Consider the following 72,089-nt stretch of genomic DNA (forward strand, 5'->3'; position numbering starts at 1 on the left):
CTTGGTCATTTCAATTCTCTAAGATGTAATGAAGCAACAGCCATTTTTTCTGCTTCAGTGAATGGAGAAATTCTAGAAAGACATGTCACTATTGAGAATAAGAATATTAAAATGCTATAAAACATAAATCCGATGGATCCAAATGTACAACCATGGGATCTATTACATCATCATACAGAACGAGAGGCTGGCATCTTAATTTACTTCGTGCTGATGGAAAGATAACTCCTAAAATAAGTACTGCTGAACGCCTAAGCAGGTCTGCACACATAAAATACAGATTAGCTGTTCGTGAAAATGAATTTATAACATTTTTATTAGGGTGCCGATTATTTCGACAGTGGATTGTAGATGATCATGTGAAAGTGGAACAGGATCGATTAAGAATCTGTTTTGATAATCAAAAACCATTGCGTTCGGAAACAGTTTTGGGAACTATTTGCAAAGTGTTGACGTGCACGCGATAAATGATTTTAAAAAGTTAGTATTTGCAAACATGATGAGGACAATTTTTATGATAAAAAACAATAACTAATCAGGAAAGCGCGGAAATGTTCTAGTTTAGGTAAAAATTACAGTAATTACATATACCCGAGGATTGAAATACGATATGGAAAAGAAATTTTTAATCTTAACAGCCCTTTACGAATCAACCAGGTACCATGAATATTTTTTTCAAGAATCATGTACCCTACATTTCAACGGTCTCAGAACATGTTGTAAATTAGATGTAATTCTTAAGGCACGATGTTGTCAAGGTGTTTAAAGCGAGCCAGCATTGTGGGAATTTACCTCTCAAAAAAATCAATAACATTAAATAGTAATTCTAAAACGCAGGTTTAATTCAAGTAATTTCTAACTTTGCAAATTTTTTAATAGTTTGTCGATATAGTGATCAGGGTAATATTCAGATTTGAGGGTTACGTCCATTACGAAGTATTGATATGTTAGTTCAGATTCCTCCCCCTCAAAGTTCAGTTACACCTGAAGGGTGATTACTTTTTGATATGCTCTTGAGTGTAATAATTGCACAATACAAATATGTCTCGAAAGATTGAGTTGAAGCGTAAAGTGATGTAAGTTAGAGACAAAGCTTACGGGTGCGGGAAAGGTGTGAAAATAGTGATTTTCAGTGGGACCTCAACGTAGTTATAAAGGGCAGCACCATTACTGGTTCTACACAGGCGGGAAAGTCTAATTCTTAAATTTACTCTTCATAATGAAATAACATTTACTTTAATGAATCCTTTATCAAATCACTGATTTCTCTTCGTAATAGACAATTTACGCATGATTAAATTGACGAAAACGTAAATATATATTTATTATTGCCTTAGATATATTCATGATCGATACCATATGATAGCTGAGTTATTTTTCGTAACACTTTACCGGGTCTAGCTGGGTTTAGGGGTATTAGCAGTTTCACGTATTATCAACCAAGCAACTGACGACGCCGGTGAAAGAAGTTCTTCACAACCAACAACTATCGCGTGCGTGCAAAACGTTGGTAACATACCGTCATCATGAAATTGAAAAGTTGAGAAAATCTCGTACAAGAAAGATGTACGCCGAAATCATGCATTGGAAAAATAAATGTCAATCAAATACGTGAACGCGTGTCGTTTATATGTCGACAATAGCATCTCTTAGACGCTTGATTCAATTTTTCAAATTTTTTACGAAGTCAACTGTGAGCTGAAAATATTTTGAAAGAATTTTTTAACTACATCATTTTTAGTTCTGATCATTTCAAGAATGTTCCTGTGAGGAATTTTTTTTTTTTTTTGGCTTCGTTGAGCACTTTTAAAATAACGAATTGAAAAAATTCAATGTCTGAAGTTTTGAAAATAACCGACAAATTCTGAAACATTTTTCTCTTTGATAGAAGCACGTTGAAGGTCGAACCTTTTTTTTAATTTTTTCCCAAAATTTGGTAGCCATAATTAGGTTTTAATTGAATAAAATTATGCAAGTTCTGGAATAAACATAAAAATGAACAATGAGAATGAATCTATCATGAGGTTCGTTGCAAATTAACTGGAATGAAGAATAAAAATCTTGTGGATTTATTTTAAATTTTGTTAAACTGTTAAGATTGTCTTTCACTAATCCAACTTTTTGGAAGTGTGAAGAAAAATAGATAAAAAAATTATTTAACCTTCTGCATAATATTGACGTACTTATCAAACCATATTTTCCTTCTCAATTGTTGAAATGCTAAACATTAATTTCTGTCAATTAATACTTTTACAAAGTGCTAAAAGGGGCGGGAAAAATAGTTCCTCATAACTTCGAACCACAATTTTGAACCATAGTTTAACAATAAGTAATATCTAGAGCAAAGCTCTGATTTTTTTGGGAAACTTGAAGAACATGATTTAAATTCTATTGCTGGTGGTATGCTAACGTCAGAATCTTGTCTCAACAAAAGTCTTACAACCATTCTTTCGTGTATTTTTGACAGAGATATCGTAGATGATTGATAAGAATTTGATTATAAAGAATCCGGAAAATCCATTTTTCGGTGATATCAGTCATTGGTTAATCGTTTTTTCGCTCGCTTGTACATTGCCAGCTTCTTCAACTGTTTCGCATATTACATTTTCACTAAATTTTTTTTCCAATACTCATTCTCCCACTTTGAATTCGGACATTCGCTTCCCCCTTCTGTTTAAAATTTGACTGTTCTGTTTACCCGTTACTCGCTGCTCCGTGCTCGGAAGTAAGAGTGTGAATCGGGTTCTTATCTCTATCCGTAATATTAATTAGCAAGAGTCTCTCCTGTCGTACGATGCTTTGAAGTTCTATCTTCAAACAAAAATGTATCAATAACTTTTTGAATATTTAGACTCTGCCTTATTAATTTTTTGTAAGATTTTTTTAATGTTCTCATTAGATTTTCCGCTGCCCCGTTAGTTTCCGGGTGCTTGACAGAAGAGAAAATGCGTTTTATTCCTAGCTTTTTGACGAACAGTTTGAATTCGGTGCCTGTGTATTGTCGCCCATTATCGGTAATCAAACATTTTGGCAAGCCGAATCGTGCAAAACTTTTCGAAACACTTTTATTAAGCTTTCACAATCCATTCGTTCTATTTCAAAAATTCACGGCCATTCAGATCCGACATCGATTATTAGTAAAAATTATGACCATGAACCAGTCCTTATCAATTCCAGGCCACCAGAAGAACGATTTCGCAACTGCTTTCATTTTCACAAATCCCAACTGTATTTTATACAGTACATTTAATATTTTATCAATCATTTTTTCTGGGATCACAATTCTGTATCCCCGTAGGACACAGTTGAATGTAATTTAAAGCTTTTTCTGTTGGATGTATTAATGCAACCTATTGCCAGACAGCGAGGCATGTGGTGTCCAGGGCTAAAAATTAAGATAAAAAGTTTATAATTGGAGTAAGTATTGCATTGAGATACAAATGTATCGGACATCGTGACCTATAAAATTTTAAGAACTATCTGTTGCGATAGATTTCTATATAAATACATATACTTACAAAATACGTAGATTTATATTAACATATTACATTCACTACTATACCACTTAGTCAATATCACGGCCTTGCTTTTGCTCTTTGCGTTGTTCTTAAGCGTACAAGCGGCATAAGCAGTACGTATGAATACCAAGTCCGTGATGCGTTTCACTGCATCTACATTCTTTGGCATTTATTCAATAATGAACTGGTTTGAAAGTCGCGCGCAAATGGCTCCTATCAATATGGCTGACGTTCCGATTCCCCTTCCGTCTTTTGGAATAGCCCCCATGCCTACAATACCACTTTGCGCTCCGTCCATAAGTCCGTGATTCGCTCCGTCTGTCATTTTACATTAAGTTAAACGACTCGTTACTGTACATGATGTAAGATAATTGCATTTTTTAAGAGTCGGTCACAACATCCACTGATCGTTTTAAGTGTGCGGAAATCATTTCGAGGAGCACTCTTGTACTGAAACACTAACTCATAATCAGAGCTATGTTGTAGAAATTAATTACCCTTGTAACCGCAGAAAAAATTCAGAATTTAACGCATATCTCACTCTACCTGTACTCCAAGATGCGCTGTATGTGCCAACTGTCCGGAACCAAAGAGTTTAAAGCATCTCATGATAAATCACCATTTATAAATCAACCAAAATACGCCAAAATCCAACTCCGTTTTCGAAATAGACAGACTAACAGACTATAGGTAGAACATGTATTCCCGTATAGTGTACATTGAGTTCCGATATACTATTTTCATTTTTTACCACAATCGAAAAATATAGTTCTGGGTAGAAAATGAAAGTTAGTTTTCTAGCTGTTACCAGAAAGTCTAGTATCCGTTACCATCCTTTCTCATTACGATCACCGTTACTATATTTTCTTGTAACTGTTGCGAAAATTTAATGCTTGTGCAGCAATAAATTGATGTTAAAGCCTCATTTGACTAAAAAAGTAAAGTAAACCTCACAGACTGATTTTGTGTTGCAGTTACCAAAAAAAGATTGACAATAGCGCAATATGGTTACGTGTACCTCGTTCTTCGTAATTCCAACAATATTTAAACAGTTTTTTTAACGATACCTGTTTTACTGATCTTTTATAGTTACTATAACAAATGAAATTTTTCTCACTGTAAACTGTAGAAAAATTAAATCAACTGAATAGATCAAGATATAGGATACAGAACTGATGGTACCGATAACCAGATACAAAGTAAATTAAAACTATAACTTTGAGATCTATTTCACGCCTCAAAGCTTTCCTCCGTTCAAACTTTATCTCGATATTCAATCCAAATTGTAGGTCAGTTCAGGTAAAAATGAGAAATTGGAAAATTAATATCCTTAATAAATGTGAAAATTTGTAAATTTAATATCGCAAACAGTTTTTACGAACGGGCTTGATCTTTTTTACGTCCCAACTTGTAGTTCATGCGTTACTCTTTTTAACCGTTAATTATTACCGACTTTCCCACGTCTATTTTCCAACAACATGTAGAGGACAGAACATAAGATCCAACCTTATCGCATCAACTCCAAATTCCTACATTTCAATTTTTAGTTGCCATAAGTCCTTTTTAGCTCGTGCACGCAGTACTTGTCACAATTAACCGGCCTCAAAATTCATTTAATGGCAAGTTCTCGTCCGGTAAACGTCATAATAAATTAATTGTTAAACCACCGGTGAATTTCCTCAGGGCAGTAACCGCAGCATTATATTCATTCCAATTCTTCCAACTTCAAGCTAGAAATCAATTAACTAATGGTGAATTACATATTCAATCATCTTCAGAGCAAACTACTCGTTACCTCAAGTCAAAATAAATAAATTTTATGCCTATACTTTACATAGCTCTAATACTCATTAAAACGGATGATTTACGAACTCAGCAATGAATCAACGTGGTAGGAATTACATGTATGTGAGCTAATTACTTCTAACACTCTAATTCAATTTCTTCACGACGCAATTATCACCTTCAATATACCAAACTAACGATTCAGTATGAAATTGTTCTCTAATCATCAATCTAACGAAGTTGGAGATCTCTGATTTTGTACAATTTTTCAACTTTGATTCTGTTTATGCATTATGCTTTCAAGTTTCGTGCATTATAAAAAATTTGATTTCGTACTTTCAGTCCGTAGGACGGAAATATAAAATCGCATATGTTATGTCACTTGTTTAGTTGTATGATATATCATATCCAGAATATCCATGTGATCTACTGGCTGCATCTCAGCATCTAAATCACATGCTAACGTAAGTCAGATCGATTCTGACGCATCATGCATCAAACACTGGAATTTCTTATGAATAAAATTCTGCAAAGCTACTGACACGATACGTCACTGTGTCGTATAATCTAACAAAGGTGAAATAAAATGTATCAAGATCATAAAAGATTGGTAGAGAAGAAAATTGATTTAAAACTCTCATATAGTTTACGGTGCACTCATTGCGCATTATTTACGAGCAATCGACTATTTCTGTATACTTAGTTGAATAGCTCCACATATTTCCGTGATACTTGCTCTTTTGATGGTGAAAAAGAAGTAAGATTGGAAACCGTAACTTTGAATTATTGAAAAGAAAAGGTGTAAAAAGAACGGTGATTCCAAAGGAACATAGTTAGCAGGCAAACAAGCCACAGTTTCTAAACGGAGCAACGAGGCTCGTTTGGTTCATCCAAGATCTTGTGTCGCAATTTACAAGAGTTGTGTCTAATGGACATCTGCCCCGTTAAATTCAGAGATTCATGCCGTTTTAGACAAGTACTCAGGTGTAATGTACGATGAAAGATATACAGACTTTGCCAGATGTGGTTTTCTATTAGAAAAAAATCGATCGGCTATAATCTTGGACCTGATTTACAACGCTCATAAAAGGTCCACCGTTCTGAGCTAGGTTCAGTATTTAGGGTATAATTTTTGGAAGTGTGTGGTAGAAAGTAAGGTGTTAATTTTGCGATGAAATTTTAATTTACAGTCCATAAGTCGTTAATCATCAGTTTAATTAGCTGAATTGTACATTGCGACTTAGATAATAATGGCACTCGCCATCGTTTCGATGTTAACAACAATAGATAAGAGCTTATCATTTATAAAGAAAAAGATGCAGATTTTACTACCACTGCTACAAAACTATAAATCCGATAGATAATTACGATTGTTGATTCTACCTTCTTAGAATATTGTTGTAAATTTTTGAACACCTGAAGAGTGTTGGAGAAATTGCAAAGTTTTCACAATCACAACATGATTTCAAAAAGGTAGCATCAGCGATCGATCACTGTCAGTTGTGTCAATAAGTTAATCTATGATAAATAAATACATAAAAACATCTATCTACAGATATAATTAGGTTTAAACTCACGGGCCCCGTGAATGAATAAGTCATGTCAAAACTAATAGTGTGAAAACAAAAATGCCACTTGAACAGCATTCGCTCGATCTCAGTCAGTCTAACATGTAAAGACCAGTTTGATATCGATGTTGAACATCGATCGATAATCCTTGCCGGACACCGATTCGATGGTTGAAAAACAGACTTCTCAACTCTCTTTGAAGAAATCGTTAGCGTCTTCAGCCTGCTTACACTGTGTTATGAATCTGTTGTTGTTTTAAAATTGGCAAATACGCTCGGTACGGATGCCGTTGAATGCTGGCGACAATCGGCTCATGCGTAGCCATCACGTCAATTTTCTGACTCCAGCCATCATCCTCATGCCCGGTGGCTGCATTCCAAGTACATAATGCAAGGTTAGTATTCCGAATTAAATAATCACACGAAATCTATCAATAAAAGCAATAACAAACACATATTCACTGAACATTCGAGCGTTGGATTACCTGTAAAATCCATCGGTGTTTCGGCAGCTGTAGACCAGGCACTGTAGGCAACTGGGTGGTGATTCGCCGGAGGAAGCCTGCAGTATTTAAGATTGGCGAGGATCGACGTTATTGCAAGAGCTCCGATAATGAGGATTTTCTTAATGAAGTGCACACCGATCAAAATCGGTAACAATATTAATTTCAACTTGATGATCTTCAGGAGGATAAGCAGCGGCAAAATAACCGAGAGCGTCTTTTTCTTCTTCTTGTGCAGCAAGCGAGCTTCTGTAATTCATATTTACGAAATATGTCACTTGGGAGAAAGTAGGGTACACTGTACCACCGAGCGAATTGGACCACTCTTTAGAAAAGCATAGGGCCAACAATATACTTTCTACAGACCAGTCCAATTCACCTGGTGATCCAACATACCCTTCATTCGCCTACTTTTTCTAATTGAGTGACCACGTTTCAAAAGGTCAAAGTTTTCGTCATGTACCAGACGATCTTCCGCTTTCGAGAAATTCTTCCAGCTCATCCGTGTCCAGGATCGTTGGCCCGGACGAAAAGCTCCTCGCGATCGAAGGCTGCTCCACGGTATAAACCAATGCTCGACGGGTCAACATGTCCTCGACACTGGATCGCAAGAAAGTCAAAAACTTTGAGTAACTTTCGAACCCTCGGAATCTCGGAAGTTCAGGAAGAACGGATTCCTCCATCACTGAGGATAATCGAATCAACCGGAAAGACCCGTAGCGGATATCCTGATGCAAGAAATTTTTTTATTAGTAATTCCTCACTTTGAATCATTGCGCCATTTATTCAATGTTCGGTGGCGAAATTCGACGAGAGAATCACTGGTAAAACAAAAAAGTTTCATGGCTTACTTTGTTATGCGAAGCAAAAAATTTTGCTGCCTTCGTAAAATTTTTATCTCTCATGTAACCATTTTTATCCTGACTCCCCCAATATCTTTTTTAAATTAATTTCTGCACAATACATCGTTGCGCTAACGTGAGCTACAAAAACTTACAAATGATCAATGTCAATATGATGTGAAAAACCTTCTTGCCGAAATTTGTTAGGGTGTCTTCACATTTGCCTAACGACATTTTCTAGATACCAAGAAACGTTCAACGTATACCAATGATCTTCAAAACTGCTTACCTTGTGCATGGTTAGGTTGTGAAGCCATTGAACAGCTCTGAATTTTCCGCACGAGAAGGGCTCCCGGAGTCTCGCGCAATCGAGTCTGCATTCATCGACGTAACTTGCATTGGATGACTCTAAACCACATATGATCGACAAATTTAAGCAGCAAAGTAGAAATATCGTGCACCCCAAGCTACTGCGTGCAAATACGAATGGAAATGCTTTTCTGTGACAGCGTGAGGATGACGTTCCGTGATGCCTCATAATTAAACCATTCGAAAGGAAAGTTTTCGTACTATAATTTATTGTCTTTGCTGCGTATTACAATGACGTGGGTATATTTTTGTGAAAAAATTATTATTTCCAAATTGGTAAAACCGATCAATTCTCCAATTTGAAATAAATTCATTCCACTCTTTATGTTTCATAAATCAAGGGAAATACACTGGGAAAGTCTAACAGTCTGAGGGTGCCTGAAAAAACTTCACCAACTTTGACGGGTATCTTAAGAGTTGCACTAAAGTAGCTGCCAAGCGGAAAAGAGGCGATAATGGGCCATATTTGTGGTAACTAAAATTTTCTCGTCACATTGATCGGTCAATGAGGTCTTATACTGAGATCACACCACAAATGAGGTCAAAGGATAAGGACAGTACTGAATCGAAGCAACTTCTGGTGGCCACACGAAGGCCACTAGCCCATATATACTTGGTGCATCGAGTCAGGAGAGTGGGAGGTACCTAGGAGTTGGGATTGTCCGACCATAATTCGCAGATCGACGCACACCCGAAGAATTTTACAAAGAGATGACCGCGTCAATTCAGTGGATCCTTGTGTCATTTGGCGCAATTAATATATCACTCAGTGTCACGCGAAGCCTTTCATTTTGATCGTTTTGGATAATTACAGGAACTAGGTTGGTCGAATTGTTACTATTTAATTTCTGTCCGGTTTTTTTTTTTTTTTTTGTATGTTTTTTTCTTAAAGAATTTTTTTGTCTCTTGACACCGCGGGCTTTTAGTCGCACAGTACAAGTGTCATTCCCGTCTCTTGTATTGTTCGTCATTTCATTCAGCGAGAGCAGAGGTCAGTTGAAATTGTCCGCAGATACCCTTACTCTGATTCAGAATCAGTTACTCAGCTCACCACACGTAAGATGTGTGCTACGTGAAACAATACATCTCGCCACACAAAAGTAGAAGAAGGTTGCGGTAAAGAACATATGATACTATTCATAGGTATTTCGGTCACATACTTCTAGAACAGCATACTGATTTTCTTTTTATTTTTATATATAATTTACATATGCTACTAATCAGAAAAAAAGGAGATGCTGAAATCCAACCCTAGTATTATTTCTATTCGATTTCAATTTCACATTGTTCATCTTTCGAGTTAAATACTGGTTGATATTTTACGAAAAATAATTTTTCCTGCACACTAATTAGCGAGGTAATATTGGAGGCACGGAATTGAAAATGTAAAACGCAAAAATTTTAATGGGTTATAGTGACAAAGAAATCAATTGATTACGCAGATATTCGGTACAAGTTGGTAATTTTAAATGTTAAAATGTGCACGGATTCAAATACTTTCAAATCAACCCAGTTTTCTAGTATTATAATATTCCTTGTCGTTAATTAACACCAAGGCGCAGAAAAATATGCTACTTGGAACATATAAGAAGTTTCAGAACGTAGAAAAGAGAGCACAAAAGAATATACGTACAACATGAACAATGGTTTCCATTTTAGATTGTAACGATCGATATTTAAAAATTTTCACTTGATCAACATTATCCTGAGGATTAATTAGAACATATTATGACTCAGTAATTCAATTTACTAAATGAACGGAAGCATAAATCAATACATAGAAACGCGATGTAACTGAAAATAACATTCCCATTACTTGTTAATGCGGTATTTAAGAAGGCACCAATGCAATTTCACATAATTCACAAACCGTGCAAGAACGTATGTAAAAAAACAAAAAAAAAAAAACTGGTCACAGAATCTGCGGCAGGTGGATTCTTGCAAAATTAGCGACTGAACAGATGCTTGCAATACCAACGTAAGACTGTTTACACAAATACGTTGCTTCTGAAGTACAATTTCTCGACGGATGATACTGGTGACGATAATTTAAAAGCGGGAAAAGAAATTTGCTTTGCGATGTTTTATTTCAAGTTTATGTACCTTTCAGCCATTGTAAACTGAGAGAAACGATTTATTCCGCTGTCAAAATACTTTATTCAATTCCGAATATTTGGTTCAATAGGCTGCTAATGTATTCCACCTGAGAATCGGGGACTAAAACGTTTTTTTATTTTTCAGAGAAAATTTTTCGTTTATAAGTTGCGGTTGTTTTGTCACGGCAACCAACATTCATAAATTCAGATGATCGGCGGCTGTCAACATTATTCTGGTCACATCTATTCGAGGCATGCTGCAATACGCCTGGTTCGCAGCAAAATTAACCGAATCAAACAACGTTATCGCGAATGTCAACGAAAAGTATGTTTTCTGAATAGTAAACGAAAATGTCGATTCGTGTGTAGGGAATCAGCGTTTATAAAATGCTCTTAGTGACGCACGTACGTTTGTCTTAAATGCTTTTCGATGATTACCAGTCTCGTACAATCTTCTGACAAAGATTTATACTCTCTACAGCTTCCTATAGCGTATAATAAAATAACAACATCCGCATAAATCGAGTTTTTTTAATCATTATTTCTTTAATGCATGTTGCGGGAAGAAAATAATTTCATTAGCGTGTAATTGAAAGTAATAAAAACACGAGTAAAGATCTTTCAAAGAACAAACTGTACGCGTTTTTTTTGGAACCGCTACCCATAGAAGGGGAAAAAATATGCGTCTAATGAAAATTCGATTTAAGTTTCATCAGTTCAAATTGTATCAAAATCAGGCACCCCGGATGCGTGTACTTCTCTTGTTAGACATTATATGAATATTTAAATTGTCAAAAAATGTCTCGATCTTATGTGAGTTATTATTTCCACGGTTTTTTTTTTACTGATACATTTCATCGACGTGAAATGCATTCCAAAATAGTGTATGGTATATTTTTGAAAGGCATTTTGAAATTATAAAGCAAGTGTATACTTTTTTATAAATCGATGTTTGTTCGAACTACAGAAAATAAACAAAATCTTGGGTTGACTGTAAAAGTGCTCGCAGTCAAGAAGCACATAAAGCTCACAAAAATTGATTTCAACTGAATCTCACACATGCAGAGTTAAAGAAAAAAATCGTTTAATGTATCATACTATTTGCCAAATTGGCAATTTCAAGTAAGGTTCGAATAATTTATAATAAGAGAACGCGATTTTATTAACCAGATCGCAAAATTCGCCAATGTTCATCCGCAAACGATTTCGCCAGCAACATAGATACATAAGTAGCCCGTTGTCAAATGAAACTTCAAACCACATGATTGTAAGAAAGTTCATCTATTAAGCTATCTAGCCAAAGTAAAAACTAACTTCAAGGTAGGTATAAATACTTAATCGTTACACCTGTTTGCGTTTTTGCGAGTCTCGAAAACCGATCAAAATAACAGATTACACTTATTTGGATGAACCACTAATCATTTCTCGTTATCAATGCTAATGTTGCAAACAAAAACAAAATAATTCTAATTCTTGATTTCTCCCTTATTGGTAATTTTAATTCATCGTTTTGGTGAACTGGTTACCACTATACGAGTCCGGATCGCTTACGGTACCTTTAGAATCTCCAACTGACCGACGCAAACGGCTACTCATTAGGAGGATGAAATCCAAAAAAAAAAAAATTAGATAAAAACTGTGATGGCAAATGATCTCAGTCATTGATCAAATGTTGTAAGAATACGTGAAACTAGAATCTCGTCACGCACGATGTTAGCGCAAGAATTTGAGTACATGAACCGGTAGAATACTGATTAACCCAGAAGGAAACACTAAAATGTTCCAACTGCCGCTTTTAAACGGTGGTTTACTACTTCAGAGACATTCAGTTCCGTATTTGCCTTAACTGAATTTTTCCAAACAGACTCTGTCCCTTGACCTGCAAGCTGTTGCGATCCGTGGTCCGAACAATATTCTTACACCTTGTGAAAGTTGAAGGGATTTCGGTTTTACGGATTCCTAACCATCTGTCAAGAAGAATATGTGATACAACCACGCAAACGGTTCACAGCTATGTTAAAACTGTCTCATATGGTCGACGACCATGTTTGAAATTCGATCCGATCCTTCGGTCGCCTACCGACCATCGTAGTGATCCAGCACTCAATGGTCAATCGCTAGAGACCTACATAGATACTAATCAGGAAACAGGGGATCCACTCGCGGTATCGTCGTTGATATTAGAGGCCGATCGATTTCGCATCGATTCACATCGTGAAGAGTATTAAAGGGAATACAGGCGTTATCGTTGTATACGTATGTTAGAAGAAAATCAAGTCCCGTAGAAAAAAAACGCTGAATGCCGCTGCTGTGAAGATATAAAGGATACGTAATTTGACCCTGTCACAAGTTCGTCAGCCGCAAAGTTAATCGGGCTGAGTAAGCCTAGAACTAATTATTGCCTGATAATCTAGTTCAAGGAATTGTTCGACCTACCATTGAATCAAGAATCTGCGAGGCGCCCAAGACGAGTCAACAAATCACTTTGAAGATTCAAATTCTCGTGGAAAATTTCACCTTCGCTGGAAATAGATATTCCATCGACTTGAGTATACGCAGTTTTTAATCTCGATGCGATTCAGGTCATTGGGTGCACGTCGTGCTCTACATGCTTTGTTGTGAACTTGTATTGTTGATAGTATTTGAGAACGCTTTTGGAGTCGAGGAATTGAGAAATAAGACTCTTCTCTGTCAATCGCAAAATTGCATTGCGGAACTCTTTTAGCTCAGGTACAATTTTCGTACTTTCAATGAAGCGAACGACGAATTCAGCAAATTTCATACGTAGCGAAAGTTGATCGAATTACAACTCTTCATTCGTAAGCTGACCTGGTCACGACCCTAGCTGGACGTACTTTTTTGGCTTGCTCGTCTAGATCGTAGTATCTGTCAACTGGGTCAATTTTTCCGTCAACCTTACACTCGTTGAGCCAAAAAAAGAAATTACAACAATTTATAAGTTGCACGCACTAAATGAAAAATACTTCTACTGACTAACTTATTATTTAACACAAATACGAGGATGTACAGTCAACGAAATATTAAGTGGAACGACCTGTATTGTATAGTTAATAATGGAACCATTTTGTTAACCTAAATATCCTACTTTTCGATCCAACAAATGTTTGATCAATGCAAGATCATGTTTTATTATTTTAAAAAATCCCAGTTAACGGAACTGAATATCTAGTCGCAAAATTCACAGCCAAGTACAAGCAGCTGAACATTCAGTTAACGATGAGTGTAGTTTTTTAATCATTACTTAAATCAACTTATTCGTTGACTATAATCTCATATCGTTCGGATAAACAAATGCTCAGGTCATAAAATAAGGTAATGTTTTTATAGAATTACTATAAATTTCACTTGACGAGACTGAATGGAATCAAAGAAAGTTCTGCAATCGTTTGGAATGGTTCTGACTGGAAAAAATTGAAACTTTTAATCTAACTACTGCAGTTGGTAGAATTTTCGGTAACACAAATAACTTATATTTGTTTGCAAGTCAAATAAAACGCAGTTTTAGTTTCCAATCAAACTTTATACCCTAAAAAATTATATTCGCTGACGTGGATGAACGAAACAAGTGCTACCTACGAAATGTAGATTTGTTAAGGCTAAGAAACTTGATTTGTTTCTTTCGATCATCAAAAGTTCCTGACTAAAGATTCATTCAACCATACGTATTCAACGATGTATAACTTTAAACGGATAAAATAAAAATCACTTAGTTTAACGAAATCAATTTATCTACTAAATCACATGTGGCTGTTGATTCAAGAAGATCAAATTTGATTCCACGGAATACTCAATTCTTTGAAGAAAAAAAAGAAATATTTCGTTAAAGCAATTGCACGCATTCAACCTCAGCCACCGCCTTCTTCAACCGGAACGTCGAGTTGACATAGCTAAATATTGTTTGGACGTATCAAATTTTCACTCAAATCAACCGCACAGTTCAAACGATTCGTTTGGTTTATTTGATCCAACAGAATTTATTTTATTAACTACGGTATATTCATTTTGACAAAATAATGATTGAAGCTACAATTTTTCATCCAACTAAATCGATTCGGTTGATTTAAAGTTTTACACTGGGGGAAGCGTCCTGGGGCCGAACAGCCTCGAAGGGTTTATCGCACTTACACCTTACAAAAAGGATATTAGGCTCGTTAAATTCCATTAGGTACATAGCTTTCTAATACGATTTACAAACCGGATTCCCCGTTAGTTGAAGTTTTGAGCGAGTAATGTTTATTGATGCGCAGGTAATTTTTCTCTACGAGCTCATCTTTCTCTCTTTCATTTTAGAAATTCTTCGTTTGGTCAGTTCGTCTCGCATATATTTATAAAACCTCGTGTTACGATGAATAATGACTTTTTATCTCGAATCGAGCTGTGCCAGGAAATAACCAATTAAGAAATGATAATCAAATCATACATGGTTGAATATCTGATCGGTTAGAATTTCTAAATTCATAAATATCACCCAGTTTCAGCTGCGCCCGACCGAAACATTGTCACCGAGTTGAAGCGTCGCTTCCGGTGGGGTGCAAAGATAAACAGTGCGAATCACTCAATGTTAACGTAATAACGAAGAGGCCTTAAAACGTTTTTGTTATGCGCACAAGATTTTAACATTTCAGTTTCTGCTCTGGTTAACCTCGTTGTACCTTCAAAATATTTCCTCGCATCACACTGCACGCCTAAACAAGGTAGAAATTAAAGTTGAAGTTGCATATTATGCTACCGTCAACAGTTAGTTTAAGCTTTCTGCTAGACTAACCATGTGTGACTGACAGATATAGCACGCGTTACTGAAATTTGGTAGGACAAAATGATGATCTACTCGCAACGAAGTGTGTCACTCCAAAATGACCATGCCGATACGATGCCTAACTTTTGGAGCAAGCACCTTGCAAATAAAATAAACGATCTTTTTTAACGGCATGGAATAATAAGGAGTAATATACAGACAATGATGAATAGCTATGCCGCCATAGTCGGTTAAACATCATCTTCTAATGAGAGAAACACGTGTTTACCACCGGATTCTTTTTATCCGAACATCATCTTCTGACATTTCGTGTACACCTCGTCTCACTTACCTCAAGTCTAATGCTTCGATTCCGTTGATATGCGGTATTAGTACACTTATACTTGTAACCGTGTAATGAGCATTCGCTTCACTCCATTACGCGATGCAATTAATGTCAAGCTACAATATTTGAGAAACGTACGAGGCATGTATGTATCTACCCACTTCGCGAATCGAGCAACTTTTGTTCGATCACCTTTCCAATATCTTTCACGACTTTCCAAATTTTGAAAACTACAAAAATTAGTAGTTGTATGGTTGAAAAAAAAACCTTTACGTTTCGTTCAATCATATTTGTAAGACTCGGCCGTTTTCGAGAATGCGCTTTTTCTTCCCGTCTAAAAATTTGTTGTAAAGTCAAACAAATCTGGTACGAAAAGTGTAGGTTCTAAAAATGTGAGACTGTGTTCTAAATGTTGAACTGAATTATATCGTGGTGAAATTCATAAGTCAAACAGTTCATCTAATTAAAACAACGTTGAAAAGCATGTAAATAATACACGCAAAAAAAAACAACGAGGTCTTGGATACTACAGCTAACAATTAATGGAATCGGTGCATGCAGATTAAAAAAAAAGTGGAACAAATACAAGGTTATAAAAAATAATGATAATTTCTCCAGTAATTTATTGAAGGCTGCGCAAGATTATAACAGTAAACATGTTTAGTTTTCTAGTGCTACATAATTTTTGTTAAAAAAAGGTTGTTTTTTGACGTCAGCATAAAATCAAGTACATTAAAAGTGATGTAAAAATACACTTGTTATACAACATTCATATTACAAAAGAATTATAAATGTTATTTTCCTACTTTAAACATAATGTATTTCGAAAATAAATCGCTTGTTTCAATTCACTCAAAAAATTAACGTTAACAATGGCAAAAATAAAAAACGGCGCTTATAAGGATATTGTCAATTCTTCTTGGAAATTGTTCCTGAAACATTCTAGAACGGATTCTGGGAATAATATAATACTTATCTTGACACCAACAATTGAAGTACGTTCAAGCACTTTTTTGATGTTTTTTTCTTCACTCCTGACCTATAAGAGTACCCAGTCCAACAATTTCTCTGATTTTTTCGTTAATATCTTAATACTACCGTGCTCATAGTATCATTTTCACATCATATCGTATTTGAAGTAAAAGTGTACCCTAAGTGAGAGCTGGATGTTTCAAACAGCTGGATCATAAAGTTGAATAAAATACCGAAAATATCTACAATTAGAACAAGAAGTGATTCACTAGGATGCCATATAGCGCAAAAACTTAATATTTACGACGGAAAAAATCGTAGAAACATCAGGAACAGAACTACGTACGTGTTTTTTGAAGATTACACACGGGAGTTCGAATTTAAATCCAGTTGTGAAAAGTCCCTGGACCAGAGATGTCGGTTACGAGGGCATTCCGAAGGTCTCTTCATTTTTAACGCCGACTTTTCACCTGTCACATTTGTATCCAACTACCGTGTCAGGACTTCGACGACAGTACAACGTCCATACATCATTTTGCTCCTCACATTTTTTTAATTGTCGGAACAATAATGGTGTAATGATGGGTAAAAACACACCTGACTTCTGATATTATCAAATGCGTCGCATAACGGTACTCAAGAGGAATTCAACGAGTTACAACGTGTCCCCATAGTTGTGCTTTTGAATCTGCTTCAAAAGCATCTGATAATCCTTGAACCGCGCTTCTGGAAAACCGTATATAGTCATCTTGTGTGGAAGATTCAAGTCGGAGAAATTTATTTACGATGCCAGTTACCCTGTGGCAAAATCATTTGTTTGAACTCTTTTCACAATGCCAAAGGTCTTGAAATAGAACACGCAGATTTATTCTTAAGCACCTGATTACCATTTAACAGATTTCGAAAGCAACGATAATCAATATTATAGCTCCATGCACTGAGAAAAATTTTATTTGTTATAGTAACTAGAAAAATTCAGTAAAACAGGTATCGTTAAAAAAACTGTTTGAATAATGTTGGAATTGCGAAAAACGAGGTACGCGTAACCATTTTGCGCTATTGTTGATCCTTTTTTGGTAATTGCAACGCAAAATCAGTTTGTGAGGTTTACTCTACTTTTTTAGTTAAATGAGGTTTTAAAATTAATTCATTGTTGCACAAGCATTAAATTTTCGAAACAGTTACAAGAAAATATAGTAACAGTGATCACAATGAAAAAGAATAGTAACGAATACCAGACTTTCTGGTAACAGCTACAAAACTGATTTTCATTTTGTATCTAGAACCATATTTTTCGAATGTGGTAAAAAATGAAAATAGTTAAGGACGAGCGATAAACGGAACACGAAATAAAAATGTCTCTCAGTCTGGGTCCTGAAGGTTCGAATGGACGCTGAGATCATTAACGATAGCCGCCTCTTAACTTACATGATCATCTCACTCATATTTTATCACATACGCAAGTATAGACAGTTTGAAAAGGGCTACAAACGAAAATATTGTTTTGTGCACAAAACTGTGAGTTTTCTTCACTAATGATTGTCTTTTAAAAGAGTTTTTTTTTTTTTTTGCCTGAGTTGCATTTCTCATGTAGAAGTTGACATCAGTTTGCACGACTTTAATCAAGTGGACAACCCGTTATCTATACACAGTGATCCATTCAAGTAGAAGCAGTAGAATCTTGACAGCAAAGAAGTTTAAAGAAAAATGTTTTGTTATAAGATTGTTATGGTTCAAAGGGGGCATAACAGACCGTATTATCGTACTTTTCATTCTGTAGAGATTTAGAAGGTCATGTGAAAAAAAAAAAAACTTTTTTTTCTAGCACATCAATTTTTCAAGATATCTCAAAATTAATAAATTCGGTACCCAATAATGCAGTTATTTACGAAAATATTCATTTCAATAGATGCTCAAAGTATGTCCGTTAACTTCAATGCACTTGTCAAGACGTTCTATAAAAAATGCGTGACAGCGTAGTAAATGATCTCCTTCAAAGCCTCTGCAAGCATTTCTAATTCGCTCCTTCATATTCTCTTTCTAGAAGGTAGCCCCATAAAAAAGAATCAGGACTTGTAAGATCTGGGACTCAAAGTGTCAATTTACTTGTCCGTCTTTACTAATCCAGAAATTGTTATCAATCACGAGGCGACGGATAACCTTTCTGGATAACCTGGAATAATCAGCTGGAAAACCATCATGCTAAAACCACGTACTTCGTCTTGTTTCGAGATCCAAATTTTCAATCAGTCCCGGCAATTCTTAATCTAAAAACCATCTGTTCGTTTCTCCATTCAATGTACCATTGATAAAAAACGGCCCAATTATTTTATCACCTGCAATTCCACACACATATTCCCACTACCTATTTTACTAGTTTAATAATAACTTGAAAAATTAGTGTCGTAGGAAAAACAATTTGGGATAAAGAAATTATTTTTTTTTTGTAAAATGCAAATTTGTTTATAGCAACTACACCTTTCCGTTCATAAAACTATGTTAACCTCGAAATGACATTTTGAACCTCCACCAAATAAAAAGTTCGGTAGTACAGTGTTTTGCCCCTTTCGAGCCATGAAACTTTTATCGCAAACATGTTTCTCTAAAATGCATTGTTCCCAAGACATTCTGCTGTGTTAACTTAAATAGACCATCCTGTATTTACTTGTTATGAATTCGATTATTTTGTTCTTTTTATACAGTTGATTGGTATCGATGACTTTTCTTCAATTTCTTACTCTCACTGCATTCAAGAATCCAGTTGGACATAATATGCGGTAATTTCGAATCCTCATATTGTATCGAATCTACAACAAAAGTAAAGATTGTGTTACGATTACTTTCGAAATACTACAATTCACTTTTTTATCACTTTTTCTGTTACGCCTGAAGACGAAACTGGTGCACGGAAAATTGTTTGGAAGACTACATACTTCAAGATCCAAAATATCGTAATCTGGCATTCGTTAATCAAACTCTCGAAACACTTTTCAAAATTATTAAATTCAAAAAACAAGAAAATCACAAAGTTTTAAATGTATTGAATGACTGGTTATTCTCTAAAAGCCAAACTTTGAAACAACATAATTTCAACCCATGAATGCAAACCCAATTGAAATACTTAAATAGTTTCCTCAGAAGAAATATTTAGTCCAGTCAATATGGAGTAAAAAAGGTCTTTGCCTTAAAAAAGGTGGGGTAGTACTGATTTCGATATATATATGTTATTTAATTCCGGGCCCCGCGGAAAAATCTAAGATTTCGATCTTGGCGGAGAGGAGGGATCCGCCATCTTGGAGCAATAGTTAAAAAATTTTGTTTCCAAATCATTCCTGAACGGTTGGTTGTACAACAAAAGTGTCTCATACAAATTTGGAGAAAACTAAAATTCCTACGTTTTTCGTTTAATACTTTTTTGGTAAGTTAATGTGTAACGAATTATTTGGAAAAAAAAATTTTTTTCATAGCATTAATCCAAGATGGCGGATCCCTCCGGTCCAAGGTCGAGATTTTGAAGTTTTCATCTGGGCCTGGAACTAAATAATTTATAACAAAATCACTATATAGTGATATATATATATTACCCCACCTTTTATAGGGCAAAAACCCCTATTAACGGGACTAATTGTCGGACAACTGTTTTGGGGGATTGAGAAAACTGACTTCATGAACAATACGTTTAAAAAATTCAGAAAAATCATCCACCATAGGCTAATCATTTGAGGTGATTTTATTCTGATTTATAAATATAATTTATGTTGACAATTGAAAATTATTTCGTCTGGAGTATATCTATTACGCAAGGAAATTTTTTGGGCTTAGATTATCGTCAATTCCAAAAAATAACTTTTGTCAGACAAAAACTGTCTACTATCAGTATTGTTTGGGAAATGGTGAATTATTTCGAAATCGGATATCTCATCGCGATCATTTAGAAGACTTTTTGACTTTAGTGTTGATTGAGATCAGTTTGATTTCCAAAAAAAAAAAGTTACGGTCAATCGTTTGTCTATAATACGATCATAGCGACAACAGGATAATACAAGATTTGCATTTGAAACTGTTTTCAATAATCATACGAATCGGCGCTATTAGTTTTGTATACTTTGATGTTGGTCCGAGTGATATGATGTACCTAGTTGCTAGAGAATACCTCGTTTGCAATTGATCTGAGAAATAAATGAGCATATTTTCATTCTCGCCACGATAAATCGGTGCTCTTGTTTATTGCTACCAATAGCACCTGATCAAAAGTAGCTGGTTGAGATGTGGCGAACAGAAATTCGAGATGAACTTTTAGAGCTCATAAGTCGCGAAGAATCACGTAGAAAACTGATTTTAATTTACGTAAGTGGAACCAATCCCGAGGCCAGTTCGGAAATTCGATATAGTGTTTTATTCAATACGCCGAAATACAATTCAACAAAGCCCATGCTTGGTAGCTGAAAAGAGGAAGGCGTACAAAATAGAGATAAAGAATCCTCTAACGGACATTAGACGAATAGATTTAAGAGGGGAACACAGTTATCCACAAACATTTTTCATTCTGTACAATTGGCGTACCTTTTAAAACCTCATTCTGCTATGGGCAAAAGTTTAATTACCGAAACTCCTGAGGGGATAAAGTCACGTACGAGCTCGTAGAAAGGCACCGATCCTGCAGCCACACAAAAAATTTGTCAAGAACTACTTCGGTATTCAAACTCTCAGATTTTATGCCACCTCTGGATCACGCGGAATAACCATAAAGAATGTTTAAACAAAAGAGCTCCCTCATGAAGAGCTATTAACCGACTACAACCGCGGGCTGATGGAATCTTCAATGTTTGGTAGTACTTCAATTTTAATGTTAAAGTAATTTAAACATGAAATTTTAGACAAAAATATCCAAACATAGTATCAATGGTTTTACACAAGCCTTTTGCCACAAAGTCTAGACTCGCGAGTAAGATGTTCCTGGTATACGTTTGTTTCTATAAAATGAGTTTTGAATCGCTTATGACGTATTCTTAACGGCTTGACAAACTTACTCGTGCACAGAATGAGCCGCAGGTTTGATACCAGTTTTAAAATATTACCTCAACAGCGTGAATTGTATGCGGAGCTTTGTTTGCAAGATACAGCCTGCAGTTTACCTCTTTTCAAGTTATCACCTCTCGAAATACGTCAAGAACACGTTATTTTGTAACATTAATCTCAATTTATAACCAGACTAAACGTAGTAGAGACTTTCAATTACAAATAACTGGTTAAATCTCGGACGACTTTTGGTTGTTAACCTGTATTGTCAGAGTTTCATAATACCCATTGTCGATGTAACCACTCCGCCTCAATTTGCCTAGAGTACAGTGAAAGTGAACCCATTATCGCCAAATAACAAGAAAAATAGGTAGAAAGTATTTTGATCCTTATAATGCTAACGTTGCTTAGAGTTCCACATATAACTTGCAGTGAATGGGAAGGAAATGGAACAAAAAATTATCTTTACGACTACACTGGCGCAAGATAAATGGACAAGGAATAAACAATTTCTACATCAATACCCAGTCGTAATGATTATTTTACAAATTTGATTTTTATTGCCTGGCTTTATTTACGTTGTCTAACAATAAGCGACACAACGAACTGCCAAGGTGTTCCAACGCTTCGGGTACCAAGATGTCCACCTACTGTTAGTGGTTGGAAACTTGGAAATACCCGCGAACCTCTTATGCTCAAAGTATGAATAATTTTAACGACACAACCTCGACCTTGCGGTCGTAAGCTGAACTAAAGTTGCGCGCGCAGAAGTTACACTCCTACGCATGCATTACGCTTATCGACGAGAATTCAGAATTCAGATTCGAACGAGTCCAGCGCACGCGTTCGCTCTGGCCCCATTCCTCGTACTCGCCAGTCTTCCCAATTCCCTTCTCGGCGAATGGGTAGCTGCTCCATAATAGCAGCGCACCATTGCCAGCGGTCAGGCATAATCAATACCTGTTTTTCATCGATACAGATTCGCTTTATCTCGAAATTTTTCGATCAAACGTGCAATTTGAATACCAGCTTCAGTTACACGGATAGAATCGGGGGCTGTCATATCTAACTCTTGTATTGAAAAGTGGCAAACAGCAGGAATAATTTCAAGAAAACATGTCCGTGAACGGAAAAAGTAGTGAGCGAAAAAGCCAATTTATTGATATTGAGAAGCCAAAATGGGACCAAGGATCGTACCTGGGTCGGGCTCGCCATTTCTTCACACTGACCAATCCGATGAACGTTTTTGCCACCGCTGAACAACTCGCCGAGGCTAGCGATATTGTTCATAAATATAGGTAGATTAATGCAAATATATTTACACGGTGTTCCTATACGTGCAATTTATTCAGCTGCTACCAAAGATGTGCCAAGTATTCACTCGTAACATAGGCATTCTTTTCAATTGAGTGTTATACACTTTCAACAATGGATTCTTGGAGTTATTAAAGTATAGCAGTATCGAATTATCCACGCGATTGCGTTGCGTAACTTTGCACACGCGTATGTTGTTTTGAACCATTTGAACCCATTGAACGTGTCACCCGAATTATAATTTCAGGATTTACCATTTCCGTGATAAAATATTCATTGATGATGATTATCAGTCACGAATTACACTTGTGAACTATAATTATTGAAATTTGAATCAGGAAAGGTGAAAGCCTGGAGAAACTGGGGATAACGGAAGATAAACTGTGGAGCTGCAAGTATCTTTACGACAGTGCGTATCATCCCGACACCGGGGAAAAGATGATCTTAATTGGACGTATGAGTGCTCAGGTGCCTATGAATATGCTGATCACTGGCTGCATGATGACCTTCTACAAGTGTGTAAATATTTATAATTTATGGCAGCTAGTCTTGTACCAGTTTTGCCTACAACTTATCAGTTGAGCCTACTATACAACGCTGACACCGTAAACGCTCGTACATTTAATCAACGAGTAGTTCGATAACATTTTGCACTGACCCAAAACCTCAAGACTGTAGATTGATCGAGCCATGTACCGAGAATATATAATCATAAATCAACCTCTCTCGTCAACTTGAAACGAATGACAAATTGCCCCTCTCGATGGTTTCATTGATCACCTTAATCGAAAGATTACCTGTTACTTTATCGATAACCTGTGATACAATACGTGCAGACCATACTGCACAGTCTACGAGTCTCGAATTGGAGATACGGAATCTCAGCAGACCGAAACGGAAAAGTTGAAGCTCGAAAAATTTTTTATGAATCGCTATTGAGCAACCAAAAAATTGTCCGAAGTGTAATAAACCGCGAATAAGAACTTTAATGGAACAGGATATACTTGTGCACAATTTGGTATAATTTTTAAGTTATGAAATTTTTATTTTTTTTTTCTGCTAATGTTTCGTTTCGTCAATATTACAAGTTGCAAACTTCATTCAACATGTTTGTAAACAAGTTGACTAAACGAAGTTTATAAATATACTAATCAGTCATGCAAATTGCTTAGCCTCGCAATTATTTATGCAACGAATGCATAAACTGACGATGAGTTCCTCGGATAACCGCATGTCACATCTACGGTCAACACACAAAACAATGTTGACCCTGAGTGTAATAATAAATGACGCAACACGTAACTTTGAGATGTAATATTATAAAAACTCCACCCTTTAACCTCATAGAAAAATGCGTCTTGCAACATTCCCACGGCTGAGAATTAATTGGTTCAGCAACATTATATTCGAGAATTGGTTTGAGAAACATTGTATTCCAGGATTTAATTCAAAATCATCTCAGAATTTTGACCAAAAACATCCTATATGATATAAATATCAGTATTTCGTTTGCAAAATTTTTCTCATACTAAGACATTTTTGAATACATAATTTTTATAAGAATAAAAATGCTGGTTAAAATATAAACTGGAATGAAATTTCAATCTTTCTTTACTAAATTTTTATGTGACACGTTGACTTTATTCCACAAATTATTTATCAATTACGATTTTGAATAGTTATAGCATTAATTTGTAGATATAAATTCCACTATAAAATAACTTTATTAATTATATTAAAAACTAACGTCAAACAAAAAGAGTGACGGTGAATTTTTTTTATTAAATAATCGTTGTCATCTGTTATTCAATATGATATGAATTATGGTTTATGTATATTGTTGGTCACCCATAGAGAAGAGAAGAGACAAAGTAAACTGACCGTAATACAAAAACTCCATTAGTACTTGATACTTACAAAGCTATGATATGCTGTGATATAAGCTTTCGTGCATTTTCGGTAATCAGCTGTTTTCCGCAAAGAAACGACAGATCCGATTTTTTGCTATACAAACCCAGTAATTCGTAAATAAAACATTAATTACGGTCCAATATTGCATTATGATTGAGTAAAGTCATGCTAACAGTTAATCGCATTTAACAAGTTAACCACCACTTTTAGCCTTTAAAAATCATATTCACCAATCTCTGAGATGGAATGGTTTTGAGTACAATTCTGACGTATGACATATTTCAATAATTTTGAAGCACGATGTTTTTAAATTCAGAGCTGAAATAAAATATTGTTAAACCAAATCCTAATGTACAATGTTGTCTTGCTCAGCCGCTAATTTATTGTGTGCCATGCTGGTAACCGTTACATAATTTTTTTCCGCTTTCATCTGAAAAACTATCCGTACAAAGCAAAAAAATTATTCTTGCTCACGGATATCTCTTAACCGAATTATAGACACATCACTCTCGGAATTCGAGGTAACTAGATATTTAAAAAACACGATGATGTTATTATGCTTGTGAATTTTGACCACTTAACCATTTTGTAGAGAATAAATACTCTACATTCAATTTACGTCAAAGTGCTCCATTGAACAAAATTCATGAGAATTGTACATAAAAATCCAACTTTGAAGGTTTTGATTAGCTAAAATATTGACTTTATTGCAAAAATTAAAGTAACAAATTTGTGGGAAATTCAATTACTCTACAACAAAGTTCCAAGGATCAAATTCTGTAGATTCAACAGTCCGCAAGTTATCATCTCACAAATTAATTTAATGTAAAAATTAAGTAAACCTGCTTCGTGATTAAACTGTCGATTTTACATTAAAAATTCAAATTGCACTTTTGCAAAGAATTTTCTACAAAATGCTTCCAGGATCAAATTCATATATTCGGACCTCAGTGCTTTTCTTGCGAGTTCATTTAGTTGGGCCCTATATCTGTACGCATTTTTGGAAATTTTTAAATATGAATAATAGATACATGATACTAATTGATTTCATTTTCTGTGCATACACTGAAAGAAATTTTTAGTTTCGGTTACCGCTCAGTCCTTAACTATTTTCATTTTTTACCATAATCGAAAAATATCGAGGTAGAAAATGAAAATTAGTTTTCTAGCTGTTGCCAGAAAGTCTAGTATCCGTTGCTATTCTTTCTAATTACGATCACTGTTACTATATTTTCTTGTAATGTTGCGAAACTTTAATGCTTGTGCAACAATAAATTGATGTTAAAGCCTCATTTAACTAAAAAAGTAGAATAAAAGTAAAGTAAAGAACTGATTTTGTGTTATAATTACCAAAAACGGATCGACAATAGTACAAAATGGTTACGCGTACCTCGTTTTACGTAATGCCAACAATATTCAAACAGTTTTTTTAACGATACCTGTTTTACTGAATTTTTCTAGTTACTGTACCAAATGAAATTTTTCTCAGTGTAAGAACCCGTATGGAGACCATTTGACTGCCCAGAATGACGCAGATCGTCCGAATTTCTTATATATTGCAACCAAGTTCCATAAAAGAATCTCAACTTTCACTTTAAAAATTGAATATTTTTTTAAAATGCCCCTCAACCCAATGTTTTACCATATTATTTAGAATCATCGTAATTTGTGACGACTATGATATAGTGGACTCCTTTTAAAGGGAAAAATTATTCAATTAAAGTGTTTCAGTGTCTGTCATCTACATGCTAAAAATTGATCAAAATCAATATTCGAAGAAATATTTTAACTTAGAATATGTGAAACTTGAAGTGGCCAACTTTATATGCACAAACTTTCAGATTTGGTTAACGGATATACAAGAAAAAAACATGCAATATTCGATCCGATACTTTCAATGTTCAAATTTCGAGTTCAGATTCGTAATCAGTGACCGCAAAAACCATGTAACGTATAGTTTTATCGAAATTAAATAATTTTTTCAATTTGCGTCTGCCATATTCGATCCACCATTTTGGATTTTCGAGTTTCGAGTCCAAATTCTTAATCAGCAACCGCAAATGCCGGGGCACGAAAAATTTCAAGTGAATCGCATGTAAGGAAAAATGCACATGGTAGTTTCTGATGTTTTTCGTAATACGTTTATTAGCGGTTCCGTGTGGATGACACATGAATAATCGATTGAAAGGACGTCCATTGGAGGTCCAAATATCTTCTCCGTAAAATCCATGAGGTTTCTAACGAAGATCTGTGCATGTAGTTATCTTGTAGAGTTCTACAGCAGATACTTGGATCTCAAATAGACCTCTATTGCACCTCATTTCAGTTGAAATGCATGTCTAATAGAGGCATTGCATATCCATCATGGATGTCCCCCTGAAGGTTTGTTCGCGTTAAAGCCCTTATACCTACATACCTTCTCCACACTTTGATTGGGGTCTTTGATTGGTGCCGAGTGAATTACTGGCTCAGATACCACGTACGGAATATGTATTCACGAAATTAGTACGTAAATAAATGTACAAACTACCAACGGTTCAAAACTTGCAGGTCAACTCCGGCAGTCGTATTCTGGCAATGGTTCAATCAGTCTTTCAACGCTTTGGTTAACTATACGAATCGGAGTGGATCCAGTCCAATCCCAGTATCAACTTTGGTACAAAGTTACGTGGGGGCGACCGGGGGCGCCCTTTTTACGGCACTATCCTTGAACCACCTTGCAAAGAAAGGACCGCCGTTGGCGGGGAGATTGGTACCGCTTGCAGCAGTTGCTGCTGCTAACTGTGTCAACATACCCATGATGCGGATAACCGAATTACGCGAAGGTATCGAGCTTCAAAATGAAAAAGGGCAAAAAGTAGGAAGCAGCGTTTCCGCCGCAAAACAGGCAATCTTCTCCGTTACCTTTTCGCGAATTCTGATGGCCTCGCCTAGCATGGGTTTGTACATTTCAATTTATACGGTTTCCTCAGCGTGATATTAATGCCGCGACAATGAGCCTTGGCCTTTGTTCGAACCAGTAATAACCTACTTTCAACTTTTAAATGTTTCTTCCAGTATTAGCACCGCTGCTCATGAACTACATGGAAAAGAGAAACTTATTGAGGCGGATGCCATGGGCAGCGGGTCCGATTCAAGTCGCCCTTTGCGGTGTTTGCTTAACATTTGCAACTCCCCTTTGCTGTGCATTATTTGCACAGCGCGTTGCCGTTCCCGTGAAAGAGTTGGAACCAGAAGTGCAAGAACAAATACGATCCAGGGATCAAAACGCCGAAATAGTATACTATAACAAGGGTTTATAAGAAAACAGAAATTTAGATTTCACCTCATATTATATAGTCGGGTTGAATATATTGCAAATCGAAATAACAATGGGTTGTATCGACTGTGTTGGAAAAAGTCTAGAGAATTAGCCAACTTAAAATTTATGATGATCTGTCAGAAATTTTTCTTGTGGTTTTTGTAATCGAGTTACACACACCGGGCCATGCCACCAGACCTGTCACTCGATCAGCGAAATTTTTTTTCAGTGATTTTACCGATTCTCGCGTAGCGAATGGAGACGTAAGACACAAGCATATGTGTATACGTACAGAGTCATTTATTCGTAACCCTGCATGTATTCACTTGATACGTGTAGTATCAGCGCTTGTATAATTAATTATACACATAAAATGACAATAATAGTGAAGATATTGCTTCTCGTGGCAAATTTTCTTGCCATATTATCCAAATTTTAGAATAATAAGTATTAAATAATAGTAACATCGTTTTAAACTGATTGCAAATATTAGTTCTCAGCCACATTTCGCAAACGATGTTATGTTACATAACTCTCTCGCCAATCAATTTTCACGTAATAAGCTATAGCCGCGTACATTAGTGGCACTTGACCTTTGCAGTATGAATTGTCTACTCAAGCTGTTAAGGCTCGGAACGGATACTTTGACCGATTGCTGAATTACACGTCGTAAGCCTGATTTAGTTTTATGACTAAACATATCGTGGTCTCAAAAGTCCACTTGAATTTTCCGCAATAACGTGATAGTTATGCAATTAATAGTTTTATATCATATATCCTCATTTATACGTCATGTCCCAGTGAACACGTTTATGTCAACTTTTTCGCACTTATCGACGTCAGATACTGACGACGTAACAAAAATAATATTCCTGATATCAATTTGACATAACGCTGGTGTGATAATGACGGTTATAATTTTTTTAGTTTATAACTATGCCGTCAATATGACTTTGTGATTACATATACCTGATATCATGCAGATATAATGTAGTGGATTGGAACACAGGCGTACATCTTACACAAGAATATCACACAATAAAATACTCAAAACTTCACCTTGGTACAATACATTATACAGATCAACTATACACTTATAACTCAAACGTAGAAATACGTAACAGAATTATTTGGTAACTTCTATACATACTAAACTTGAAATGTTTCACCACCCACAAGAAAGGATATCATGGATTAGACTCTGAATAACTCATTAAAAAACAATTTTTCTGTAAAACTACATTTGAAAGATGGACTTGATTTTTGAAAGTTGATATCACGAGAATGTAAAGATTTCTTTCAATTCTTTGAATTTCTTGATTTTTTTTAGTTTATTATTAATAAATGACAGAGTTTCTTTTCACCGGGGATGACTTTATATGACCTGATATGGACGTATATATCCTGATATTCTCAAACGTTTCGAATATACAAAATCATACGCGGACATATCTGGCTGAATGCATCGAAACTTGATTTTTTATTGACATTTTTTGACACGGACATACATTGAAATATCGGGGCATATATGACCTTCATATCAGAAGATCTATTGACGAGATAAAAAAGCTATGTGTAGGCCATGTGCGGCCGGATATAACTATAAATGCTTATATATAATGAAATCTAAGCATTTATAGCTGCAGTAGAGCGTCGATCATCCGAAATAATTGGGGCCGGGAACCATTCGGATAGTCAAAAATTCTAATTCGTTCAATGCATACATACATAGATAGGTATTTCAAACGGATGAACTATCTTCTGATTCGATCCATAGTACTTTTGGTCAACATTTATAACGCTTACGTAATAGAATTTATAGTGTATAAAATACATGTATTCAAAAACAAGTGGCAGATGTATGTATAATACATATTTCGTTTACTTCTTTCGAAAAAAGTCCACAATTTTCCTCCTATTTTACAACGGAACCTCGGCCTGTTATGCGAAAAACCAAGAACTAAATAATCTTTCGGATAATTGACGTTTCGGATAGATTCAGATCTTCTGATTGGCATGTTGTACATAGTCTGACATATATACCGATATCAAAATGCAATTCCGGTAAAATATTTTCTGATATAGACGTATACGAGAATATTAGGGTATATATATATGTCCATATCAGGTCATATCAAACCGTATCAGAAAATTATATCGGCCTATCAGACTATAAATGGACTTAAGTATCAGACATTTTTTTCACGGGGATGTAATAAAGCTGACGTCCCTGTGATGTAACCACTGTGGCAAATTATTCTCGATAATTAAATATTGCGATTTTAAAGAAAAAATTTAGATTGTTTTTCTTTGGTTTTATTAAAATTGCTAAGTATATATTTATAAACATTTTAATGCCGACATTCCTCATGGCAAATGATTAAACATTATTGGCCTTGCAATATCAAAAAACTTATTTTACGCTGCAATTTCAATGTTCCTCGAAAAAGTTGAAGAACTTTTTTTTGTTATTCGGGAGACAATACGAAAGAAAATATTACCTATTACGTAATATGATTTCAATGTTATGTCAAATGTACATAGACAAATAATCTCAGTGTTATAGCACGGCGTTATGTAAATATTATGTAGCACTTAAATCATTTTTAAGTCAGTATGACGTCAGAATGATATCTTATAATTTTGCATCATATCTTAGTAAGAAAACATGTCACTATTATGTCAAATTTACGTCAAATTTCGTTACCTACCTGTGACCTACTAATGATGTAAAATCAAGGTCATGTGTTCTCACTGAGGTGTATTTTTTCTGAATAGAGATGTCTTATGTTCGATATAGTTTTAAGCGCCGGTGATTAACGGATCCACCATCACAATACAAGATATGAAAACTAAAAGAATCTGAGTCTGTATCGCTTTTCGATCGTCATATTGAGACTGCATGAAATTCTTTTTTTTTTCGCAATTGTAAAAGTATAATTTTAAGCGTATAAATAGTTCTTGATTTAGTTGTGAGTTCGTTCTAACGAACAAGCCAAGTGGGGCAGCCTGAAAATCTAAGCATCGGTAGCATAACTTTAACATTGATACGTTCTCGCAGAATGTGATTAGTTAATGGTTAAAAATTTGTTAAGTTTGATTATTATAATTCATATGGAATAAGTATTGTAGTAAATTTTATGTACAATATCGATAAGATATTATAATTAATGATCAGAAACGTTGTCTGCCTCTGAGTTATACAAATTAAACGATTTACTGTTCTTAATCATTACATATTGATTTTAAAAGTATGCAACAAATTGGAAAAATAATTCATTGTCATCTCTGGAACGTTATTTGGCAGATGCTAAACTTAGGGTATAATGATTAGGGAATGAAAAAAGGAATATTATTGAAAAGTTATGACGACCGTTTCGTTAACTTTTTTCACTGCGCACGTGCTTCGTTGGAGTTCATGATGAGATTAAAGTTTACTACGTTAATGTGCAATTACTAAATTTTTTCAAAGTTACTCCAAAGTTGCAAAACAGCAATTTTTTCAATGTTTCGTTAAACTCACGTACAAAATTTTAATATCGTAATCTGTGATTTCTCATCATAATATGCAAGTTCAGAAAAGGAAGTCTAATCACATTCCACTACAACTTAAAATAAATGTTTTCTTCCAAGTACAGAATGTAGTGTATAAAAATAATGCAATCATTTTTGAAATATTAAAAGAAATGTGTTCATTTTCGACGGGACGAAACTTTTGGAACGAATGATATTCAATTTTGAACAGCGTATACTCGAGGAAAGTAAGCTGTTAAACCTGAAATTTTTCTATTGAATGTTCAGATTTTGAGATGGAAATATTACTCACCAATGTATATTTTTTAATTTACATATTCCGCATTAGTACTATAAAAGATACTTTTCCTTTCTTTTCATGAAGTTAATCTCTATTATCCTATTCACCACGCTGCAATACTGCTACGTAAGAAATAACTGTAATATAATATCATGGTACGTGAAGCGATTGAATTATTCGAAGAATATCATTATGTAGAAAAGCAATGAGATTGTTTAAAAACTTTAAGATATGAATGTGGACTACAGTGAAGTTTTAGGTCATTTAGAAATAAATTTTTTGTCTGGCCACTGTTTGTCGAGTCAAACAGTTGAAGATTTTTTTTCGAGTTTCCAACTTTATAACCACTCTAGTTGATAATAAAATACACTTCATCTACTTAACAAGCAGCAGTTCACAGAGTCTGGGAGTAATTGATAATTAAAACCGATTTCAACATCATTTCTACAGCTTGAAACAGCAGGTCCAGTTACAAACTTTCATTTTTGAATTTCCTAAGTCCCAGATTTTCCAGAGCAAATATTTTCTTTATATACAACTTGTAAAGCATTTATTCACACAATCTGGTAACACATTGCATGTGAAATAAAGTTCGTGGATGATTATATAATCATTGAATAGTTTTTGTAATCAATGTCACCGCCAAATATGAAATAACCAAAAAATCATGACACAAATAGAATCTAGAGTACAACACTACCTTCGAGAAAAATATTCATTGTAGTAGTTAAGATGTAGCCTGAACAAATGACGATATTGCATTATAAATTTCAGATTCTGTTTCAGGTTTTCAGATTTCGCAACATAAAACTTATAACGACCCTTTTCAAATTGTGAAAATTTCACGGAGCATTGATTAAATCAAACTATATGAGCTGATATAGTGTTTAATAAGTTTATTAACAAGTTTGAAAATAAATTACACGCTGAGTGTCAGTCTGACAGAAGAGGCAGGTGTTAGTTTACTATTAATCGAAAATTCTTTGACTGGAGGTAACGGACGTATTTTACGTCCATGACGTCCCTCCTTACGTTTCCATAATCCACTTCTTGGTCGGTTACCTAGCAATCGATTGTTCTGAGCACTACCAATTGGAGTACTACCGTGGAGATGGTTCGACAATCTTCCGACAGTAGCCATACACGAATTGTGCAAACTGAACTCGCGCTTGCTTGGCATTTTTATTACTACTCTGCCCGTGCCATCATGTCGTACAATCGTTGCAAAAGTACCAGCTGCGTGTACTAAAGTTCCACCGTAACCAGGATACTTTTCTACACAATGAACCTGTGTGCCAACAGGTAATGCACCCAAAGGAAAAGCATCTCCCTCGTTTGCTCTTACAGGTATACGTGGTATGGCTTGAGACGTGCGTATGACATCACCTGGCTTCATGTTCTGTGTAGCCAGAATGTATTTCAATTCCTGACCACAGGCAACGAGTGCGATGAATGCTGTTCTACATCCATCCTTCAATACCTGCAGCACCTTTTCCTCCTTTGGTTTCTCATCTAAGCCCTTGGGACCTTCCCGTTTCCAGTTTATCCAGTGATACTTGTGCTTTATGCCTCCTCCAATCCCCTTCACCACCAATCTGCCTGCGCACAGAACAAATGTATATTCAATAAGTATGAAAACGATATCATTATAAACAACAAATGTGTATCTTTTCAATCTCCATTTCTAATTGTATACTTCATGGGAGAGTGAGTGACAGTTTGATTTATAACAAAAACTCACTGCAAAGTAGAATGTTTTCTTAATTATACTTCATTCATATTTTGACTAACAATTATTTTGTGTATATAAGTCAATCATAATTGTGACATCTTGACTTGTTTTGATCTTGTTTATGTTCTACTTTATTGTAAGCTCTTTGTCAAATAATTTTCAACATATTACCGTTTTTAAAGTAACGAGTGCTTTGCGGTTGATTACTGAGGATAAATTTTTGAATTGTATTCATATACGATATAATGTTTTTCAGGGATAAAACTGCCTAAAGAAAGTTATTGCAACAGGAATTGAATTTCGTTATAACGAATATAACATGGTGGCCGCTAAAAATAGTTGAACAAATTCTGTGACTTTTCCGTCTTTCTTTGACCAAATTATAAGTTTTCCCTGAATAAAATCCCAACTAACAGAGCCTATTTGTGTACCCAATAAATGAAGCTCTCAATAAATCAATCTTCAAAAATACATTTATGATCTATTTAACGATAATGGAACCCAGTACATGGATAAGAACTGTGCTTAGAATTTTGATTTTATATAATTAGTAGCTTTATTCTTTCTCTTTTCAAACTGCCACAAAATTTCCTAACTAATTGAAGATTACCGTAACTTCCCCGATCCTTTTTCAAATTCTCTACCTTTTTGGTTTGCCCTGACCAGTGGCCACTATGTATAATCGTTTGAGGGTCAGGGTTTGCTACATGTAACTAGTTACGCAATAAATACAGTCCGAGAAAAAGCAGTGTTAGAACATTTTTATTCAGCACTGCTTAAATCTTCGTTTAATCAGGTTCCTGGCATAAGAGCCAGAGCATAAGGCATGACCGTTTTAGCGTCGCCGCCTGCCGTGCAGCGCTAGTAGTCTTGCACCTAGCTTGCATTGATAGCAAGGGGGGTAGAGTGACGACGAGGATAGCACGCTTGTTCATTAACGCTGTACAATCTGAACTACAATTGGTGACGCTAGGAGGTGTACTGAAGAATTTAGTCAGGTGGATCGAGTGTCAGGGACCTAGTCCGAATGCAAAATTATTTTCCATGAATGCAACATGCGCTCGCTGATTGGGTAGCCAATAACGGGCCATCGATGGCAAATGGTTATTCTAGCTTCGCAGATTTATCATCGCCTTCCATTTCTAAGAGACCGAAAAGATAAAGTAAGCAATTTTCCATGAAACATTTCAGCAAAAGTATTATCAGGATGCGTTAGTTTACGATAATTTCAGGTTAGGGTAGGTGAGGGCTAATTTACTACAGAGTTGATGATCCTCTAAAATTTTTTCATAACAATTGCAATTACCACGTGAAACCTCATTGAACGGATTTAACGGATAAATACAGATACTTGCCAGTGACAGGGTCTCTGCCACCGAGGTTAGTGACCTTCAAAGGTTTCACTGTGTATTCTTCTGGATAGTGCACAATGCGGCGATAGCATGTTCCAGGCACGCCTGGTTTCGGCTTGTCGATCCCTTTCCAAACGTTTCTTTCTTGTTGAAAACAACACGCCAACTGCCATTTTACAGGTGTATTTAAAACTCGTCTTATCAAACTGTGAGTTATCACGGCGGCTGACATTTTGTCTACACAGACACTAATTCGCCTGCAGCGACTACAGTGTGCGCAAGGTCACGTGACAACGTAACGTTCGATTCTTCAGTCGTTGACTGAAGAATATAAGGACAGTAACCCTAATGGGCTTTGGTGTGACAAACGAAAATCGTCGTACGCTTGCGCCCCCTGAGGTCTACCAATGGTGGAGTTGAGAACTTATTACGGAGCATCAGAGAGTTACCGATTTCGAAATGATGCTGGCTACATTTACCTTCCGAGTAACACAGTCTTCGCAATGGTGAGGTCAAGCCAGTACTTGGCTTGTGTGTACTTACCGACTTGTCGGCGATAAAATATATTGATTATGAGAAAAAGATTCTTCCAAAATTCGTAGCAAAAAAGGTGATTTAATTAAAGTATAGGTACCCGAGAGAAGGATGTGTACACCGATCACGAATAATGATAAATCAGTCGTAATAATGATGCGGAGATCAAAAGTATGTATTACGTGATCTATTTACGATTATTACGTGATGCATACTATGAATTTTATGATTTTCTAGGAGACAAACTAGATTATTTACGATAATTGACTATGATATGAAAATAGAAGAATTATTCAGTTTCAATTGGGATTCTATTCAACACGCGCTCGATGTATTCCATATCATTATTATTCATAAATATTCAAACTTTTCATTTGCTCTCTCGATCTCGAATTTTTGTAGGTATCGAATCGAAACGCTGTTTTAGCTAATCGCAAGTGGGGAATCGACGTTGGGTAGAGATGGAGAACTGTTCTTCGAAAAGTGTTCGTATGGAAAGAAAATTCAGAGTAACTGTAATACATCACGGATGCGCTAATTTTGATCGAGATGAAATGGATGCTCCGTATATGAGAGAGTATTTAATGCAGTGTAGTGATTTGAAGACATATAAAGGTGATAGGGAGGGAAAAAACGGATCTTCTTAAAACTTCGAGTGTATTTTAACACACATTTGAAAGATACGAACATAAATTTTTATGATCCAACTATCGCAGAGCGGCAGCGTTATCAGCTGAACCGTTGACTTGAGAATATATCTTTCGTCAACGGCTGACCATCTAAGGGCCTGGTCGCTTGAGTCTGGAATCGGCAGGAGAGATAAAGTGCGTATATTTTGTATGAAATGTGAAAACTAAAATCATTATACATCATATCATATCATCGTACATCATACATCATACATCATACATCATACATCATACATCATCATACATAGTATTAAAGGTCGAAACCAAAGTTTGGATGTCGGATGTTCAGAAAGTGACGTCACCAATTCAAAATCAGCTAGCCGAATTCCTCAGTCTGGAAACAACCGCACAGTAGAGCGGACGGATGAGAGTCGCGCTCCGCAAATTTCGAGTACCGGGTTCTCAACCTCCCGGATCCCGCGCTTCGGGTCCGCTACGTATTTCGAGTACCGGGTTCTCAACCTCCCGGATCCCGCGGTTCGGGTCCGCTACCTGGTGAAACTCGACTTCCAGGACAAGGTGGAGGAGAAGGATTTCTACACGTTAAGTAGATTTTTATAATATTTGAAGGCAATTGTAATTATATTGTATCTAACATTATTTTAACTTCTCATGTATACAATAAATTATTTCAATTGATTTTTCGTGCAAGCCCAAATTCAGGAGCTATCAATGCGTTTGCCAAATTTCTAATTTTTCATAATTTTCCTACGATCTTCTTGGTGAAATCTGTCGAAGATAAAATTATATTAATCCTTCAGCAGTATTCTTCATGTGTTCTAATACTGAAAATATTTTTTGGTATTCAAGATGGTATTATACAGCTATAAATGCGCTAATGAAATTTATTATATTGGATGAATTGATTGATTATACTAATCCTTACACAATATTTTCGATATGTTCTTATACTGAAAATATTTATGACTATTGAAGGTACAACCCAAGGTGGTTATCGGTGGTCGTTGGATGTGGTCGGAGGTGGACGAGGAGGAGGACGAGGAAGACTAGGAGAAGAAGGTGGCTGAGGATTTGTGCTCGGTGAGTAAAACACTTTTATAACATTTGATGGCAATTGTAATTATATTTCATCTAAAATATTTCAAACTTGTCATGTTTACATTAAATTATTTAAATCCATTTTCCGCGCAAGCACAAATTCGGTAGATATAAATGCGCTAATAAAATTTATTATATATTTGATTAGTTAATTAATTACATCATTCCTTACACAATATTTTTAATGTGTTCCTATACTGAGAATATTTATTACTATTCCAGGTATATCCCGAGGTGGTTGGCGGTCGTTGGCGGTGGTCGAGCTGGACGAGGTGGAGGACGAGGATTCGTGCTCGGTGAGGTTAACATTTTTACAATATTTGACGAAGTAGAATCAGCATCAGGAGTAGGATCAGGGGAAGATGTAGAAATAGGAGTAGAAGTAGGAGTAGTGGTAGGAATAGGACTCGGCGTAGGAATATGAGTAGAAGTAGGAATAGTAGGAGTTGGAGTGGGATTAGGAGTAGGAGTAGTCGGAGTAGGAATAGGAGTAGTCGTCGTAGTAGGAGTAGGAGTAGGAGTAGGAGTAGGTAGGGCGGGGTGGGTCGTGTGAGGGGAGGGGAGGGGTGGGAAGGGGATATTATCACATCAAGTTATCAGTAATAAGCAATTGCGGATAAAATATTAGCTTACTTTTGTGAGTATTTATGAATATAGCCTCTATAAATATTCATTGTTGGTGTATAAGGTCTGGAAACGTACCTACTTTCTGTAAGAGATGTTGAAGATTTTCAACATAATTATGTTTCAGTTCTGTGCCCCGCCTAGTGATCCACTAGTACATATCCTCCGACGTGACATCGCTGTGCTACGTATAAAGAAGAAAAGATTTATTAAGATGCAAATCGCTCCTCTCTTCTTGTCATTGTGCTTTCAGCCATTGTTGTGCTGTGTGTTTAAAATTTAGGACAGTATATAATATAGAATAACAGGTACAGCTACGAATATAGCACTACAATAAATCTTATAGAAATGAGCTCTCATTGAGATTTCTCTGTATTTACAACTCGACGCGAGAAGGCAAAAATCAATGTAATGCCATCTGTAAGGTAATTGGACTCGTATTTGCACTACGAGAACTCGTTGGGCATTTTGCGGTGAAGTTTGAAAAATTGTTGTACAAGACATTAAATAACTATAAAAATGGATAAAAAATATTATCCCCAATTGTGAATGTAGCTAATACAGCTTTAACCGTATATTGATTATGTTAATGATCTATTGTTACAAGATCGGAATTAGATAAGCTCTCTAAATACTTTTGTCTAGTCTATTAATTTATATCATGTATATGTAAATGTATATTTCTTCAGTTTATACAATCACTGCACTAGGATTACCCTTGCCACGTTTTATGGTGCGCTTGTGTAATTTGTATATTATTAACCTTACGTTTAATCTATTTGCGACAAGTTGTAAGTGGTTCTAATTTCTTGGCAATTATTTATGTACATATATGTGTATATATGTATATGTATACATATGCATGTGTATATACATATATACACATGTTTAAAACTAGATTTTTACAATAAACACAGAGGTTTTAGTATATTCACATACGGATTTCTGTGTATAGGTATACTTGAACCAAAATATCCTTATCTCTAAGACGGAATTCTTCGTAATTCGCATTTGTTTTTGTAACCCAATGTCCTACATCCGATAGCAAAAATCGAGATCCAACTTAAGTGAGTCTCAAAGCCCTGTTGACATAAAAGCAGCTATTTGATAGAAATTATAGTTATAGTTTACACAGCCTATTGCATGATATTTCATCATAAATACGTATGTTTCAATGTATTTAGGAATGATTTATCAAATGTACAGAGGTCATGTGCAAATAATAAATGAATTCGACCGCAGTTTGATGTATTCAATAGAGCTTTAACAATAAATTTAAGCTTTGTTACTTCTTTTATTTTATTATGGATAATCAAAAATATTTCCGACTATTCGTGCTGTGGAAGCATGGGGATTAAACCAAATGTAGCAAAAGATTAGAAACAGTGTATGTAGAGTACGGGTATTTTTCTAATAATGCAAACACGTGCCGCTAGCTTAGTTTTGACATATCTAGAATACCACGCCTTGCGAATTAGCTTTCCAGACAGAGATGAATGATGAATTTTAAGGACTGCATTATCGTTGTTGAATACTCTATGCCTCATGGAAAAAGAAAATCTGTAACGATAAAATTGATGCACGGGATCATCGTCGACTTTAACTTTTGAAATGTCCTACCATTTCCGAACACCTCCAACCATCCTATTTACCTACATTACTAGATTAGCTATGATATGAAAAGAGAAGAATTATTCATTTCGAAATGGGATTCTATTCGACGCGCGCTCGATGTATTCCATAACATTAGTCTTCACAATTATTCCAACAACTTTTCATTTGCTCTCTCGATCTTGAATTTTCATAGGCATAGAATCGAAACGCTGTTTTAGCTGGTCGCAAGTGAAGCATCTGCGTTGGGTGGAGAAGCGGAATTGTTTTTCGAAAAGTATTCGGATGGAAAAAAATTCAGAGTAACTGCAATACATAACGGATGCGCTAATTCTGAACGAGACGAAATGGATGCTTCGTATATGAGACAGTATTTAACGCTGCGTAGTGATTTAAAGACCTAGAAAGGTGATAGGGAGAGAAAGAACGACGCTTCTTAACACTTCGAGTGTATTTTAACACACATTTGAAAGATACGAGCGAAATTTTTCATCATCCAACTGTCGCAGAACGGCAGCGTTATTAGCCGACCCGTTCACTGAAGAATACATCTTCAGTCAACGGCTGACCATCGAAGGGCCTGGCCGCTTGAGTCTGGAATCGGCAGGAGAGATAAAGTGCGTATTTCTTGTATGAAATGTGAACACTAAAATCATTATACATCATATCATATCATCATACCTCATACATCATACATCATACATCGTACATCATACATCATCATACATAGTATTAAAGTTCGAAACCATAGTTTGGATGTCGGACGTTCAGAAAGTGACGTCACCAATTCAAAATCAGCTAGCCGAATTCCTCAGTCTGGAACGAACCGCGCAGTAGAGCGGACGGATGAGAGTCGCGCTCCGCAAATTTCGAGTACCGGGTTCTCAACCTCTCGGATCCCGTGCTTCGGGTCCGCTACGAATTTCGAGTTCCGGGTTCTCAACCTCCCCGATCCCGCGCTTCGGGTCCGCTACGCGGTGAAACTCGACTTCCAGGATAAGCGCTCCGTGGTTCCTGGTTCATGTGTACAATGAATTATTTCGAATCGTTTTTCGCGCAAGCCGAAATTCAGTAGCTGTCAGTCCGCCAATTGAATTTCTCGACTTCCAGGATAAGCGCTCCGTGGTTCCTGGTTCATGTTTACAATGAATTATTTCAATTCGTTTTTCGCGCAAGCCGAAATTCAGTAGCTGTCAGTCCGCCAATTGAATTTCTCGACTTCCAGGATAAGCGCTCCGTGGTTCCTGGTTCATGTTTCAAATAAATTATTTCAATTCGTTTTTCGCGCAAGCCGAAATTCAGTAGCTGTCAGTCCGCCAATTGAATTTCTCGACTTCCAGGATAAGCGCTCCGTGGTTCCTGGTTCATGTTTACAATGAATTATTTCAATTCGTTTTTCGCGCAAGCCGAAATTCAGTAGCTGTCAGTCCGCCAATTGAATTTCTCGACTTCCAGGATAAGCGCTCCGTGGTTCCTGGTTCATGTTTCAAATAAATTATTTCAATTCGTTTTTCGCGCAAGCCGAAATTCAGTAGCTGTCAGTCCGCCAATTGAATTTCTCGACTTCCAGGATAAGCGCTCCGTGGTTCCTGGTTCATGTTTACAATGAATTATTTCAATTCGTTTTTCGCGCAAGCCGAAATTCAGTAGCTGTCAGTCCGCCAATTGAATTTCTCGACTTCCAGGATAAGCGCTCCGTGGTTCCTGGTTCATGTTTCAAATAAATTATTTCAATTCGTTTTTCGCGCAAGCCGAAATTCAGTAGCTGTCAGTCCGCCAATTGAATTTCTCGACTTCCAGGATAAGCGCTCCGTGGTTCCTGGTTCATGTTTACAATGAATTATTTCAATTCGTTTTTCGCGCAAGCCGAAATTCAGTAGCTGTCAGTCCGCCAATTGAATTTCTCGACTTCCAGGATAAGTGCTCCGTGGTTTCTGGTTCATGTTTCAAATAAATTATTTCAATTCGTTCTTCGCGCAAGCCGAAATTCAGTAGCTGTCAGTCCGCCAATTGAATTTCTCGACTTCCAGGATAAGCGCTCCGTGGTTCCTGGTTCATGTTTACAATAAATTATTTCAATTCATTTTTCGCGCAAGCCGAAATTCAGTAGCTGTCAGTACGCTAATGAAATTCCTATAGATTTATAATCTTCTCATAATCTTTTTGGTAAAATATGTCCATAAAAAAATTATATTAAACCTCACACATTATCTTTGATTTGTTCCCATGCTGAAAATATTTATTAGTATTTGAGGTATAACTCGAGGTGGTTATCGGTGGTTGTTGGAGGTGATTGGCGGTGGTTGAAGGTGTTCGGAGTCGGACGAGGAGGAGGACGAGGAAGACAAGGAAATGAAGGTGGACGAGGATTTGTGCTCGGTGAGTAAAACACTTTTATAATATTTGATGGCAATTGTAATTATATTTCATTTAAAATATTTTAAACTAGTCATGTTTACATTAAATTATTTCAATTAATTTTTGCGCAAGCACATATTCAGTAGCTATGAATCAGCTTATGCAATTTATTATATTAATTGATAATTAATTAATTATATTAATCCATACACAATATTTTTGATGTGTTCCTATTCTAAAAATATTTACATTAAACTATTTCAATTCATTTTTTGCGCAAGCACATATTCAGTAGCTATGGAATAAGCTTATGCAATTTATTATATTATTAAATCATTAATTAATTATATGATTCCTTACACAATATTTTTGATGTGTTCTCATACTGAAAATATTAATTACTATTCCAGGTATAACCCGCGGTGGTTGGCGGTGGTTGTTGGTGGTCGGAGGTGGACGAGGTGGACCAGGAGGAGGACGAGGACCAGGAGGAGGAGGAGGAGGAGGTGGACGAGGAGGAGGTGGGGTGGGTCGTGGGAGAGGAGGGGCGGGGGAGGGGAAGGGAAGGGGCAGAGGTGGGCGGGGAAGGGGGTGAGGTGGGCAGGGAAGGGAGGAGGGGGGCGCGGAAGGGGGAGGGGAAGAGGGTGGGGCGGCGGGCGGGAGGGAGGGAGGGCCGGGGAGGGCGGGCGTGTAGGGGGCCGGTTCTGCTCTTCTATTAACTCCAACGGGTTCGCACTGACATCCGTCCCCCCCCCCCCCGCCCTCCCCGCCCTCCCGCCCTTCCCTCCCTTCCAACCCTCCCTCCCACCCCTCCCCCTCCCCCTTCCCTTTCACCCTTCCCCACCCTCCTCCCCCTCCCCCTGCCCCTCCCTTCCCACCTCACCCTCTTCCCCGCCCACCTCTGCCCTTTCCCTTCCCCGCCCCCGTCACTCCTCTCCCACGGCCCACCACGCCTCCTCCTCGTCCTCGTCCTCCTCCTGGTCCACCTCGTCCACCTCCGACCACCTCCAACCACCGCCAACCACCTCGGGTTATACCTGGAATAGTAATAAATATTTTCAGTATGAGAACACATCAAAAATATTGTGTAAGGATTAATATAATTATTTAATTAATTGATAGGAGAATGCATTGTATAAGCTTATTCACAGCTACTGAATATGTGCTTGCGCGAAAAATGAATTGAAATAATGTAATGTAAATATTTTCAGTATGGGAACACATCAAAAATATTGTACAAGGATTGATGTAATTAATTAATTGCTTACTAATATAATAAATTGTATTAGCTTATTCATAGCTACTGAATATGTGCTTGCGCGAAAAATAAATTGAAATAATTTAATGTAAACATGACTAGTTTAAAATATTTTAAATGAAATATAATTACAATTGCCATCAAATATTATAAAAGTGTTTTACTCACCGAGCACAAATCCTCGTCCACCTTCATCTCCTTGTCTTCCTCGTCCTCCTCCTCGTCCAACTCCGAACACCTTCAACCACCGCCAACCACCTCGAGTTATACCTCGAATGCTAATAAATATTTTCAGCATGAGAACAAATCGAAGATAATGTGTGAGTTTTAATATGATTTTTTTATCGACGTATCTTACCAAAAAGATTATGAGAAAATTATAAAGTTATAGAAATTTTATTAGCGTACTGACAGCTACTGAATTTCGGCTTGCGCGAAAAACGAATTGAAATAATTTATTGTAAACATGAACCAGAAACCACGGAGCGCTCATCCTGGGAGTCGAGAAATTTAATTGGCGGACTGACAGCTACAGAATTTCGGCTTGCGCGAAAAACGAATTGAAATAATTTACTGTAAACATGAACCAGGAACCACGGAGCACTTATCCTGGAAGTCGAGAAATTTAATTGGCGGACTGACAGCTACTGAATTTCGGCTTGCGCGAAAAACGAATTGAAATAATTTATTGTAAACATGAACCAGGAACCACGGAGCGCTTATCCTGAAAGTCGAGAAATTCAATTGGCGGACTGACAGCTACTGAATTTCGGCTTGCGCGAAAAACGAATTGAAATAATTTATTGTAAACATGAACCAGGAACCACGGAGCGCTTATCCTGGAAGTCGAGAAATTCAATTGGCGGACTGAAAGCTACTGAATTTCGGCTTGCGCGAAAAACGAATTGAAATAATTTATTGTAAACATGAACCAGGAACCACGGAGCACTTATCCTGGAAGTCGAGAAATTTAATTGGCGGACTGACAGCTACTGAATTTCGGCTTGCGCGAAAAACGAATTGAAATAATTTATTGTAAACATGAACCAGGAACCACGGAGCGCTTATCCTGAAAGTCGAGAAATTCAATTGGCGGACTGACAGCTACTGAATTTCGGCTTGCGCGAAAAACGAATTGAAATAATTTATTGTAAACATGAACCAGGAACCACGGAGCGCTTATCCTGGAAGTCGAGAAATTCAATTGGCGGACTGAAAGCTACTGAATTTCGGCTTGCGCGAAAAACGAATTGAAATAATTTATTGTAAACATGAACCAGGAACCACGGAGCGCTTATCCTGGAAGTCGAGAAATTCAATTGGCGGACTGACAGCTACTGAATTTCGGCTTGCGCGAAGAACGAATTGAAATAATTTATTTGAAACATGAACCAGAAACCACGGAGCACTTATCCTGGAAGTCGAGAAATTTAATTGGCGGACTGACAGCTACTGAATTTCGGCTTGCGCGAAAAACGAATTGAAATAATTTATTGTAAACATGAACCAGGAACCACGGAGCGCTTATCCTGGAAGTCGAGAAATTCAATTGGCGGACTGACAGCTACTGAATTACGGCTTGCGCGGAAAACGAATTGAAATAATTTATTGTAAACATGAACCAGGAACCACGGAGCGCTTATCCTGGAAGTCGAGAAATTCAATTGGCGGACTGACAGCTACTGAATTTCGGCTTGCGCGAAAAACGAATTGAAATAATTTATTGTAAACATGAACCAGGAACCACGGAGCGCTTATCCTGGAAGTCGAGAAATTCAATTGGCGGACTGACAGCTACTGAATTTCGGCTTGCGCGAAAAACGAATTGAAATAATTTATTTGAAACATGAACCAGGAACCACGGAGCGCTTATCCTGGAAGTCGAGAAATTCAATTGGCGGACTGACAGCTACTGAATTTCGGCTTGCGCGAAAAACGAATTGAAATAATTCATTGTAAACATGAACCAGGAACCACGGAGCGCTTATCCTGGAAGTCGAGAAATTCAATTGGCGGACTGACAGCTACTGAATTTCGGCTTGCGCGAAAAACGAATTGAAATAATTTATTTGAAACATGAACCAGGAACCACGGAGCGCTTATCCTGGAAGTCGAGAAATTCAATTGGCGGACTGACAGCTACTGAATTTCGGCTTGCGCGAAAAACGAATTGAAATAATTCATTGTAAACATGAACCAGGAACCACGGAGCGCTTATCCTGGAAGTCGAGAAATTCAATTGGCGGACTGACAGCTACTGAATTTCGGCTTGCGCGAAAAACGATTCGAAATAATTCATTGTACACATGAACCAGGAACCACGGAGCGCTTATCCTGGAAGTCGAGTTTCACCGCGTAGCGGACCCGAAGCGCGGGATCGGGGAGGTTGAGAACCCGGAACTCGAAATTCGTAGCGGACCCGAAGCACGGGATCCGAGAGGTTGAGAACCCGGTACTCGAAATTTGCGGAGCGCGACTCTCATCCGTCCGCTCTACTGCGCGGTTCGTTCCAGACTGAGGAATTCGGCTAGCTGATTTTGAATTGGTGACGTCACTTTCTGAACGTCCGACATCCAAACTATGGTTTCGAACTTTAATACTATGTATGATGATGTATGATGTACGATGTATGATGTATGATGTATGAGGTATGATGATATGATATGATGTATAATGATTTTAGTGTTCACATTTCATACAAGAAATACGCACTTTATCTCTCCTGCCGATTCCAGACTCAAGCGGCCAGGCCCTTCGATGGTCAGCCGTTGACTGAAGATGTATTCTTCAGTGAACGGGTCGGCTAATAACGCTGCCGTTCTGCGACAGTTGGATGATGAAAAATTTCGCTCGTATCTTTCAAATGTGTGTTAAAATACACTCGAAGTGTTAAGAAGCGTCGTTCTTTCTCTCCCTATCACCTTTCTAGGTCTTTAAATCACTACGCAGCGTTAAATACTGTCTCATATACGAAGCATCCATTTCGTCTCGTTCAGAATTAGCGCATCCGTTATGTATTGCAGTTACTCTGAATTTTTTTCCATCCGAATACTTTTCGAAAAACAATTCCGCTTCTCCACCCAACGCAGATGCTTCACTTGCGACCAGCTAAAACAGCGTTTCGATTCTATGCCTATGAAAATTCAAGATCGAGAGAGCAAATGAAAAGTTGTTGGAATAATTGTGAAGACTAATGTTATGGAATACATCGAGCGCGCGTCGAATAGAATCCCATTTCGAAATGAATAATTCTTCTCTTTTCATATCATAGCTAATCTAGTAATGTAGGTAAATAGGATGGTTGGAGGTGTTCGGAAATGGTAGGACATTTCAAAAGTTAAAGTCGACGATGATCCCGTGCATCAATTTTATCGTTACAGATTTTCTTTTTCCATGAGGCATAGAGTATTCAACAACGATAATGCAGTCCTTAAAATTCATCATTCATCTCTGTCTGGAAAGCTAATTCGCAAGGCGTGGTATTCTAGATATGTCAAAACTAAGCTAGCGGCACGTGTTTGCATTATTAGAAAAATACCCGTACTCTACATACACTGTTTCTAATCTTTTGCTACATTTGGTTTAATCCCCATGCTTCCACAGCACGAATAGTCGGAAATATTTTTGATTATCCATAATAAAATAAAAGAAGTAACAAAGCTTAAATTTATTGTTAAAGCTCTATTGAATACATCAAACTGCGGTCGAATTCATTTATTATTTGCACATGACCTCTGTACATTTGATAAATCATTCCTAAATACATTGAAACATACGTATTTATGATGAAATATCATGCAATAGGCTGTGTAAACTATAACTATAATTTCTATCAAATAGCTGCTTTTATGTCAACAGGGCTTTGAGACTCACTTAAGTTGGATCTCGATTTTTGCTATCGGATGTAGGACATTGGGTTACAAAAACAAATGCGAATTACGAAGAATTCCGTCTTAGAGATAAGGATATTTTGGTTCAAGTATACCTATACACAGAAATCCGTATGTGAATATACTAAAACCTCTGTGTTTATTGTAAAAATCTAGTTTTAAACATGTGTATATATGTATATACACATGCATATGTATACATATACATATATACACATATATGTACATAAATAATTGCCAAGAAATTAGAACCACTTACAACTTGTCGCAAATAGATTAAACGTAAGGTTAATAATATACAAATTACACAAGCGCACCATAAAACGTGGCAAGGGTAATCCTAGTGCAGTGATTGTATAAACTGAAGAAATATACATTTACATATACATGATATAAATTAATAGACTAGACAAAAGTATTTAGAGAGCTTATCTAATTCCGATCTTGTAACAATAGATCATTAACATAATCAATATACGGTTAAAGCTGTATTAGCTACATTCACAATTGGGGATAATATTTTTTATCCATTTTTATAGTTATTTAATGTCTTGTACAACAATTTTTCAAACTTCACCGCAAAATGCCCAACGAGTTCTCGTAGTGCAAATACGAGTCCAATTACCTTACAGATGGCATTACATTGATTTTTGCCTTCTCGCGTCGAGTTGTAAATACAGAGAAATCTCAATGAGAGCTCATTTCTATAAGATTTATTGTAGTGCTATATTCGTAGCTGTACCTGTTATTCTATATTATATACTGTCCTAAATTTTAAACACACAGCACAACAATGGCTGAAAGCACAATGACAAGAAGAGAGGAGCGATTTGCATCTTAATAAATCTTTTCTTCTTTATACGTAGCACAGCGATGTCACGTCGGAGGATATGTACTAGTGGATCACTAGGCGGGGCACAGAACTGAAACATAATTATGTTGAAAATCTTCAACATCTCTTACAGAAAGTAGGTACGTTTCCAGACCTTATACACCAACAATGAATATTTATAGAGGCTATATTCATAAATACTCACAAAAGTAAGCTAATATTTTATCCGCAATTGCTTATTACTGATAACTTGATGTGATAATATCCCCTTCCCACCCCTCCCCTCCCCTCACACGACCCACCCCGCCCTACCTACTCCTACTCCTACTCCTACTCCTACTACGACGACTACTCCTATTCCTACTCCGACTACTCCTACTCCTAATCCCACTCCAACTCCTACTATTCCTACTTCTACTCATATTCCTACGCCGAGTCCTATTCCTACCACTACTCCTACTTCTACTCCTATTTCTACATCTTCCCCTGATCCTACTCCTGATGCTGATTCTACTTCGTCAAATATTGTAAAAATGTTAACCTCACCGAGCACGAATCCTCGTCCTCCACCTCGTCCAGCTCGACCACCGCCAACGACCGCCAACCACCTCGGGATATACCTGGAATAGTAATAAATATTCTCAGTATAGGAACACATTAAAAATATTGTGTAAGGAATGATGTAATTAATTAACTAATCAAATATATAATAAATTTTATTAGCGCATTTATATCTACCGAATTTGTGCTTGCGCGGAAAATGGATTTAAATAATTTAATGTAAACATGACAAGTTTGAAATATTTTAGATGAAATATAATTACAATTGCCATCAAATGTTATAAAAGTGTTTTACTCACCGAGCACAAATCCTCAGCCACCTTCTTCTCCTAGTCTTCCTCGTCCTCCTCCTCGTCCACCTCCGACCACATCCAACGACCACCGATAACCACCTTGGGTTGTACCTTCAATAGTCATAAATATTTTCAGTATAAGAACATATCGAAAATATTGTGTAAGGATTAGTATAATCAATCAATTCATCCAATATAATAAATTTCATTAGCGCATTTATAGCTGTATAATACCATCTTGAATACCAAAAAATATTTTCAGTATTAGAACACATGAAGAATACTGCTGAAGGATTAATATAATTTTATCTTCGACAGATTTCACCAAGAAGATCGTAGGAAAATTATGAAAAATTAGAAATTTGGCAAACGCATTGATAGCTCCTGAATTTGGGCTTGCACGAAAAATCAATTGAAATAATTTATTGTATACATGAGAAGTTAAAATAATGTTAGATACAATATAATTACAATTGCCTTCAAATATTATAAAAATCTACTTAACGTGTAGAAATCCTTCTCCTCCACCTTGTCCTGGAAGTCGAGTTTCACCAGGTAGCGGACCCGAACCGCGGGATCCGGGAGGTTGAGAACCCGGTACTCGAAATACGTAGCGGACCCGAAGCGCGGGATCCGGGAGGTTGAGAACCCGGTACTCGAAATTTGCGGAGCGCGACTCTCATCCGTCCGCTCTACTGTGCGGTTGTTTCCAGACTGAGGAATTCGGCTAGCTGATTTTGAATTGGTGACGTCACTTTCTGAACATCCGACATCCAAACTTTGGTTTCGACCTTTAATACTATGTATGATGATGTATGATGTATGATGTATGATGTATGATGTATGATGTACGATGATATGATATGATGTATAATGATTTTAGTTTTCACATTTCATACAAAATATACGCACTTTATCTCTCCTGCCGATTCCAGACTCAAGCGACCAGGCCCTTAGATGGTCAGCCGTTGACGAAAGATATATTCTCAAGTCAACGGTTCAGCTGATAACGCTGCCGCTCTGCGATAGTTGGATCATAAAAATTTATGTTCGTACCTTTCAAATGTGTGTTAAAATACACTCGAAGTTTCAAGAGCTTCGTTAATCGGGTTAATCGACATTTCTAAGTCGCAGTCGACAAGTAATCTTACGTACTCACTTTGTACCAACTCTATCTTAAACTTCAATACCGACACTACTTTGGCTGCTACGAATGTCGGTGCGAGCTTTTGGTAGAGTCGATAGAGCAGAACCCTCCTACGCTCCCAGGCTCACCTGGGCCCACTTGCTCACAGAAAACTGGTCACAAACATTTACCCAGGGGTATCCGTCTTCATATTCTTAAGTCAATGCTTCAGTCAACGCGTTCGACGACGATTCGTTGACTTATGTGTTGGCTGAAGAAAGACTCATCGAAAGCCTCTTCTCGTTTGTTTCTGATTTATTCGCAAACAATTCAGAAGCAAGTCATCAAAATAATAGAGTAACATGGAGTAATTAAGGAGCGATGCAGAGCGTTTCCTGTTTCGGTGAAGGAACGAACGTTTTGCCACCAAAATTTGTTTGAATATGGCGCCATTCTGCTGGAAGCGTTACCGACTCACGGTATCTGCAGCGTTTTTTTGGATTTTCTGTAAAATCATGAGGGAGCAAATAATAAAAATTACGGAGTAATTAAGAGCAAGTAAAGAGCAATTTAACGGTACATGAATTTCTCGGAAATTTCACGATTTTTGAAAATTCGCGAAACACCAGGCCACTGCCGAATATAAGTTTTCTTTTCTTTCGATCTTCTCGAAAACCGCGTAGCAGAAAATGATAAAAAATAGAGAGCCATCGTGAGCAAATAGCGAGCAATTTTTTGGCATAAAATTTTTGAAGAAATTCGTAGATCACGAGCCGATTTCACATAGGTAAAATCGGAGAGCTCAGCGCGAGAGATCAATCGACAATTAGCACCCGGCAAATTGGGTAAATCTTCGTAACTACTATCCGGCGAGTGAATTAGTCTGCGGCCATAGGCTGAGAAAGCCGTATCGTCGTCGCCGTATTAGCGAGGCGGTGTCTTCGTTATCGGCAGGAACCGTTCAACAGTCAGTCAACGCACTGAGTAACTATATCCGAAGTATTGTGGAAGAGAGCCCAAAGTAATATTTCTTACCGCTTAAGAGCGCCAAGCGATTGTCGGTAAGTTATCTAATTCGTAGTACTTGTCGATAAGCGAAGACGCTGTGATGGGGTCGATAGGGTGCTGCGTCGATAACAGTAGGTCCGCTGTCTTTTTCTCATACTCCAAATACTTGTGAATATCTACAGAATCAGCTGTCGGTATAATTTATATGGTGCCAGCAGTGAAGTGACATAAAAGCATAATACTGCATCTTCTTCGATTACCTGCATCAGACAACGGTAAAGAACTAATCAAAACGCCACGAAGCGAACGTCGTCTCTTATCGGCCAAGCTTTACCTATTTCTACGATTTCCAACAGCAGCACTCGGATGCTTTGCTCACTTTGCCCTGTGAAGTGACACGCAGATGATAGGACAACCAGGAGAACACATCTCATCTTATTACCTAGTGATACGTTTTTGAAGTGAAATTACTCACTACTCAAATAATATGTAGAAAAAAGGTTGAAAGATTAGCGCTTGTGCGATAAGTAATAATAATACCAACCTCCAGCTCCAGTCTGTGTGATTTATTCTGCACGTTTTATGTATCTGATAAACCATAATGAAATTATTTCTCAACACATCTTTGTACATGCAAAGATGCATCTTTGAAATGGCGGGATTTCTCACAGCGGATTGTCCTCAGTGAAAAAATGCCTACTTTTCCTTTCATATGAAAAGATAGTTTCCGGCAATCAGCTGCTTATTTTACATCTTCTAAGCGGAATTTTCTGCCAACTTCAAATCCATTAACTCGTCAGGTGCGTAATCCTTCAACTATTGTCAGAGTCTCCGGACCAACGCAAGTATCACCAAGATCGGGGTGAACGATTGATCACTCAACATAAAATCTCCGTAGAGAACCGCCATGACTCCTGAGTCATTATTGCTCACATGAGACATCTCATAAGCATCGTCAAAAAAGTTGTAGATTGAACTATTTTGTTGGTCTAGCATAAATTTCATAACGCTGTTTCTTTTTTAACTACCATTCCCTATTATATTCACTACCAGTTTTATAATTGAAATTTCATAATATTTTATTTGCCTTACGACGTGCATAGTAGTAGCAATTTATGTATAACAAATATCAGTTCACATTAAAATGCGACGAAAGCTTTTGAAATCTTTAGTTTTCAACCATTAAAAACAAGATCGCTCTAAAGGATATCCAAGGACTACGAATACAAAACATCGCGACAGATTTCCTCTGCACTGATATTTTTAGGGTCATTCGATCCGGAACAGAATGAACGACTAATTGATTATTTTCAATTGTCAAGTTCGATATAAGCGTTATCGCCAGATTAATTCTGAAGATGCATTTATCAAATTGATACAACAACATCAATATTTTTTTATCTCAACTTTGTTCGTTTCCATTTTTTTAAAATACCTCATTCTCAAATGATATCGCGCTTAAAACTGTCAACGGCAAATTCTTTAGGTAAATTTATCACCGCGACATTTGCACTCGAGAGTAGAGAAAACCGAAATGTTTCTAAATCAAAAGACTTCATAGCTATGCCTGGCTTACTATGATATTTAACCAGAGCCAACTCGGCATGACGCACAAGATAAATGATTCAAATAATTCTTGTTGAAATGCTTTCTACAATAATACTTTTGAAAAATTCGTTCTACACCTGCATTTATAAAAAATAACTTATGTCAAGCTCAGCACCGCGCCACTAACGATATTTTAAAACATTTTAGAGACTACCAGAGACAAATTCAACCAACAGAAAAGTAAACCAACTGATTTCGCAACTAATTACACGTGAATGTATGAAAATTATAATTCACCTAGTTCAGTGGAATCTTCAAAAAGTGCCACTTGCCAACTTTTATGAAATTTTTTACATGCGTTCGGTACGTTAAGATGTGAAAGAAAATGCTAACATAATTAGCTCAACTGTGCAGCAGGCTTTGCCGAAAAGCTAACCCCATGCACGAAGTATTAGTGGGACATGCACGTTGTTAGTGATTTTTATAAATACTGATGTCTTCGAAAAGTAACCCTCCGCGAAAAAATTTTCAGATAAGCCCGTACATGGTCATATCAGAAAATCATGTATAAATAGATATGGCCATTAGGGTGTTCCATATTCAGGGTATTGACGAATTTTTTCAAGCACAGCCCCCAAATCAATTTCAAATAATTCAAAAACAATTGCCTAATTTTTTCAGATTCTTATCTCAACTCTAGCCCGTGCCGATAACGGGGTGGATTTACCCGATTAGAATAGACGTGATTTGGACGCGTTCTCAATATATATTTTGTTGTAAAAGTAATTATGTTCAAAAAAATCTATAACTGCGAGATTTTAGTGGTCATTAGTGGTACTATCTGAGAAAAGATGCACATCATCATAGCATGCAATCTCGACGAATAGCACATCCTCGAAATTTGATTTTTTTGGCGTTTAGAGGTATTGCAACTTCGTCGAAATTGCATAGTATGATGATGTGAATTTTTTTTCAGATAGTACCACTAATGAACATCAAAACCTCGCGATTACAAATTATTGGAACATCATTACTTTTATATTACAATATAGCAAATATATACATATACCTGGTATCAGATCTTTTGACATTGTCTTATATGACATGATTTGTTTTATATGATCTCATATGGACGTATATACCCTGTTATTCTTACATATTTCTATATTATAAAATATTTTACCGGAATTGCACTTTGATATCAGTATATTAGACTATGTACGGTCATTTCAAGTTACATAAAGCCATGTCAGCTAAGAAATCTAAGCATTTACATCTATATCCGGCCACATATGGCTACAATAGATTTTTTATATCGTCAATAAATTTTCTGTCAGTCATATGTGACCTGATATTTCAATATAGGTGCATATCAGAAAATGTTATTAAAAATCAAGTTTTAATATACACAGCCGGATATGTCCGCATATGATTTTCTTTATTCCGGTGAAATGTTTTCCAATGTAGAAATTTATGACAATATCAGTGTATATATGCCATATCAGGTCACATAAAGTCATCCCTGTTGAAAAAAAATCTTTTTTCTCATGTTCTAATTGATCGCAAATAAAAAAAAAATTCACTTGAAAAAAATGTTTCTATTCTTTATAATTGCAACTTTCAAAAATCAAATGCATCTGCTAGATACAGTTTTACAGGAAAACTGTCTTTTAAAGAGTTATTCAGAGTCTTAACCATGATATCTTTTCTTGTAGATGGTGTAATATTTAAAGTTTAATATACATATATAGACGTTTCCAAATGATTCTGTTATGCATTTCTACGTTTGTTGATATTGTCGTGGAACGTGTACGTGTACGAAATATTTAGATGTAGCCATATATAGTCTAAACTATCAATATAGGATCAGATCCGGCCAATCTTCATATCAGGCTTGATATGGACGATTCGTATGTGGCCATATCAGGGCTTATCAGAAAATTTCTTCACGGGCCAGCAAAAGCCTAAGATTAATTAAATATTTTTAGTGCACATTGAAACGTTAGATTTTAGAAAATGACAACATTGAAAATTACACCCTGAAGTATCAAAACAAAATTCTATCAAGTCTTTTTATGGTAATTGGTTATCGCAAACTTTGGATATCAATGTGATACATTTCGTACTGAATTTTCAGTTGTACATTATACAACTCATGAAATATTTCTGACGTACATGTATTATCGCATGTTTATTACATCATCGATACAGAGTTTTGACTTCATTCTATAAATATCGGATACTTGAAACTATTCACTTGCTATAACTGTACATTTAGCTTTCTACGTCAGTTAATTGTTTCACTTCATCATCACACCATTTATTGGTGTTATAAGTATTAATTTTCCTCAACATTAGGCTGATCCTGATAAGATATTCTTTTATATCACGGTACATCGAACGATGCACAAAGTCTGAATTGAAACGGCTAGCAAATGCTGACATAGTTCAAACAATACATATTTTAATCGCAACTTGATTGAAAATCTTACAACGTTGCAATATTGCAAAGTAGGTAAACCGACTAGAGGAAATTAATTATTTATGTAACTACATTTCCTCGATTCAAAGACTCCCTATTTTTACAAATAAAATTCAATTGATTCTCTTCAATTGAAACTTATAAAATTAGAAGAGTCAGCTGGTTACTTAAACAGTTAAATACTTCTCTTTGCAATTTACGGTGAGATTCATTTTTGATAACAACGTTCGATACGTTGTTGGTGTAATGTGTTTATTTAGAATTGCAGGTGATCTATAATGAGATAAAATCCCAAAAATATATCGAACGAAAGGTATCCTCTCAGCGGTTCCAATCATCGCATCGTGAGGACTGTTTAAACAATGGTACAGGGATGAACCCTGGATACCACCTAACTCAGCAATAACCGATATAACGTGTAACATTGCGTTTTCGAATGATATTTGGGGTAGGGGTAGAGGGGATACTTGCAAAAAGGAGGGATCAGACGCCCGGGGCGCTTCACGCAACTTACCGTAAAAGCCAGGTCGAGCGTCGAGGAGAGCGGGAACGGCGGAGCAGCGAGGCTTAATTGACTCAGGGTAATTATTTTATTAAGTGAGAAGATGGCGGCCGGAATGCTAACAGAGGTCTGAATTCAGAGTGCGGCTCCGGCGCGTTTAAATGCCCCTGTTAAAGTAGCTGGTATCACCGGTGCACCGGTGGTGGAGTCCATGCACGTTTCCCGCAACTCTACCGACACAACCGAACGCCGCCGAGAGGATCGTCTATTGCCGTTCCGTAGTCACACCGATACCCTCCTCACGCTTAAGGATCCTGCACGTAGCGTTGGGCCCACTTGGCAAGGTTGAGGGGTGGTGCGGGCAAGGGTAGTCGAGCGGCAAATTGTCCGCCATCTTACCCACCTTATACCTTATACCTTATACCTCAGCCCGCGACTCGCGGACTCACCCCCCACCCCCCATTTGCTCTTCACCTCCCTTCTCGAAAGCTCGAGATTACCTACCCCTTATAAGCGCTCGTGTTGCCTATTTATTACCGGGTAAGACGCCAGTCGCCTTGCACCCATACCCGCCTCTTCGCTACTTTTCGCCCTCCGAAGCTTATACAGGAAGAATTCTCGAGAGGACGAGTAGAGGTACTGTGTCATTGAGGAGAGATTTCTTTGTTTTTTTTTTTTTTTCTACTTCATTCTCCAGCGGCTCTTCGCTTTCGATTCGAGACTTTATACACCTGAGATGTACGGTTGTTTTTTTTTTTTTTTATTTTTTTATTTTTTTTTTTTTTGATTTATGCGCGGACGATGATTATGGAAATTATTCGTTTCTGGAGATTTCAGTTTTTTTTATTTCTTCGTTGGAAGTTATTACGCAACGGCTATTGCTTCGGTAATGTTTAAAACTGGAGAAGTCTATTCGTAAAAACGCGTGACAGAGATTTATACCTGATTCTTTTGATAAATACCGGCTTCGTAGTTTTAGATCGTGGATAACACCGAGACACTGAGCTAGTGATTTGGCTTTGATAAATTGACAATTGTCTCGATTGACTTTCAATCTTTAAGATGAGAAATATATTTTTGAAGAGCAACGAAGTACACGAATCTTTTTTGACTACTTGTTCATTTTGTGTGATTTCTTTCTCAAGATTTATGGTGGAGACAATGGTTATTGGTAAATTCTGTACGCGAACCGTCGAATTAGTTACCAATGGATTATTTGTATTAAAAAAATTAAAGATACGCGTAAACGGCATTCATATATATGTATACGAAATCAAAAAATGGTGATTCTGGCGTATACGCCACAGTGATAAAAGTAATTTCGTTCAAAATTTGATCTTCCGACTCCATGAAACTTTATTCTGCAAGTTCGTTGATCAGCTTATTCGTTTGTGCTCGATCTATAAAAGTTTATTTATTCTCATTGTCATTATTCTCATCTAGACTCATTGTTTATTCATTCTCTTGTTAGGTAAAGTGAAAATTTACAATTAGTATGATTCGTGACTATTTTATCTATAAATCTGAATTATCTGTAAAGACAGTTATTATCCAATCACAGATATTTTCAGTCGCACAAAAATCTGAAATTAAATTGTTCTTACATTTCTTTTCATAGAAAACTTATGCCTTCATATATCGTATATATTTACTTAATCTTCACAATAATACAATCACTCCCTTTTATAGTTAGTATTATTTTTGGGTATGCATAAATTTCTTCAGACAATACGTATTAAATTGAAACATTTCTTGTAGGTACAATGAAGCTGCACCGTCTTAAAATCTTCGAATAAACAACAAACACAAGTATTGCTTACTATTTTTCATACATAAGGTCAAATGTAGAAAATTTTTCTCCATGTGCTTTGTCGAGCTTTTTAATATCGAGAATGAATCGGTAAGGTATAAATTGGTACTACGTTATAAAATGGTTTCATGAAATAATAAAATAAAGTTGTACCTCCATTTTGTTCACCTGAGTTTGAGCTGACAAAAAAAAAAAAAAAACCATGGAAAAAGCAACGTTCGTCTCCTCCTCGATACCCGTTAACCGAAAGTTACAATGGCGATCAGCCAGCGTTGCACGCGTTTATATAATATATATCAGCACGAGTCGACGCGACGCGGCGGTGAGAAATCGTCATTAAAATATGTATACACATATAATTACCGAGCATTAATTACAACTTTATAAGCATCACTCTCCGGGTGCAGAATCCGGGTATATAACAAGAGGTTCGCGACGGGCGGCGGGCGGACGAAGAGACGAATGACGAAGAGGAGGAAGAGGAGGAGGTAGAGGTGGCGGAGGAGGAGGAGGAGGAGGAGGAGGAGGAGGAGGAGGAGGTACTCACGTCACCCTTGCGCCCTCGGTAGTCGCGCAAAAGAGGAGCGGAGAACGGAGAAGAGAATAGAGTGGAGGGTGCGAAATAATAACAATAATCATATTTCCAGGCAACATGGCCGCGGAAAGAGGGAGGAATGCGGGGCGCGCCGCGGTGAGAGAAAGAGAAAGAGAAAGAGAGAGAGAGAGAGAGAGAGAGAGAGAGAGAGAGTGAGAGAGGAACGTAGGATGATGGCGGGGAGGTTATCATAATATTACAAACCACCCTCGCAGGGCCGTACAGGCGGGACGCTACACGCGATATGCTCCCTCGTCTCTATGGCTATGCAGTGCGCGGGCTATTGTGCTGTAAATTTGTGGCGAGGATATGGATCGGATGTATTTTGTCGATTATGCGATGCCCGAGCTCTGTAGGAGGTGCTCGAAACACCAGCGATGCGGAATACACGTATATCTACATCTATACGATCGAGAAACAGAGGTAGAGAGCTTCCCCTATTTCATATTTTATACACGTACTACAGGTGTATGGGGCATTCCGTGGCAGATTTCAAACTTCATCGATATATATGCGAAATTTAAACTATTAGGGGAAGTTTCGTAAAACGAATGTTCTCATGTTTTTTATATTCGATTCAGAGTTATCGCTGTCGTGGATCAACGATGAAAACTTGAAATCAACTTTGCGACATGGCGTCGTTAGATTGAAAGTTTATTACAGCGAAAATTATAAATCTTCAATTACGATGGCAAATAGGAAAGAAACACGCCGACGTTTGTAAAATCCAGAGTTTGCTTATTCGAAAAGCTGATGACTCTGGTGTGACACAACGAGCTTTTTGATGAACATTTTTGACGTCATTTGGATCAGTAGCAGGGGAATACTTATTTCATGAAACTTTATTGACAGTAAAAATTTCACGTCAACTGAAGAAGTTTCGAGTTTCTATGATGTGGCTCCTAAAAAAATCGTTTCTTTGCTTTTAACAGCTACAGGTTATCAGTATTGGTCACCGTGTTTTTTTGAAACTTCGTAAAATCAACAACACGTCGTGGATAAAACTGAGTGAACAAACTACAGCAGTAGATTATAGAATTGAATTGGAAAACATATTATTCATTAATGGATATTCCTGTTAATAATTTGAGCAAGAGTATTTGACTAAAGCATGATGAAATGACGACTTTCATATCATTGGACACCTTCCATTTTTCATAAATATTACGAACTAATTCTTCGTAAAAAAACCGAAGTACGGAGATGACTTTGAAATTCGGCTTGGTACTTGTTTGGATACAAGAAGCAAAGTAACATCGTTTTTCACATTTTCACACGTGGAACATTACACAAAAGTATTATGAATAAGTTACTAGATTTTTTCTTCTTAATCTAACAAATTCTTCGTTATAAAAAAAGTGAAAATTCGAAGTCGAGAAAATTATCGGCATGAATATTTACGCAGAATTTTTTTCTATCCTCATATAAACAAGAGGGGTACAAATAACTTTCAAGTTAATTTTGGACTTTGATATAGAAATTTCAGTACCAGTTCGGTACTGTACGGTATAAAAATCATCGATCGAATCGAAGATAGAAAGAGTTTGCGGTCGGCAGAGTTTCGTAGTCAAACCTGGGCATAACTCTCACTGCTTTTAATTTCTTAGTTGTACTTTACAGGGCATTAGAAAAAAAAACACGGTTTTGAAGAATTAAAATATTCAATAGAATTAGAAGATTTGTGAAATCACTGTAAGCCATAATCGATTTTGATAAAACTTACACAGTCAATTCTTCGTAAAATAACAAAACCTTTGAGTTCAGAGCAAAGATGGGCGTGCATTTAGTTTGAAAGATAAGAGAAAATCAATTGAGAAAAAGAAAAAAGATTCGCATCTTATTGGATTTTGTCTATGAAAATTCTTTTTGACACGCAGACCATCTCCGCTTTAGGGTCAAAATTATATTCCGATATTCACAAAGAAATTAACATATAAATTCCAAAAAAATTGCTTATAACGCTCAATGGTTCAATCAAAATCAAATATAACACTAAAAATGAGTTCTTGTGACGCTCTGCAACGACAAAGAGTATAATAAAATCGAAAATAATGAGAGTTGAACTGAGAAAAAATTCATTTGTTATATTAACTAGAAAAATTCGCTAAACCAGGTATTGTTAAAAAAACTGTTCGAGTATTATTGGAATTACGAAAAACAAGGTACACGTAACCATTTTGCGCTATTGTCGATCATTTTTTGGCAATTGCAACGCAAAATCAGTTTCTTCGGTTTACTCTACTTTTTTAGTTAAACAAGGCTTCAACGTCAATTTATTGCTGCACAGGCATTAAATTTTCGCAACAGTTACAAGAAAGTATATCAACAGTGATCGTAATGAGAAAGAACAGTAAGAGATACTAGACTTTCCGGTAACAGCTAGAAAACTAATTTTCATTTTCTACCTAGAACTATATTTTTCGATTGTGGTAAAAAATGAAAATAGTCAAGGACTGAGCTGTAACCGGAACTAAAAATTTCTCTGAGTCAGTGTACGACCATCTCGAGATGGTCTACAGGAACGCCTCATACACACACACACACACACACCTATTGTCCAAGCGTACTCGCAAGACATCGCGAACTGCAATGGCATTAAGAACAGGTGCTCACTCACACATTTATCCAGGCAGCCCTCGATCACAGCCAATAGGTAAAAAGGTGCAACCGGGTTTCCATAGCTACATCTAATTGTTACCTGGCCTAGCATCGCGTAGAGTCGTCTCTCGATGCGGTGCTGTCTTACGTTCCTGCTTGTGTTCCGCATGTGTGCCCACCCACGTATTGTGCAGCCTTGTGTATGATACGCGTACTTACACACCGGTTAGCCCTGCTAACTGCCCCGTTTCGGTCGTCATGCGCCAAGCGATAGGTGCCCCGCACCCCATTAGCCACGTCCCTACACCTACACCTACACCTACGCCTACACCTACACCTCGCTCCTCACCCTGCTCGCACAGGCGTGACTCGCACCCCACTATATCAGCTTAACCAGGTGTGTAGGCATTCTTGCCTTAACATCATCCCATCCAGACTCACCTTTGGGTATATCCCCGGCTATATGGGTGCTTATAAGGCATTCTGCGCGCCGTTTGAGCGCGGGTTTTTTCACCGAACTCTCGCAATCCCGCTTGTCATATTTTATGCTTATACGCTGTACGATAATATGTTGCAAAAAAAAAATTTTTATCTTATTTTCAAACGTGGATGAAATTTCGGTAGAGCATCTCAAATAGAATATCTCAGTCAAATATGAGCTCTTAATACTGTTATTTAGACGTGCCTATTTTATTTTTTCCATTTTCCATTTGAATAACGCAAAAAAAAAAATGCAATACCTTTGATTTTATTTTTTTTTATTTTTGTTTCCGTAACCGGCTTGACTTATAAACCATCCAAATACAGATTCTTGAAGAAAATTTCACGCGCTATAAAAAAGTACTGAGACGAAATTTTCTCGACTCTAATCGATTAAGAAATATTCAAGATGACTCAATGTTTATAGGGGAATACTTCTTAAAAGTCAGGAAAATTCTGTCCCAATACTTTATTATCGAGCATTAAATTTCCTTCAAGAATCTATATTTAGATAATTTATAAGTCGACATATCTACGAGGAAACAACAGTCAAAAATTTTTCAATTTTTCAAGTGTTGTTTAAATGGAAAATGGAGAAAATAAAACAGACGCCTCTAAATATCAATATTAAGAGATCATATTTGGCTGAGATATTCTATTAGACATGCTCTACCGAAATTTTGATGCGCGTTAGGGAAAACAAAATTTTTTTTTATCCTTTTTTGGAACACCCTACTAAACATATTGGGTGGAGTGCATATTTCGCGAATTCTGGTTGGTTTATACTCGACAAGGGCACTTATCTCTTGATCAAGGGTCACTAAACCGAATCTGCAATTGGATTATACATTTCTCTGAAACTATATCCCGCTTAGAACTAAATTTTTCATGAACCAATCTGTCACATTAGATAATTTTTTTTACTAACATTTACGAATTGCTCAACTGCCCGTTCGGTGAAGGTATTATTTTCTTCAGAGCAAACCTTTTATAAACTATAGGTTACGATTGCACGAGTAAATCGAATTCATGCTCGTATCGTTTCACGATTCAATTAAGAGATGCAAATTTAAAAAAACCAATGTATGCCCGCCGATTTATATTCGTTTTTGTTTCTAAAATATTGAAGTATTCGGAAAGTGAAGAATATGTGTGTATGTAAATCATTCTTTGTTGTATTATATTTTTTTTTAAACTTGTCTCCGGAAAATTTATGCTGATTGAAAAATCGCCAGTCATCACCAGTCTTCTCTAATTGACTGAAACTATACGTGCGTAAAAAAGGTGGAGTTATAGGTACAGATTGCGGTTTATTCAATCCTCGTCGCAACGAATTTTTCAAATCAATATCGCTGAACGAACATCGCGCCAATATATTTTCCGAACGTAATCCTCTTCATAAACGAAGCAGAACATAATTTAATCTTCAATACAGAACTTCCAAAAACTTGAATCTTTTTTTTAAAAAAAAAAAAAAAAGTTGAGAAATATAGTCATTGAATGAGAATCAGACGTCCAGAAAGACTGAGATGGATGTTGTAAATAGATACTCTTCAACTTCAACAAAGGTTCGAAAAGAAATAACTCTTCATTCTACATCCAGAGAAGTTACAACTTGTCGGTACCTGCATGCAAAAATCTAATGGATTCGCAAAATATTTTCTATAACCGGCAAAAACGAGAGGTGATCTAAAAATTTGGCGAATGATGTGAGATGCCCGATATTCATGAAATATGCTTACGTCTCTACTCTGTATAACTTGCCATTACTCATTATATGTATATATAACACGATTCGCTACAGATGACATCGTATCTTGCGTAGGTACTAAAAGTAAGCAATAATAATAATGACAATGATCGTAATAATCACAATGATAATCGTAGTAATGACGAATAAACAAAAATGAGAAGAATAGTATGCGCGGTACATCAACGATATAATTTTTTATTAAAATGCGGTTCTAGCAATAATAATAATGCTGAAACGGAGGTCACGAGTTGGCGTTAAACACCTCGTTTTAGTACCGCGAACGAGTCTCGCCCGGCGAGGGTACTCAACGGGTGAGGTTTTAATGTAAAAAGTTAAAATTAAAATCTCATTTCGTGAATGGTTATCGTCGACGCGCCGCTCGGCGCGCTGATTAACGCATTGACGGAAGGATGGATTCCCGGTTGAATGAGTTAGGATCACGCCCGCTGGCGAGTGAAACCCGAAGTATTATAAGCAGTCAAACAGACTGTGTAAATACCGGGTTTCGGGAAAAGGGGGAACTTCGAAAGATTATTTTCTATATTTCAAATATCATCAGCCGGCTATAAAAAACGAGCCTTAAATTCATTCCAATCAGCCATTTGATATCAGGGGGTGAATTTTTGCAGTTTTGTGAACGATTTTAATTTCGATTATTATTCGAAATCCTCTAAGCGTAAACGGGTTTCCAAACTATAAGCGTGGCTGATCGCTTCGGGTACACAAGGGCACAGAAGACGTTGTAGAAACTGTTGGTCCTTAGTTTTTATCACAATACTTAGTTTACACGGAGTGAAATATCGGATATAAACTATTTTTCCAATCAAATACGACCCGAAAATTGAAGTAGTATTTTTCTTCTCCTACGTGGTATCCCTGTACAATTTGGCTCCCGAAATTATCGCACGAATAACAATGTTATTCAATGAATAGCGGAACGAATCAAGTCGAGTATGAAAACCCGGCTACGCGGTGAAATAAATCGCACGAAGCGACTATCTTATTATTTTCTGCTTTGGGTCACGGTGGCGTCGCAATTAAGGTCGTTGTGTCCTCCGAATTACTTGTAATTACGCGGCTACCTAGAGGTGTACAATTTAGTGGACGTGGAGAATGATTAATGCGTCCCCACGCGATACCGCGGGCGTCCCATCTAAAGCGTTACGTATACGTTATAGTCAAGAGGTGTGCAGAGATGTGCTCGTAATTGCGATAGTAATAACATTCTGCGCTCTCTCCAAGATACACTCACTAATTAAGGCAGGTTTATTTGCTACCGTAGCTACACTGCCATTATTTTTATTCCGATTTTGGTACGATTGTAGAAGCGGGATACCTGTTCGTTTAAAAAAATTTCGCCCCATGTAATCGCGAAATGAGAGAAGAAGAAAAAACGCTGCAGGTAACGGAGATAGGAGTTTGGAAGTCTTGCAATCTTTGCAGATAAGTGACTGAACATTTAGGAATGAAAAGGCTCTGGAAACTTTGGTCATTTTCCAGAACTTGTTCCTATTTCTGGACCCCTTCTTTTTTGTCTTGCCTGCAGTTTCGCCGAGATGATATTATACGAAAATAGGTGCAATGAAGGAGTTCGTTCCGGCTAACGGAAGATAAAACTTCGTTATAAAAATATTTCAATTTAATTGTGTAAAGAAATGCTTCGACCTTAACCCCTTGTAACCCAAAATTATAAATTTTCAAATAAATAGCATTTAAGGACTTGAAATAATACCTTCCGTATGGATTTTGTAGGATCTTATTTAGTTTGTTACAGAAATGTCACAAGGGGCTACAAGGGGTTAACAACATTCCGTATTATCGTTACTTTACGACACCGTACATTTGACACGATTAAAATTTCACCTCCGGTACCAAGAATTTACGCGACGCATCAATTTGTATATTACGAGGCAGATGATGTATGGCCGATAGGGTCCGAGGGCGACGAATAAGGCCACGGGCGATCAAAGAGAAAGAGGAAAGTTCTTTTTTCCTCACTTAGTAGTTTTGGAATGGTTTAGTAGCTAGCAGCTAATTTCCTCCAGATGCTGGCGAGGCTGTGGGTGGCCCTCCGGGGAAACGGGGCCGCACGTTGCAGTCTGCGGAAGACAGAGGCGTGAAGTACGACGCATTGAGAAGGTATATGTTTCCCCCAAGCTTCCCTCCAGCGCAAACAAATTGGCCGATAGATGTCTCTCGCCGCGCTCGAACGGGCGAAGAGCGATATTGCTGTACCGAGCGTCACTTGTTCCGCCCCAATTTCGTTTTCAACCAAGAAGCTTAATAGACTTCGTAATCGTAGACAGATGTCGAATGCGTTTTCATCCTCCGTTTCCTACCCCCGTAGTCCAAGCCCAAGTCTCTCGACTGTGGACGTGACTCTGAAATATGCAAAGCACTCGGAGCTTCGCTTCAAACATTCCCGTGTATCTGCATTTCACATGTAGTACTCCGTATATTCGCGACATGGGTAGATTACACGTCTGTGATTCACAAAGTAGACAGCGTTGCTAGCCTTAAGATCTTCAAAGCATCGAGATCGTTGGTAGGTGCGTGGTTGAAAATAGATACTACACAAATTACGATAGAACATAGATGCTGCAATTTCTGTTCTTTAAAACACCTAATTCTAGACTATGCAGCTCCAATATATTCAAACTGCAGTGCTGAAAATTTATTAATTAATCAGCTAACTATTTCGATAATTTTCAACCATCGTGTGCAACGGTTTGCTATTTAAAATATCCTCGTTGTCGGCGTTCTCTGAAGACCGCCGTTCGATAAAAGATGGCCAATCGAATAAATTTTTATTGAAAACTTTTCATATGTACGCAGGTTGTTGTTGTTGTGTATGCAGGGAAAACCTGGTGAATTTGGGAATCTTGAGGGATTTTAGTTTTCAGAGACTTCTTACGGAAATCTCACAGAATTTGGAAAAAGATCTGGGCACGTGTCGAATGTTTCTAAATCCAATACAAACGAATTCAACGCCACAGTTTTTACGTATACGTTTAGTTTCTGACAAAAGTAGACATAAGCATTGGAAGAATGACAAATATTAGTCTGGAAAACTTGAAATCCCAAAGGAATGTTAAAATTTCCTGCTATATTCACATGATTTTTCAAATTTCCCGCCATTCCTAGCCCAATTTTCTATTCCCGGAACGTTGGTTGGTCTTAATAGTCCATGAATTATGTCGTGCTGTGTCTACACAAAACAATAGATACGATTGAACTTGACATCACGTTAGCTTAGCTACACTTAGGTTCGTCGATCTTGTCAACTTGCATTTTTCCTTATTCCCTCCTTTTCTCTTCGACCACGTCAGAGTCCGGTAATCGTCAAAAAATTGTTTCGAATTTTGGAAAAAATATCAACACGTTAGTCATACTATCGAAGAATCCAGACAAATAGAAATATTCGTTACTTTATTCTTTCCGGCGTGGGTTGCAAAGTTTTTGTTGTAGTATTGTTGAACGTAGTTAACAAGATCGACGAACCTAAATTAGTTTATGTCATTGTAATTGATGACCTGCCTATTCTCCAGAACATGAGTTGAACTGACGGATTGTCATTTCTTCCGAATTTAAATTTCACGTAAACTAATGTAAGTATTAAAGGACTTGTAAATTTGTTTCTCGCATTGATTACAGTTTGTATTAAAGATATCGATTGTGAATAATACATATATTTTCTTATTGTTAGTTATAAGGAGGGTGCCCCTCAAAGGGCCGAAACGTAAATGAAAATATTTCCTTAACATTTTTTCGATGTACGACACCGAAAAACGTTATTATATACAAAACAATGGACATTACGGAAAAGATTTGACCCTCTTATAGTATCTAGTTGAAGATCTCGGTCGCCGGTCGCGAATTGATGCAAGGATGAAGTTCGGAACCCCACATCGAGGGTATAACCAACAAGAGGGTACATCCATCGTTTTTAAATTCATGAAAACGTTGACGAAGCGCAGTCGTCGGTGAACAACCGAAAATGTCGAGCGATTTTCAAGGGGGGTGGAAGAGTTTCTTGTGGGTGGATGGGTCAGGGGTCGAGGAGGTTGGCGGTTGGCTGGGAGGATGTCGGGGGTGTCGGGGGTGTCAGAGGCGAGGAGGGGTAGGAAGCACTTAAAGAATTATCTGAACTCGAAGGGATGGGATCATAGCATGTGCACTTGTTCCCAGGCCAACACCTAATACCTACTAATGCCGTCTCGTATATACATAGTACACATGTACACATCGCGTCTGTACACGAGCCCATATCCACGTGTCCGTACAGGCGCAGAGACCTTCCTCCTCGACACAAACGCACCTCCTTGAGTCCAACACAAACGCATACTTGGTGTATATGCCATGACCACCCTTTTACCGAGCAAGTATACAACGGAGGACCCTCACCCCTGCAAATACACGTATAATACATGCGTGCTTGTTACATGTGCGAGAGTTTCCACTGACACGCGTGGATGGTGTACTACCGTGGAAAGATCATCCCCTGTTGGTAAACATTAGATGCGGAGATTTAATACCCTCTCGGGATTCTCATTTATAAGTGATTCGATCTTGTCGAATTACCATCATCCGTTGGGATTTTCCAACACAACTGCCCTGACTGTGTGTTTATGTTCGTTTGTATTCTGACACCGGCGAATGTAATTAATGCTCCCGACGAAGTCATCCGCCGATCGTCGACGCCGCGGCATATTTAATCGGTACCATCTGGTCGGAAATCTTGACCCTCTGATCGACGCACTCGGTCTTCAAGGAGACGTCCGAGAAAATGATCAACACGGCTTTTGAATTGCTGTAAACACTGAAGTTATTCATTTTCGAACTAGTTTGGACAATGGGGCTGTAGAAACAAATATTTTTTTCTACTGTAACACCTGCTTTCCTTAATTGTTACCGAAGTATCGAATCATCGAAGGTTATCCTACCGATTGAAATGCAAAGTGTAATTACTTATTTAGTCAGTAAATTCAACACAACACGCCGTTCGTTACCATGTAACCTACGTATACATTGACCGAAAGGATTATCGAACTTTGGCAGGTGTCTTGACTTTGCTCGAAAACGTGTTCAATACGTGCGAACTTTAAGTTTCTAGATCGATCACCCAGCATGTCAAAACACTGCAACTTGTTATGATACAGTTGACGAATGGTAATTACACGTGAAAGTCGTGTAGAGATCATCCCTTTGTTCAAGTCATAAAGTTACGAAGACAATCACCGGAATGAGTCTTCTAACCTAACGGTGATGTTCAAAAACTTGAACTTTTCTGCTCTAAAATGATCATAATACTTGTAGCGTGTTACGAAATTTCAATCCAAGCATAAATTGTTGAATGCTCCTGAAGCTATGCTCCCACCACGTTGAAACTGGAGTTGTCTACTCGAGGGTCACTGTATCAGTCCGTTCAGTCGACTGATCGGCTAATATGGTCACTTCAAACGATTTCATCGAATACGTTGTAGAGCGAATTAACGGTACGAAGGAAAAAAGGGTTGAGGAGACTATAGAGACAAGAATCGAGGAAAATGGAAGTGTGAGAAGGGAAGGGGGGGGGGGGGGGGGTCCCGATCGAATTGCAGGTCTCTGGAATAAGAGAATAAGAGAGTGAAAATTAAGAGAACTGGTATAGGAGAGTGGCGCGCACGTGTTGCAGCGAGCGCATTCCCCGACAAATTGACTTCAGGCCTCGTCGGACGCGCTCATTCCTCCGAAACCGCTCTCATTCCGTTTCACGTGTCCCCCTCTCTTACCCCCTGCAGCCACCCTTTCAACCCCCGTCGCAACCGCCACCGATCCTCATCGCTCAAACGACGGAGTCCAACCTCTACCCCCGCCTCCGCCACTCGAGTCGTTTGTATTATTAGCCGAACTAGTTAGTTAGCTAAGTTAGTTAAGTGAGAATTATTATTTAGGTGGCTGCTGCTGCGCTGCTCCCGCGCTCCGGGATTAATGGACGTCTCCTTCGTCCTCTTCTTCTTGTTCTGTAGGTCTTCGTCTTGGGCTTCCTCTTGGTCTGGTAGGACCAGGCCTAGTCTTTTCGGCGATGCGCGCGACAGCGCTTGTTTGTCCAGGAGAGTCGAGGTGTCGAGCACTTTATGATTTCCTTCCAACTCTCGCTTACACGACACGACTACTTTCGTCTCGTCTCGTTCCATTCCTTTCCTTTCCGTTACGTCCGCGTCTCTTCCAATTTCTAGCTCCGCTATCCACTTCATCGTTCCCACTCTTTGCCCGCGGTACTTTAACGCTATGCGGCACGGTACTGATATACCATATATATATTCACGTTTACGCGCATGCATCGCGTAGTTGGTACAGTTGCGATACAAAGGCCTGACTGACGTGCCGCATCTGCAAATATATCTATACTTAGCCTACGCGGCTACTGTGGAACATGTGATCTTCTCCTCATCTCAGCTCGCGGTAGTTTTGAACAAATAAACAAGCGGGATGGACCGCTAGCTAATTATTGGGGACTGCCGAAATCCTAAGACAACACTAAGCGGGTCGATGAAAAAGGGCGCCGTTAAGTTTTCTCGACTAAAATGGAGTGGCCTCTAATTTCTTACTGGCACGAATTACTTGCAGACCACGGAATACCTTCACACACTTCTGCAAGGTTACCAGCTAAAGCCTCTCAGTTCTGATTTCCAATAAAATTGTACTCGCAGCTGTTCATTGTATCATTAATCGAATTCTTTAGCTACCTTTCGACCCTGGATTGTGCTACGCAGGTAGCACGAGAAATAAAAGAAGTCCTCTAAAAAGCTGACTCACCATTTTTGGGAGTAAGTTGTCAATTTCTTTCTTGAAAATTCATCTGAGACGACGATGCGTCAACGAGATGGAAAATGACACGCTTAGCGGTTGGCAAACCTCTGTTGCTATGCTATTTTTTCATTTCATTTTTTTTTTTTTTTTTACATACATGTATCACTGTCATATAACTCATTCAACACGACAGCGTATTCGAATCTCAAGTACCCATGCAGTTCGTTTGTCACTCGTTAATGTGATCAGCACGCGATTGCATCAAATCGGTGTTTACCATATAATTAACAGTGTTACCTGCCAACGTATGAGTGTCTTATTTAGAATGTTGGAAAACTAATTCGCTGATAAGTTAACGGCACCAACAGATCATCAGCCAATCAGCCTAAAACAAGATTATCCACCCGGAGTTCCTGTACGTTACACAAATAGCCAAGTATCTCGGATTTATGACCAAGAACCCATCACTGGCTCTACGGAAGACGGTAGCAGTGACACTTTGTCCATCAAGTATATCCGAAGTCAGGGAAACGATAATAATAAACTAACACGGAACATTTATCGGATTATTTCAATAGATACGTAGTTTGAAACTATCTTCGTTTCGAAAAATTTATTATAATTTCTGATAAATTCTACGAAATACTGAACCGAAATAGAAATTTTTCGTAATGGAAATTCCTTTCTCAAAAGAAATATAAAAATTGACTGCAGCTAGGGAGAAAATAAATTAAGGAAATAAAAAGGAAAGAACACGAGAGCTCAAATTCTTCCATATGAACTCATGTATTTAGGTGGAGGTTGAAGGCACAGATGTGATGGGCTGAGTTCGGGCAAAGAGGCGATGTAGTGGACAAAATAGATTAGTAAAAGCGTATAATTTTAGTTGGTAGTCCAGAGGAGAAATTTAGTACTTCCTCGGGCAGTCGTACAATTTGCACCGAGACTATTCGTTGATGGTACCTTCATATAACCTCGAAACGACTACCCACATACCCGTCAACAAAACTGTTTTTTCAACTCGTTTCCGTTGCTTTCCTGGACGTCGTTTTCGTCATTGCAACACTGCACGCAATCCGACACCTAATTCGTTTGCTTAAGCCTTTACGGAGCAATGATTTAGAAACAACCTTATAGACCGTTTAACTCGTCTGGAGTCGCTTGTTAACTGATTCTGAATTTATTTTAATGGTGCAGCACACTAAATGGACGAATAAATGCGTTTTTTATGCATTCCGTGCCAATTCCATTTGCTTTAAAACCTCGACACCTTCATTTTGAATCGTTGCTTGATTACTAATGATCACTCTCATCGTTACAAATTTTGTATTTTTCCTGGATTGTCGTGGTATACGCACGTAAAGCGGATGGAAAAATATTTGACTAATCGTGTTGGTTAATCGACATAATTGTTTCATGCTAAGTCGTGATGAAATGGGAAATTATACATCGATAGCAATTTTAGTAAAATGAAAAGTTCGGGCATTCGTTTGTAGCATCTAAATCGAAACCGTGCTCAGATTTCGGATGGTTTTAGAATTGCCGTATTTCGGCGAAGAATTCACGGTACGATTATCAAAAGGATCAACGACATCGAGCGCTATAAAAATTACGATATAATTGCGCATTGGTGACAGAAATAACTGCGTACAATACTTGATAATACGTCTTTCTCCAACTGCTTCACATCGTCGTGACGCGTACTCGTTGAGAAAATTTTAATTGCAAAAACATCGAAATTTCTTGATGCTACCTTTCGAACATCTTACAGCACAAATTTGCTCTCGGAGACCTGGATACCAGACGTATTTATAAACGAGACGTTGATTGTCTATGACGCGAGGAAAACCCACCAATCAGTAGGTACAGAACTTCGGTGGATGAAACGAAATTGCCCACCGTCTATTGGCTATTGGCTATTGACTATTGGCTAATCAATTTATCCTCGTTGGTAATCTCCGGTCGCCTAAATGTCCGCTTGATAACTGTAGCTACCCGCGGCACGAGGACTCGACTAACCATCCTGAACACGTGTAGCGGAAAAATCTCACTCCGATACCCTGACCCTATTCGACGTGGGGCCTGAGTATTTTCTTCTCGTTCTGATCCTGTCTACCATACATAGATATATACTCAGCGTGTTGGATCCTGACCGTCCTGATTGAGCGTTCCCTGTTTGAGAGGTGGTCAGGAAAAAACCGCGCCAAGTGTGCGCTGTTTGTCCAATTCAGGGTGTATTAGGCTCTGCTTCCACTCAAAACTTGACTCGAATTAAACTTCAGACTTTGCGTAGCATCTGGCAAGCGTATTCCCACGTATATTATGTACTGTGTACCTATGACCTGCAGCGGCACGTAACGTCCTTTGACTGCAACTCGAGCGTGATGATTAAAATATCATGGGCATTGCGCGTAAAGATTTTCAGTCCTTGTATAATGCGTTGAACCGGAATCTCGTTGAGTCGATTAAATTGAACGTTCACAGTATC

The 72,089-nt window shown here is 37.4% G+C and overlaps 3 protein-coding genes across 5 annotated transcripts; 1 reads left to right on the plus strand and 2 right to left on the minus strand.

Moving 5' to 3' along the window:
* Positions 1-6,463: 6,463 nt before the first annotated feature.
* On the minus strand, positions 6,464-9,162 carry LOC124305666 (uncharacterized). 2 transcript variants are annotated; one of them, XM_046765305.1, is made up of 5 exons: positions 9,079-9,150; positions 8,506-8,624; positions 7,838-8,102; positions 7,357-7,623; positions 6,464-7,241 (listed from the first exon to the last, which is right to left on the minus strand). In XM_046765305.1, the coding sequence occupies exons 2-5, from the start codon at positions 8,512-8,514 to the stop codon at positions 7,099-7,101; spliced, it is 684 nt and encodes a 227-aa protein (XP_046621261.1). In that variant the 5' UTR covers positions 8,515-8,624; positions 9,079-9,150; the 3' UTR covers positions 6,464-7,098. The 2 variants fall into 2 exon arrangements, with proteins under 2 accessions (XP_046621261.1, XP_046621251.1); XM_046765295.1 differs by having other exon boundaries at positions 8,506-9,162.
* Positions 9,163-22,601: 13,439 nt separating this feature from the next.
* LOC124296935 (sideroflexin-3) lies at positions 22,602-31,535 on the plus strand. The gene is made up of 4 exons (XM_046747395.1): positions 22,602-23,072; positions 23,427-23,603; positions 27,550-27,938; positions 28,057-31,535. The coding sequence occupies exons 1-4, from the start codon at positions 22,891-22,893 to the stop codon at positions 28,299-28,301; spliced, it is 993 nt and encodes a 330-aa protein (XP_046603351.1). The 5' UTR covers positions 22,602-22,890; the 3' UTR covers positions 28,302-31,535.
* A 1,460-nt stretch (positions 31,536-32,995) lies between these two features.
* On the minus strand, positions 32,996-35,519 carry LOC124296941 (39S ribosomal protein L2, mitochondrial). Of its 2 annotated transcripts, none has more exons than XM_046747410.1 (2): positions 35,202-35,519; positions 32,996-33,713 (listed from the first exon to the last, which is right to left on the minus strand). In XM_046747410.1, the coding sequence occupies exons 1-2, from the start codon at positions 35,428-35,430 to the stop codon at positions 33,034-33,036; spliced, it is 909 nt and encodes a 302-aa protein (XP_046603366.1). In that variant the 5' UTR covers positions 35,431-35,519; the 3' UTR covers positions 32,996-33,033. The 2 variants fall into 2 exon arrangements, with proteins under 2 accessions (XP_046603366.1, XP_046603375.1); XM_046747419.1 differs by having other exon boundaries at positions 35,236-35,517.
* Positions 35,520-72,089: the final 36,570 nt, after the last annotated feature.

Source organism: Neodiprion virginianus, chromosome 1, assembly GCF_021901495.1.
Source record: "Neodiprion virginianus isolate iyNeoVirg1 chromosome 1, iyNeoVirg1.1, whole genome shotgun sequence".
Classification (NCBI taxonomy): Eukaryota; Metazoa; Arthropoda; class Insecta; order Hymenoptera; family Diprionidae; genus Neodiprion; species Neodiprion virginianus.

Coding starts and splice junctions, on each gene's coding strand:
- LOC124296941 (XM_046747410.1), bottom strand. CDS start 35,430: ATGTCAGCCGCCGTGATAACTCACAGTTTGATAAGACGAGTTTTAAAT. Junction 33,714..35,201: donor TGGCAGAGACCCTGTCACTG/GCAAGTATCTGT, acceptor TTCTGTGCGCAG/GCAGATTGGTGGTGAAGGGG.
- LOC124305666 (XM_046765295.1), bottom strand. CDS start 8,754: ATGAGGCATCACGGAACGTCATCCTCACGCTGTCACAGAAAAGCATTT. Junction 8,103..8,505: donor ACAACCTAACCATGCACAAG/GTAAGCAGTTTT, acceptor TTCTTGCATCAG/GATATCCGCTACGGGTCTTT. Junction 7,624..7,837: donor CGAAAGCGGAAGATCGTCTG/GTACATGACGAA, acceptor TATGAATTACAG/AAGCTCGCTTGCTGCACAAG.
- LOC124296935 (XM_046747395.1), top strand. CDS start 22,891: ATGTCCGTGAACGGAAAAAGTAGTGAGCGAAAAAGCCAATTTATTGAT. Junction 23,604..27,549: donor TGCATGATGACCTTCTACAA/GTGTGTAAATAT, acceptor CAAAACTTGCAG/GTCAACTCCGGCAGTCGTAT. Junction 27,939..28,056: donor GATGGCCTCGCCTAGCATGG/GTTTGTACATTT, acceptor TGTTTCTTCCAG/TATTAGCACCGCTGCTCATG.